Source organism: Nicotiana tabacum, chromosome 23 (genome assembly GCF_000715075.1).
Source record: "Nicotiana tabacum cultivar K326 chromosome 23, ASM71507v2, whole genome shotgun sequence".
Classification (NCBI taxonomy): domain Eukaryota; kingdom Viridiplantae; phylum Streptophyta; class Magnoliopsida; order Solanales; family Solanaceae; genus Nicotiana; species Nicotiana tabacum.
Window position 1 is genome coordinate 81,976,444 of NC_134102.1, and position 72,089 is coordinate 82,048,532.

A 72,089-nucleotide genomic window follows, 5' to 3' on the forward strand; every position below is an offset into this window, starting at 1 on the left:
TTGGTTTGCCTAGCTGGATGATGGGCGCCATCACAATCTATAGGCGAATTTGGGTCGTGACATATATAATACTCCTATGTGTTTTAAATTATACTTATTTCAATTTAAATATGTATAAAATGTATAAAATATATACTCAAAGTATTTTCCACTATAAAACACACAAAAAAGTAACAAACTTATTCCAGTATTATAAGATGTATCATACTTGCAAATTATGTGTAAGATATATATATCTTAACTTCCAAAAAATTTAAATTATGTTAATTAATATACAATAAATGGTATATTTATGGTATGTGTAAGATATAAAATATTTATACTAGAATATACCTTGTGCATATATCCAGTATATTTGTGAAATATTTATAGTATTAAACTTAATTACTGTAAATATATATATATATATATATATATATATATATATATATATATATATATATATATATATATATATATATATAGAGACACACACATACTTAGTATATCCTATCATTAAAGATTTAAACATTCAAACATGAAAAAAAATCTTAAACCAAAAAAATATAAACTAAGGAATCAATTGGGTTGGGATTAAAGAACATATGCTTAGAAGATAAATAAGGAAAAAATCCTTAAGTTAATACGCTGTTTCAGTTTTGGTTGGGATCTGCTATTTAAGAAAATATTTTATGGCTACTATTGATATACTAAGTTTGCTGCTAGAAATATGTATTATATTTTTAAAAATTGCACAGATATGTGAAGTTCCCAAACTTATTGTATTTTGATATCTTACTTGTTGGCTTAAGTCTAAATGCCAATGAGTTTTAGTTTCTTTTTAACATTTCAGGCATTATTTTCTTGATTCCTGTTTAAAACATTTTTTTTTGAGAAAAATCAAATTTGAAATGAGAAATAGTTTTACGTTCTAGTCATTGATTCTAGATATAAACAATTACTAATTTAATATTAGTACTAGTCTTTGTGTACGCGCGATGTGCGTGCACCCTATCTCAATGAGTATAAATTTTATAAAAGCAACTTTTATATTAGAAAATTATATTTCTATTATAAATAAAAGTTAAAGAAAAAAGTTTAGTTCCTGATAATGATGATTATTGATCCTACTAAATCAAGAAAGTAACTCTGCCACATAGAAGTCCTCATATCTCAGTTAATGTATTCAACTTAAAATTCTGTGTGTTGCATGTGTATCCTATCTAAATGAATAATTGTTTTAATAGTCATATAAATATTATATTAAAAATTATATTTGAGTTATTATTAACAAAAATATAAGTCTCTAAAAATTAAAAATACTGATCATATATACCTAACTCAATAAGAAAAGAAATTGCCACATCTCAATCATCTGTGAATATATTAAAAACTTCAGCCAATGTACAAATACTGAAGAGGTTTAAAAGAAACTAAAAGATCATTGATATTTGTTCGAAAATGTTTGGGTGGGAGGGCGTAATCCCTTTACTTTTTACCTGTTAAAAATCTTAGATTTTTTATTATGAAAATTTTCATCTCTAAGTTTTCCGTTAATAGTTTTTTATAATTTTGTGAACATATTCATTCATATATACGGCTTATTCAATTGATTTTGGTTAACAACAATTCTTTCGTCTTTTAAAAAAGAAATTAAAATATTAGTCGATAAGTAATTTTCACCAACTTAAATAAAGTTTTCATACGATATAAACTTTTTGACGTCTAATTTACCACAATTCTAGAAATGCCAAGGTTTTGCTAATTTGTCAATACTTAGAGTAACAACTTTTTAGCTGACTTTATAGTCTTAGATATTATGCAGCATTAAATATCTTTTCGAAGAAGAAACTAACTTATTTATATTAATTATAATTAAAGTTTTGGTTAACATGGAGCATAAACGAGAGGAATCGAAAGAAATTGAAAAAAAAAAAAAATGAAAGTACTTGTAAAAGTGTTTGGAATTTATAACTCTTAAATCTAAATGGAGTTCATAGTGAAGGGCTCAAATTAAATAATATGATATTCCAAAGAAAAGATCTAAATATTTGAAAAATAATTAAATGATTATGTAAAAATTAAAAAATAATAAATAATTATTCCTAAATATTAAAAAAATTAATTAAACGACTATTCCTATGTATTAGAAAAATAATTAAATGATTATTCCTACATATTAGGAAAATAATCAAAGACTATTTCGTCTAGTGTAAACTCGATTTTTAAAGAGTAAAAAAGCCACATAATTCAAGCCTTTTTTTTTTGGCACAAATACATAAGACAAAATTTAATGCACAAAATTTAGTTGATATAAACCTCCGAAATATTAGGAAAAAACTTAAATTGTCGAGAAAGTCTTGTCTACTGATATAAGACATTCAATATCACAAATTGATAGTTTTATACTTTTATTACTATCATTCTTGTTTAAATTAGAAATGATAAGTTGACAACCTAATTTGTTCTTAGTTTACTAACACACTATGTATATCAAAATAGGACTTTGAAAGTGCATGACTAATCGTGCATATTCAATTTTAAATCATAAATATTGACTACTGTTATAAGAAAAATCAAATTATGGTGGATGTCTACTCTTCCTCCATGATCTTCTCAAATGCTTAATGACATATTCAATGACATATTTCTATGCTTAATAACATATTCAATGACATATTTCTATGCTTAATGACATATTCAATGACATATTTTTCTTCACTTTTCATGCCTATATAAAGGCCTTGTAATAGATAAGAAAATACACACAATTGAAGAAGAAAATCTCTTCCTTTCTCTCTATCTCTATTTCTTGTTCATATTTTACTAAATTGCTTTTATTTCATAACTTGTTCTTGTTCATGTTTTACTAAATTGCTTTTATTTTATAACACGTTATCAGCACGAATTGCTCATTTCATGATCTTCTACGTCAAGACTATGTAAATTATAAGCAGACAATGAGATCAAGTACAATGAAAAATGTCTTGGATGATAATACAAAGATAAGTTTTACATCCATCTAAACCCATTCATATTTTCATATCTTTGCATTAACTTTATGTGCAGTATTTAGTTAAAATATTTTTTTCAATTGTATCCACTGAAATAAAGAACTGGAAAGGTATGTCTTTATTTGCTACATCTCTTATAGGACAAATATAATATTCTAACGTATATATATGTTCTGACCTTTTACATACTATGATAGATAATTATTAAGGTAATTTAGTAATAATATTTTTACCATCACATGATGTATTTTATTGAAAGCAAAATTATCAAATATGTAGGCGATTTTACAGTACCTTGCAAATTTGGCATTCGAATATACAATCAATATAAACTCATTATAGTTATAATTTATAATAGTCACAGTTATACATTAAGCCTTAAATATTTTTGCTGGAAACATAAGGCTCATTCCTCCGCATTGGATTTTTTTGGTGAAGTTCTTATAGTCTTTGAAATATAAGTGGTTATAGGTTATCTGAATCTTTCCCCTAATTAATTTATTAAAATATAAAAATGATTGTATCATTTTTAAAAAAAAATGGTATATATCCTAACTAGCATTTTTGTTGCAGAGGAACTGTTTCAAGATTAAAATAGTTATATATGTCTTCTTGAAAGTTAATTTACTTATGCCTATAATTATGAAGTAATAATATTTTAAAGGCTCGAGTGCGAGTCCTAGTGAGTTTTGGCCTATTATGCCAAAGATTGAGGGTAAGACGATGGGTTCAAGTCCCAACGCACTATGTTGATAAAAAGACGATGGGTTCAAGTCCCAACGCATTATGGCCTAGCATGCCTTTATATGGGTAAGGCATTGGGTTTGAGTCCTAATGCACCATATTGATAATAATAATAATAATAATAACTAAAGAAAAAATAATATATTTTTTATGAAAAAACATGAAGCTTGTCCCACTTGATTTGCTCCATTCTTGAAGTGAATGTGATAGCAGTGCATGATAAGTCTAAATAAAGACAAGTGGTTGAAAAATGAATGTGGGCGTGCGAAAGGCCAAAATAATAATAGTTATCACTACGGTAATTATAAAAAGGGAGAACAAGACAATGTTTACTATCAAATTGGTATGAAAAAAATAAAATAAAATAAAGCACATTGTATGATTATACTCCATTCTTTGAAGAGAATGTGACATGTAATAAATATTGAGAATGCATACTCATTCCTGAAAGTGAATGTGAAAATATATATGTGATAAAGATTATGCATAATAATGTACTAGTGCATGGTTGGATAAATACTATAACTCACCTCTAAGGGGGGTTTGAGATAAAGAAAAATAATGAATATTATTGTGTACTTACATGAATATATCATTGGTCGCATACATATGATACGCCAAATATTTTGTCAAGCTTTATGAAAGTTATTAAAAGCAAAATTAAAGAAAGAAATTATTTTGCTTATGATGATTTTGAACATGACAATTATTATGATATGATTCTCTTTGTGAAGGAGACATTCATTATATGGATGGTGTGACAAAAGATCTTGTAGTACAAAAGCAGTTAAGAGATCTGAAAGAACTAATTTGTTACTACCCGAATGAATGAAATTGTTCATGACATTAATCTTGTAGTAAGTCTCAAAGAAAACATTTTGATTTACAAATTTATTAGCCAAAGTGGTTGGCATATTGAGACTATAAATGAAAAGAAGATTGAATATCTTTATATTACTATAATCATACCGGGTAAATATGAAATGTTACCTCACTTTTCTTCTATTTGTACTACACAAGTATAAGCATGATGATGCAATCACAAGCCATAAGTAAACTAGAGGTTTACTGAAATAAATATTAGTTGGCATGACCGGTTGACCATCTCGGTTCAATTATGATGCGAAAATTTAATTGAGAATTACATTGGCATATATTGAAGAAATGTAAGATTTTTCAAGAATTATCTTCTGCTGCTTATTCTCATGATATACCAGTTAAGGTTGGGATTGAATCCCTTGATTTATGGAACGAATAAAAGGTGATAAATATGGGCTCAGTCACCTTCCATGTGGACCGTTTACTATTATATGATTTTAATAGATGCATCTATTCTATGGTCACATGTGCATTTGTTATCAACTTGCAGTTTGGCTTTTGCAAGATTGATTGCTCAAATTATTAGAGCACAGTTCCATAATATAAATTATGATGATTTATCTTGATAATACTGGTTTAAATCCAAGTTGGTTTAGCAGAAATTGTATGCCTCCAATTATATCTAAACCATTGGTTATGAGAATAAAATTGCCAAAATAAAATTTGGTATGTGATATATTATTTAATATACAACAACACTTGTACGCATCTAGCCAAGTTATGATAAGTTCTCCCTATCACAATCGGTTCGGGGTCAGAAACCAAATAATTTCTATCTAGAAATATGAATGTACTATATGATTTAATTGTTCCACCACAATGCACAAAGATGGATACCCAAATAAGGCTAGGGATATTTGTTGGTAATCCCAACAATAGGGGGAGAAAATAGGCAGCTGAAAAAGTAATGCATGTAATGAATTGTTATGAGTACATCTAGATCCTCGTACGAGAAAATGTGAACTTGAAGTTCAAGTGATAATTCATTTGCAAAATATTGCCAGGCTTATTTGCTGACCCAAAACTAAATGTCATATTCAGCTGCTAATGCTCCAAATAAAATAAAGTTCATAATGAATAAAGTCTATGGCATGCATGAAGCATAATAGACTAATCGGTTCTAAAGATAAAACTCCTTGAAGAAGGAGAGGAGCAAATGTTCAAGATGGTTATAATAAGGAGGCAAGTGCTCTAGAAGAGCACCACGACATAACACTTCATAAGACCTCATGGGATAGGCTCAGGTACCTGAAGATAATAAGATAAAGAGATCTCAATAAGTTACGTCTTTATTGGGTAATAATAGAACCGATATAAAATGATCGTTGACGATATTGTTAATATAATGTAGCGCTCAATATTATTAATATTGACGAGGATCTTGAGCTCAAATCTGTCATGAAATTTGGACAGATAAATGATTTGCCAAATGAAAAATACGCAATGAAAATTAATTTCACCTGAAAAGTATGAAGTTGGACGGATAGTCCCAACATCTGAAAGTATAAAGCCAGTGGAGGTATAAATGTGTTCTTGTACGGAAAAAAAAGGTCAAGTCGATAAACATAAAGACGACTTGTGTCACAAAAAAAATTGTAAATATCCTGGCATTGATTATATAGAGACATGTTCTCCTGTGGTGGATGTCGTCATTTCAGGTTTTAATCTGGCAATACAAGAAAAATGTGATATGCGTATAATGAAAATCATTGAGGATTTAAAGTGTTCTGAAGCATATTAAGGTTTCCAAAAAATTTATTAAATAAAGCTTCAAAAATCCTTATACGGGTTGAAACAATCAGGGCGCATGTGGTATAATCGCTTGAGTGAGTACCTGTTGAAAGAAGGGTACAACAATGAATCAATTTGTCCTTGTGTCTTTATAAAAAGATCTGGATCTAAATTTGTTATAATCACCGTATATGTTGATGATTTAAATATCATTGGAACTCCTAGGGAGCTTCCTAAAGCAGTAGACTATTTAAAGAAAGGATTTGAAATGAAAGATCTTAGAAAGACAAAATTTTGTCTTGGTCTACAAATTGAGTATATGAAAGATGAAATTTTTGTCCATCAACCAGCATATACTAAAATGATTTTAAAGCGATTATATATGGATAAAGCACATCAATTCCGACATCATGAAAATAATGAAGAGTTTCTTGGTCTCGAAGTACCATATCTTAGTGCAATTGGTGCCCTAATGTATCTTTCTAACATTACAAGGTCTGACATAACTTTTCCAGTTAATGTCTTAACAAGATATAGCTCTGCCCCTACAAGGAGACATTGAAATGGAATCAAACACATATTGCGGTATCTAAAAGGGACTACCGATATGGGATTATTTTATGACAATGATTTCAATCCCGATCTTGTTGGTTATGCCGATACTGGGTATTTATATGACCCACACAAGGCTCGATCTCAAACATGCTATGTGTTTACATATGGAGACACTGCCATATCTTGGCGATCGACTAAGCAATCAATCGTGGCTACTTTATTTAATCATGCTGAGATAATTGTTATTCATGAAGAAAGTCGAGAATGTGTATGGTTGAGGTTTATAATACATCTTATTCGAGACAAATGTGGTTTGAAGTGTGACAAACTACCCACAATTTTGTATGAAGACAATGCAACATGCATAGCCCAATTGAAGGGAGGATTCATAAAGGGGATAGAACAAAGCAAATTTTACCAAAGTTATTTTTCACACATGATCCAATGGCTGATATGAATGGTGATATCAATGTGCAACAGATCCATTCAAGTGATAATATGGCTGATATGTTCACCAAATCTCTACCGACGTCAACCTTCAAGAAACTAGTGTACAAGATTGGGATGCGAAGGTTCAAGGATGTGAATTGATGCTCTCATCAGGGGGAGTTAATACGCGTTGTACTCTTTTTCCCTTACAAGGTTTTGTCCCACTGGGTTTTCCTTGCAAGGTTTTTAACGAGGCAACCAAAAGGCGTATTTCTAAACATGTGTACTCTTTTTCCTTCATTAGGATTTTTTTTCATAGGGTTTTTTCCTAATAAAGTTTTAACGAGGCACATTATTTATGGACATCCAAAGGGGAGTGTTATAAGAAAAATCAAATTATGGTGGATGTCTACTCTTCCTCCATGATCTTCTCAAATGCTTAATGACATATTCAATGACATATTTCTATGCTTAATGACATATTTCTATGCTTAATGACATATTCAATGACATATTTTTCTTCACTTTTCATGCCTATATAAAGGCCTTGTAATAGATAAGAAAATACACACAATTGAAGAAGAAAATCTCTTCCTTCTCTCTATCTCTATTTCTTGTTCATGTTTTACTAAATTGCTTTTATTTCATAACAACATGTCTTGTTCATGTTTTACTAAATTGCTTTTGTTTTATAACAACTACCATATTTGTAAGTTTAATTTGAATTTCAAGTATGGGAACTTTTAACTGTTTCAAATAAGGACTAAAATATTAACCAAATTTTAGTTAAAACTATAATCCTAAGTATCTAGGAGATAATTAAATGAGGATTCATAAATATTAGGAAATTAATATAAATGACTATTTTGTCTAGTATGAACTCTATTTTTTTAAAAGACGAATGTCATTTTGCTAAGGGTCTTCGTGCTTTTAATAAACTATAAATTTTATTTTTCTTTTTGGGGCGGGGGGAAAGGCGTAGGGAGGTAGTAGTATATCTAAAAATTGAAGTTACAGCAAGATCAAGTTATGTAGAAGTGCTCCCTCGCCCCACTCAGTGCAACCACAGACCAAGTTAGTCCTTTATTAGAGGAACTTGGCAAAGAGGCCTTGATACAAATTGTTTCCTCGGTTTTACAGCAGGGAAAAGGGAACCCCTATAGAAGTTACTCGAGTAAACATCAACCTGAGAAGGTTAACCCTGTGGTCAAGTTACCTATACAAGCCATCCCAATGGTTATAATACAATGCATTGACATACAAAACCAAGAAAAGCAAAGTATATGCAGTAGATATCTACTCAGAACAAAACAATCATGTACAATTGCAGACTCAGAAGTATCACCCAAAACCGGGAGCTTAGAGCTACGAACTTGATCCACACTCTGCTGGTTTTGTTTCATTGGTAGCCTCGTCGGAAGCAGGGAGTGTCTCGCTAGAAGCTGGGAGTTCTTCAACTGCAGAAGCCCCAGACTGAAAAGGCTTCTTGAATTGCACCAAAATCATGGTCATGTTGTCACATCCTTCACCTCCAGCAGTAGAAGGTGCCAAACACCTATCGAGAACTCTTTCACATACTGCAGAAAGCTTGCTTTCCTAAAAATCAAACTTACTGTCAGTCTGTATTTTAGTGCACACAGAAGAACATTTATCTCTGGACTTCACATATAATCAAAGCCCCAGCCTATGATATGAGAAAGCCAGATCAAACAATATATCCTATCCCCCAACACCACCCACCAAGCGCAAAATGGACAACAATTAAAGACGTCTCAACGGAGAGGACAGCACATTGATTGAAAATTTTTATCAAGACGATGAGATGTCTGCTCATGTATCTGAAGATACCACATGATCTAAATGGACTAGGGACTATTTAGCAGGTCTTGATATTTGGCTGCAGCCGGTAATCCAGCAGACTCTAGAGTAATTTATAATAGGCCTTTGAAGCAGAGTAATCAAAAACCAGAAATGTCTACGAAAAATGAAATTAAGGTTATGGTTGATGAACAAACAGACACCCAATAAGGCAAATGGACCTCCTTAGCCATTCCTGGTGATTCAGTTTTGCTTATTACTAGGTAATCAATTGAAAACAATTGCAACCACTGAGCTCCATCAGTTGGGCAATAAAATATACCAGAATGCATCTCAAAAAAACAAATAATTCACTCTTTTCCTATTGAAGATATCATTTTGATGAAGTGCATGCATGTTTATTTTGTTCTTTTTATTTTCCGTAGTTCTCAAACAAATTAATAGTACATCAACAAACAAAAGGTTCAGCTACGTGGACCTGTAGATAAACATAAGAATCAGTATGTAAGCACATATTATCTATGTTGCTCGGACTCGGGTGCAGGTATCTGATCCGAGTGTGGATTTGGATATTGGGATACGACCAATAAATGTGTGTGTGTGTAGGAATATATGGCATAAACCCAAAAATCAAACCAAATACTTCTCAGTCATAGAATGTAGTCAAAGTACTCAAGGTAAGTTGACCAAATCCGGTATGGATCCCACACCCACACACATGCCGTGTTGACACGGGCCGCACAGCATAGCATATTACCAGCTACAGAGAAGCTTTTGTTTTTCAATCACTATGCAAACAAAATGTCAGACACTATATGTCCCTCCATTAATGATTACTTGCAGATGATTTTTTCCCATTCTATACATAGTTCGACTTGACTCAGCCTTTTGCCAATGTTAAGAGCAAAAACTTTATCATGTAAAATGCAAAAAAGTTTCATTCTGTTGAAGTTGCTTATTTTGAACTCGGCTAGCATGCATGGTAAGCAAAACTATTCCTTTTTCAGGCTTCACTGGTAGCAATATAATGAACTTTAGATGACTAAATTATTCCTCTGTTAGTAGCTGACTTCCCAGACAGGAATTTCATCAAACGTTAACACCAATGCAAATGAAGCAGAAAAATGTAGCCAGACTAACCGACTTCAGCTGCTCGTGTATAAAATCCACCAGTTGCTGGCTGGACATACAGTCCCTGAGAAGAAACAGCCACATGAAAAGCTATGTTATATATTTGTTAATATGTATTATCTGATAATCAAACCGAGTAAACTTTGACGAACATCTAAAATGCATACCATATACCATCACACGCTAGCACAATAAAATTATCATCATCGCACAGCTCAACCTAATCAGGGAACAAAGCAACATTAGAACATGTTATCAGAGGAATATATGAAAGAAGAGCGTCGGGTGGAGTGGGTGGGGGTTGAAGGCATGCAAGATTCAAGAAAGAAAGAAATCAAGCAATTAAGCGTCAATCCCAAGGTAGTTGGGGTCGGCCATATGAATCTTCATGACAATAGACATTCTCCCCCTCTTATCTCAATCAACCGTAATACCAATGGTTTTATAAAGCCAAAGTCTATTGCTTTTTCAATTATCAATCTCGCCCACTGAGATTTTAGTATCACCTTCCTACTTCCATTAATTAATACCGAATTGCAATAGTCCAAAATTTCATATTATTTTCCAGTCTCATCGAAAAGTCTTTGCCCATTATCACCAAAAAGTTTGTATTGCATTCAATGACTCCGAAGATACTTTTCAGGTCCTCCCTCATAGTTGTTTGATTTTATCATAGCAAAACGTGATAGAATTAGTGGGAAATTGAGGGGGATGGATACACTGTAGAAAGCTGTAAGGTAAACAAAACATATGGAGTCAATCTTTTTTTCTCAGTATGCAAAAGGCCTTTTTACGTGCATTGACCATATAAGTGCCTAATAGAAAGAAGAAGCATGTGATGAAAAGAAAGAATCAATATACAAAATAGAAAGCGGTGAGCTTGACCAAAGATTAGGAAAAAGATGGACAAACGCAAGAAGAGTAACTGCAGAAAGTCATCCAGCCAAAATTTTCGAATATGAAAAGAGAAAAGATAGAACTCTTGCTGAGTTAGTTTATTTTAATGTACAAGAGGACTTAGTTTATTTTAATGTACAAGAGGACTCCTTAGGTCAAAATTTTGAATTACATGAAACAAGTAATTTTTCCAAAATTCTTTTATTTTTCACTAATAACATAATCATTAAAAATATTCTGCAAGACATTCTTTATATAAGATATTCTTTTTATTTTATAAAGTAATAAATTTTCATTAAGAGAAGGGCAAAACACACCCGTATACGAGAAAGAAGTAAACCAAAAAGTAGAAATTTACACGATATTCCTGATTATTCTTGACTAATATAATCAATAAGAATATTCCATACAATATTATCAACGATTGTCGATTGCTGCCTAGCCCTCCATGATAAATCTCCATAACCAATTGTTATCAGTAGGCTCAATTGAAGACCATTAAATCTCTTACCCACAATCCCCAACACCTTCCAGTTTCTCAAATAATATTTCCTTATCCCTCCGTTGTGTCCCATAAGTTGGAGGGTCCTAGGGGTAGTAAGCTGCACAGCATATTAACAAGCTATCTAAACATTTTCAACGCTTGTGTTCTCCTTTTCAGCCTTATTACACCATTTAAATTTACACTAATTACTTAACCAGGATATCAAGAACCGAAAGAAATCAATTGATATATACCAGAATAGAGAAATTATATCAGCTACTGAAATTATATATAAGAGGTTATTATGTTAGAAACAGCCAGTGGTTCTTTTTTCGTCACTTGTCATTTCAAACTTGCAAAATATTTGTGCATAACCAATTACAGAAAAATCTTTTGGGTTGTGTCCATAAGTTAGGGATATTCGAACAGAAATGAGACAGAAACTTTACTCCATCCAATTTCATCTAAACATACCAGAAAATGTATATTATAAATTTCATGCAGAAGTTAAGAGTACAATTTAAGGGATAACAGAAGGTAGCCTAGAGGCACATGTCAAGAAAAAGCTGATGTTAGTGCCTTGTTGCTTCTTGGCACCAATAAGAGTAAAATATGTTGCCAAACCAAACAACAAGAATAAGTGGATCTAGCTTTCTTGAATAACAGTCATGTCTCAAAGTTACCATAAAACAAATTGCGTACATATGAAGAGCTGAAGGAACTTACAGTGTTTATATCTGGATTGGCAGTTACAATTTGCTTCTCAGCTGGCAAAAACTTGTTCTGCTTGAATTCCATGTCACCTGCAATTAACGCAAAAGGGTGCTAATTATCTTATACAATAGATGGTTACTTCCTTGCCATCTATTCCCAGTTAACCAAAACATTTCTAGTTTGAATTTTTTTTCAGTTATATTTCATCTTCCATTACAGTCATCTATTACTTATCAAAAAAACTTTTTTTTATTACCGAGAAATCCCTGCTGGTCAATGGCGCACGGTACGAAACTCGGTGGAGAATGGTCCTGCCCCTATACCCTTTTCCAATTAAGTACCATGCTTTTGCTTACGACAGAGATCGAACCCACGACATGCGTCTAATCCATACATCACATGCTACAAGTTTATCACTAGGAGCAAAGCCCTGTGCATGAAGCATCCCACGTTCACTCAGGCTCCGAGGAAGGGACGCACCACAAGGGGGTGTAGTGTAGGTAGCCTACCCTGATGCAAGCAGTGGCCGATTCCATTGCTCCAATCTGTGACCTGTAAGTCACACGGAGACGACTTTACCGTTGCTCCAAGGCTCCCCTTCACTAGGAGCAAAGCGCAAGGGGCTTAATAAAGAATTCTTAGCGCTTATTATACAATCCTAATAACAATCTCTATACGTTCAAGTAATGAAGTTTCAAATGCATTTGCATGACAACTAGCTTTTCAATAGATTATTAAAGGTCCACAACAAATAGGAATAATACCTATAGCTCTTGCAAGATTTAGACTTCCATTCACACGTCCTGCATGAATAAAACCACCAGCTTTTAAAATTCTCTCTCTCTCAACCTCAAGATCAGGTTTATGATCCCTCGATAAATTGTATGCCTGCAAAAAAGGGATGTATTGGATATCCGTTCTTTAATTTCACGTTAAGGTTTAAACAGGAAAACTTTAACATAGCATTATCGGACAATATACAAATCCATATCGGAGGCCATGTGAAGGGGAGCCTTGGAGCAACGGTAAAGTTGTGTCCATGTGACCTAGGTTCGAGCCGTGGAAGTAACCACTAATGCTTGCATTAGGGTAGGCTGTCTGTCTACATCATACTACTTGGCGTGCGGCCTTCCCCGAACCTTGCGTCAATGCGGGATGCTTTGTGCACCAACCCTTTTTATATCGGGGGCCATGACGCTATGGCCCAGCTATAGCAAGTCCAGAGACATAGCATGCTGGGCCCCTAGTAGAAAAACAACTTTGGACCAAAAAAAACCACTGCCAAGGAGAAGAATCATTCTACCAAATTATCAAAACCATAGCACATTACCTGGCCCTTCCTTGAAATTACACAGCGAGAGTCACCAGCATTTGAAACAATGAGTTGGTTCCCTCTCATGATTGCAACACAAGCCGTACATCCAGAAGTAGGCCCAGAAAAATCAGAGTGAGGCCCCTGATATCAATATAACACACACTTAGACACAAGCCAATTAAATAATGTCTACAACAACAGTAATGTGCAGGTCAGGCAAGGTTTCATGCTAAAGGACCATATAAGTATGTATAATTTTGAAGGGAAAGATCTATCTACAGCGGTTTTGCCCCATTTTAAAAAGCAGAAGTATTCAGTACAGCATTCACTTATTAAACAGGATCAACTTTAATGAAAGTTCCAACTTCTTAGGTTAACATGAGTATTCATTGAGAAACTTCCATTCTTTCCAAAAGCAAGAAGCAGTAGTAAGTGTACAGAAGTCCATTAAGGTTGGATTGGGAAGCTTTGAATATTCTCAATAAAATACCCCAATTTCCATTTCAAAATGGTTTTATCAGCTGAACAGACAAAAAAAGAGAGGCGTATTATTTTATCTCATTTTAACTCAATATCCTCAGGCACAACAAGTACCTCCTCAAATGCCCAATCATCAACATGGTTGTTTCCATCACCATTTTTTGGAGACCAAATAAGACCCTCTATCATACCCGTGAACTTGTTTAATTTATCCCCTAGTGCAGCCAGCTCCCTCCATCCTCTCTGACCACGCATCATCTCATCAATTCTGCACCAGGAACAGAACAAAACAAAGTCTCACAACGTGCTACAAAAGCACAAAAGCAACTAGTGATTTCATAGTGCAAAAGACATCCATGCAGACCTAGCAAAAAGCAGGGCACAGAAAAGATCTACATAGGCGATATCAATTAGTTGGAATTAAGTTTTAGTCATGTTAGTACGTTTTACTTTTATATGAAGTGGGTCACAACAAATGTCATTAAGGGTAAACGAAGATGATAAGATTAAATAGTTTCCAAAATATAGAAATGCCACAATTTTTTTGACATACTAAAAAATAAAGTATGCCACGTAAAAAATGGGACGGACGAGTACTTACCAAATTCCGTAGTTTAACATTACAACGCCACATGAGTATTCAACTTTTTGGAAATGTCAAGGGTTTGATATGATAAGCACCATCAGAGTACCCGTACAAGCTTTCAACTCATGGGAAAAGAAATATACGGAATAAAATGCATTTGCAGTGAAACAGGACTAAACATATCATCCATCAAATAAATACATTAAGTTAATTAATATAGCCAGCGACAATTCAAGAAATTCAATCCAAACAGGAGTGAATCATTCAATAATCCATTTCAGTTTTCAACCAGAAAATATGAAATGCATAGAGCAAACCCAGTGTATATCGGTCAAAGTTGAAAATTACAACAAAGCAATGGAACAGCACTAACATTAACTACTATAAGTAGCTACTAGGAAAGGGCTCATGAAAACATACATGTAGAATCAGAACTCTGTTTAAACAACAACAACAACAACAACAATAACAACAACAACAAACCCAGTGTAATTATAGTAAACATTAAAAGAAGTAAATAAGTAAACACTAAAAGACAGCCATAAGAGTTCTCAGGATGTTGTATAGTCAATTATAGAACTCAACCTGAAAAAGGCTTTCTGGACTGAAGTTCCTATATCACCATGTAAATATGCTTCATGCTTGAGCACTTGTTGATGTAGATACTTGGCACAGAATTTAGCAACAACTTTACCTGTAGTTTACCAATGGTTCAGTTATATTAGCAGATCAGGAAGTAGCATAACAGTTGTTCAAAACGTTCTTCAAGATGCAAGTTTATACCGGCAATCTTATCTTTCCAGAGCAGGAAAAGTTTGACTAAAGTGTCTGCTGTTTAGTAAGCATGAATTAGAATTTGGATTAGAATTGACACTTTCAGGGCTATTGAAGCTTTTCAGTAACCTCTATCCCAGGAATTAACTCAAGCCTTCCAAATCAAAAATATTGTTGTTACATCCCTAAACCACCATATAAAACATAAGGAATAGGGAGTAAAAGGCAGACAATTTAGAGGGTAACAGATAATAGGACTCTAAGCCTTCTGTAGTCCTAATCAACTTGGCATTGAGTGAAACACCATTATTTTAAGCAAGGATCCCAGACTGCTCGAGTATGTCCTCAAAAATACCTTTTATTAATTTCCATAAGTTGAATCATCACACGATTATGTCTCTACACAAGAAGTTAGCTAAATAAGCAACACCACACAGAAATCCACCAAGGTCACTTGGGATCTACAAAATCACTCAACAAAGTACCGTAATCAAATATATCCAGACACAATCTTCCACAGTGCGAGTTTGCTAAAATTGATAACAGAAAAACTAAAATTGATAATGCATTTCTACCAAGTTTAAACCATGGCCTTGCTGATGGAAAATAGACCTGAATGAACATAAAAGATTTCTCTTACAAAATGGCACTGCATCATACTTGATGTTTGATGCAACAGAACCAAGATTTCATAGCTCAACTGTTAAGGCATAACCAATTGAACTGAATGGAGAGAGAGAGGAATACAAGAGCTTTTGACGGAGTAGAGAAGGATTTTGTACACTAGTGGAATAGCGTCTTATCCCTTATTTTCTTTTAATGCACCCACTAGATTCCTATATGTATAGAAGATTGGATGTCTTTCATAGAAAACCATATTTCTTCGTAGGTCTTTCTACTTTTCAGTATACTTCTTGTACGCGGGCATGTTTTGCCCTTCTTTTAATGAAATTTATTGCTTTATAAAAACAAATGTATAGCATCTCAAGAAGAAACCATGTAACAACAAGATACATACCTCCGTGACCATCATAGACACCAAAAAAGGATGTTGAAGCATCCAAATCAGGTATTGCTGCATGCTGAACAAAGGAGTAGGACAAAAGGTCAGCTCAAGATGATGTTTATCTCCTACATATTGTTGGATTATCCATAAGGAAAACATTATGATAAGACAAACACTGAGAACATGTTTCAGAGTAACTATGCCAATAAAAAGCATTTATTAAATACTTAAGGTCATAATAGGATGAGCCTGTACAATGCATTTAAACTGATAAAAGCAAACATCATAATCTCAGTCGATAACAACTCCAATTCTTAACTGTATTGTGATTTTAGAATACTAAAGACAATTTTACCTTGAGTAGAATTAATTAAATAACTTTAGCTTATTTCCTTTCACTGAAAGATTACTCCAGCTTCCTTTGACTTATTTAATTCTTTTCTTTTATTTTTATTTTTCGGAAGGAGTCTAAACCGATAAGTGAGATGGGCTGCAAATAGATCATTAAGAGGAAAGAACGCTAACAAGCATAAAAATCATTGTATAGTCCCACTACCAAAGCTTTCCACGTTGTAAATGTTTTATTAGTCTTACAATGAATCTGTCGGCAAAGCAAAGGCAAGTTGGTCAAGACTCTTAGACGGCCATGGAAAAAGATACCAGTTTAACTTCATACCACAAATGTTAGGATACCAGCCAGCACTGAAGATAACAAATTCTACAACTCAGAATGATAAAATGGCTAGAGAAACAAAAATCAAACAAAGTTCAAACAAGTAACTTTGCTCTTGGGTCAGAACGCGAGAAATCAACCATAAACTTAACCTCATCCTCTAGGAACCGCTTGAGACAGCGCAAAATCCCTACTTTTTACCAGATGGAAAGCTGTGAAATTATTACCGCATTTTTCCACTTTGACATTATTGTCTTGTATCATAAATATCTCAAATGTATTGAATAGAAACAAACAACTTATTTCCATTCCACAAATTACATCACAAAACATATTGACTAAAGTAAGTAGCAGGGATACAGGGGATACTCACAGCATCTTCCATTGTTGCACGCCATCCTTGCATTGATGATAAACCATATCTTACCCTAGCATTCTCACCATCTTCTGAGAATTTCTCTGTTTTGGGGGAACTGAGGTATATACCCATCACTTTTAGCTGAAACAGATAAAGAGAAGCACTGACATATCATAAGAACAACCATAGACAAGTGGGAAGCAGTGAACATTTATAGCCAAAACCACTTAGAAGGGGAAAATCAGAATCTTCTGGCCATGTATCCGATTAAAGCAGATATATCGTAATAATGACAGATACAAACAGGCAACAATCTAGAGAAAAGATACAACTGAAGAATCAAGAAAGCAAAATTGAAAAACAAAAGGAAATCATCCTGTAAAGAAAATTACGTAAGAATGTTAGGTACTAGTAAACTCCCATAAGTTATCTGCCCCCCATCCCATGTGCAGGCCTCTATCTACACCATAATTGCAGTAGACAGACATATAATTCACCAAGTGCACAAGAAGCCTATCATCTTCAGAACAGCTGTTAACTTATTTCTCTCTTTCCACATAGACCAGAAAATTCAATGTAGAGAGCTTTCTGATGTTGTCATTGCTTCCTTGAGATTCAAGTACCATACGGTCCATAAGAGGCAGCAGGTAATTTTTTAAGAGAAAATGTCATTACTCAGTGAACGCTGACTAAAGAAGGAACATCTTCCAAATATCTTGAGCGAAATCAGAATAAAGCATCAGATGGTCAACTGATTCCAGAGGCAGACTGACCCTTAAGGATAGGGGTGCACCGATCCCTGTAAGCCTTGGCAAAAATCCTGATATATCTGTATATATATCGAGAAACCCATATACAATTTATTTGTGCCCCCTCAATCAAGGAAGCTGGATTGGTGCACCCATTGAGCAGTCCACTCAAGTTCTTTCCCTTGCTTATTGTGACCTGGGTTCGAGGCCAACTCCAGCAGCTTTGCTCTTTCTCTACTTTTTTTCTTTTCAATGATAGTTTAGTAGTAATAGTCTACTTTGTTTAATATTTCATTTACCAATTCTGAATTGAACTTGAGTTTAGTACTTTTTCATAGTAGTGAACTTAGTTTAAAAAAAAATTCTTTTTCAAATCCCCCCCTCAAAAGTCAAAAGCCCTAATGCACCTTCGCTCTCCACGACTAGAAAAATACAAACCCTTCCTTTACCACTCGCATTGGTGACTGTAGGAAGAGCATTCTCAATCATGAAGCACATCAAAGATGAATTGCATAGTAGTATTAGTGATGCATCTTAAAATGATTGTTTTGTTTATTACTTTGAGAAGGAAATACTTGCAAATGTAAGCAATGATGCCATCATTAACCGTTTTTCAGAAAATAAAAGAACATCAAGTTCAAGTATGAATGGATGACGCACTTTGTTATATTAGTACCAAATTAGTGATATGCGATAATATGGAAGTTTATACTTTGCTAATAAGTTATCACAATCATTAAGTTTTCAATGAGTTGCACGCCGAATTATGTCGCTAGTAATTGGCATATCTATGTTAAAGATAGTGTTGCATCGGCCACACTCAAATCCTAGGTCCGTCTTTGATTGATTCTATAATTTATAATACATACAACATCTGGCAGCAAACCTCTTTCCGCCCTCATCAAATTCAGTCTTGAAATGCTAAACTCTATGATTAAAGAAATTCAACAACTTTTGGTAATAGAGAGAAAAAGCAGATGCTAATGCAATTGACATGCTGTGTGAAATTCATAGGCCAAAATCCTTTGCAATTTGAGCAAATATGCAAACTTAAATCACTATTCATTTCAGCTCTACTTTCAGATTCAATTCAAACACACTTGAAAAAAAAGAAAGTAAATTGAGATCTTAAACTTTTGAAAATGTAGAAATTCAAAATCCCATCTTACCTCCAGAATAGAAATCAGTGCGATTGGATCACTACAAAAGATTTGCTAAATGGCTGACCTTGATAAACATTTCATCTTCTTCCAAATACATAATATTCAGAAATTGACTAACTAAGTATTGAAAATTCGTATTCTAAATTAGTATAATTCACTGGGTGAAAGTGAGAAACTTACAAGTAGATTTGGCCGGAGAAAGAGGCGTCGAATGAAGATTTTGTGATTCCGGTAAAGAGGAATGAGGTGGAAGGTAAGAGTAGGACAAAGTGCGTGTGGATTCTGACGGCTCTTCTCCTTGTCTTCTCATCTAATTAAATACTAGTATTAAATACTGTAATGCAACTTGCACAGAGTACAAAAATTGTGTTCTAATTATTTTTATTATTATTAGGTAATAGAGATGAAAAGTTATCCCTAAGCACAATAGCATATTCACCCCTAAAATTTAGATAAATATTTACTCGTTCCGTAAATAGTATTGTATCTCGACCTATTTCCTTTTTAGTCCGTACAAAAAAAAATAACATTTTTTCTTGTTTGAAAACAATTTACTTTTATGCAATAATTTATAGCCACACAAAATATATGTGACTCATTTTACACCATAAATTAAAAAGTTCTCTCTTTTTTCTTAAATTCTGTGCTCAATAAAATGGATTCTGAAAAGGAGGGGTATAAAATTTGGCACAAAACTAAATAACATAGGATTGTCAGCATATGTCACCAATCTAATATTGTTGGTTTCGGCTTGTATAGCTTAGATTTAGCACTAGGCAAGATATATTACTAGTTTCAAGTATCCACGAGCCAAAGGCATTTACCCCTCATCTCAAATGTAATCAAGGAAGCTTTCTGCTATCTTCCAGCTAGAGTTGGGAAGTTAATAGCAGTGCTCCACATGATCCGGAGCTATTTTTGATTTTGGTACGATATGCTTATATATATATATATATATATATATATATATATATATATATATATATATATATATATATGGTTGTTCATGATTCGGTTTGATACGATTTTTTCCAAAAAAAAAAATTAAGTAAATCGATTTTTCAAATATTAGAACCAAATTTTATCGATATGGTTTATGTCGGTTTTTCAGTTTTTCGGTTATTTTTCGTTTTTTTTTAAATATGAGACATACACTACCAAACACATATTTCAGCGACTAAATTTTCAACGTAACACTGTCAAACCAATTGCTTTTTGAGAAATTTATCATATACCAAGATATATTGATGATAATTGAATCAAATAGTGATGAATAATTTAAGAACTCAATTAAAAAATAGATTATTTTTAACATAAAATAGATTCTTGTATTTAGCAAAAGAAAACTACCAATTAAACTAGAATGTAAAGGCAAAGAACTAGATTATTATAATAGCAAAGAACTAGACTAAAAGTGCAAATGATTAATATGTACCATAAAATTTTAGAAACTTTATATAAAAATATACATATATATATATATATATATATATCATAAATTTTTTGAAACTTTGTATAAGTGTAATAATAAATTTGAAATAGTTAATCCTATAGTCGGTTTGGTTCGGTTTTTTCCGTTTTTTTTTATTAAAACCAAAACCAAACCAAATTTGATCGGTTTTTAAAATTCAAAACCAAACCAAACCAAAAAGTATCGGTTTTTTTTTATCGATTTGGTTCGATTTTTCGAATTTTTATGAACACCCCTAGTTACGACCATTTTCGCCTAAAATCTATGATACTCTTAGTACAGTCATAGATAAGAAGATGTTCCTGGTTACTATTATATATCTCTTTGCGTTTATTTTATGTTACATAGATTCAAACTACACCTCAAGAACCATACAAATCGACTATAATCTCTTGATATCAAGGTGATATTGGACAAAAGAAAACATGCATTGATCTCCACCCCATTTGGTAGTTAATTGTTACAGGTTAAAGCAACAAAAAACTTAAAACTAGTTTCAAAAATAGAACGGACTTTTATATAGTGGCATGGTATCAAGAGGGTTAGTGGACGACGAATTATCCTTCAACGCTTCCCTAATCAAGAATATTGTGATTTGTCATTCATATTGATGTGATGGAAACAATCCATGCACCAATAATAATTATGGGTAGTGTAGTGGCGCCAATATTCTTACTTAGAACATAGAAAAATTTGAATGAGTTCTAACTTCTAATTGGACTGGCAGAAAACAAGGGAACTGTATCATTAGTATCAACACATGACTCTCTAATATCTTAATTTACATAAATCTCGTACGATATACACATGATTTACTCCACAAATGGCTTATAGAAGTGGTTATAATTAGTACTAGAGTTTTTGTTGATTATTGTTTACATAGCGGATAAGATAGTTTATCATCGCTAAAGTAGTGAGTCATCAATCTAACCTCATTTCTTGGTAGAATCAATGTTTTAGGATGTTCTAACAAACAAAATAGAATTGGATTATATGATCAACTATTGGTAAGATGAGAATGAAAAACATGATTTTGGACAGGTGAATCACCGACAATGACATGTCCAACCTCTAAAGTTGGCCTTTTGACTATGACATCTTGCATCGAGTTACACTTCACTATTGTGGATATGCCTAATTAGACCTTGTGGTAGGCAATGCAATTTTTTTTAAAATAAGATCTTATTGTTAATAGTTACTCTTTAGTAAGTTATAAGGTTGGGTAGGACGCATTTTATGTCTTTTCACGTTAGACCTCTACAGCCAGATAGCATGGTGTAAAATACCATAGTCGAGTAAACTTCATATATAATGTGCATTCACTTGTAGTAAAGTTTGGCAGTGATTGCAACATACATTTTTTGTAACAACAAAAATGTATTTATTTAGGCAACACGATATATATTGAGCTATATTCATAATGTGTACACATGCCATGTGTGAGATTCTACAATCGAGAAGTATTCTGTTCATGCTTTTTTCACAATTGAACCTCAGGTGGTCACTCATCCACATGATAAGAACCCACTCAATATTTTTTCAAACTGGAAAGGTCCATCTGTTCCAAGTTTATTAGATATTCCCTCCTTTCCGGCGATCTCTTCCTAAATTTTAAAATAATTTAAAGTAAACTTTTAATTAATTTTATTTTCTTGAAATTTTTTTATAGTCACACAAATACTTTTGCATGTTTAACGCAACCACGCAAATGTTATTTCTTATTTAAGACCATAAATTTTAAAAGTTTTTATTTCTTTCTAAAACTCTCAACCCATTCAAATAGGCTTTATTGAGGCCAAACGCACACGAAAGTATGCACGGTCGTCAAGTAATAAAGTGATACGAAAAGTATCGTTCTCAAGAGGACTTAGTTATCAACTATTAACTAAATTAGACTATCCTAATTATCTAAATAAGGATTATACCCAAAAGTGTTAATTCTAAACTAATTAAAATTAAATTAAATAAAAACACAACGAATAAACTTTAAACAGAGAAAGAGCAGATTTTCACTGTTATCAATGTGATGAAAACCATCTAGTTTATTAGCTATCTAACAATCTTATATATTCTTCACTTAAATTTATTATTTAATTTATCTGGTTTATTTGGTTGACAGGGTTTATATTGCTCATAAGAATCTGTCGACTTCTTACTCTCCTATTCAAGCCAACATAACGCCTAAATGTGTATGGATCTTAGAATCAACAAGAATGAATTTATATATAGTCAAGCAAGGCAACTAGCATATATATATATATATATATATATATATATATATATATATATATATATATATATATATATTCTAACTAAAATAACATTCCCCGATGCCCAGGTTCAAGAACTTATTCTACTCAATTCTATGTATAATCTAGAATTCTCACTTTCAAGTTTAATTATAGATTCATAGATAGTATTCAATTGGTGATCACAATCAAATAATTAAGCGTATGATTTAAATCAAGAAATCAATATTAATATTCGAGTAACAATAGTTATGAAAGAACCAAAACCCTATAACGTGAAGTTTAGCTCCACATAGACATGATAACCAAACAACAAATTATCCAAAGAAACATAAAAATTACTAAAGTTTAATGAAGAAATGATGATATCTGGATTTCACGACAGCTCCTTGCTCTCTAAAACCAAAAAGGAAACGAAATAGCGTCGGAAACGAAATGGTTTATTTGTTGTTATAATTGAAGGCCGCAGAGAGTCTATCTCTTCCCGATTTATTGAGAACTAATTTATGTATAAAACCTTGTATAGGTACATTGTTTGCTTAGCATTTTACTTTTTTTTTTTAAATAATACATGAATAAGTTATGAGAAATTCTTTTACATTATTTTATATATTAGTCTTTGGGTATGCGCATTGTGTGTAGCTTATACTAATGGGTATTAAATTTTAAAAATTAATATAAATATAATATTTAACAATATGTTTGATAAAAGTATAAGTTCCTGAAAATGATGATTATTAATCTTATTAGCTAAATCAATAAAGAAAAAAAAATTATGTCCACACCTTAAAACTAAAATTTCTAATTTGATGAACTCCATAATTCCATAAGAATTAAAACTAAAAGTGAAAAGATGTAAAATGCGACAGAAAAATCAGTAACCACATCTTAAAACTACTCCTTAAAAGTTTTATGATAGAAGAATGTGAAATAGTATCAACATGATTCTATAATGATTATCTTTATGAGATACATAGAATTACTTACCTGAATCAATGAATCCCAAAATCGGTAGTACAGAGTCATAAGCTATACTGAGTACACTAAATTTCTAAATAACATATTTTAAATCATGTAATACATATAATACAGGCAACTAATCTTATAAAATACAAGCAACTTGAGCTGTTATAATTATAAAACATAGTGCAAACATAATCTTGTATTAATAAGATCCTTAATTGATATGAATTATTGCTTAACCAATTTTTTGCTACGCAATGCAATGAGCCAAACTATCTATACAAAAATTACAAATAAATAAATTTTAAATTGATAATTGTACAAGAGATATTGATAACAAAAATCACAATGATAGCTTTTTAATTTGCAATTGTCCATGAAAAATACACGAACGTCTATTTGTAACTTCAAAAATAACCTAAAGGTTATGAAATTTACCTCGAATTACAAGCAAGTTTACCTTCTCATATATCGACACTATCAAAGAGCTTATGATAAAAAATGTGAAATATTACTTTTTTAATAAAAATATTCAGCTCCTCATTAATTTAAATTTTTAATTTTAAAATTCAAAATTAAAGAAGGAGTTACCATCCCAGGACAATTTAGGTAAAAGAATCTTAAACCTAAAGTTACATCAATTGCTGGAATACTGTTGTTATGAACAGATCTTTTCAATGAATACAAGCTAAAATGAATTCTAAATCTATATTTTGTCAATTGTGGTTTTTATGAAAAAGATATTTTTATTTTACCACAAGAAAATACATGTGGTAATCTAAGTTCAGATTAGATTATTAGGCACCTAAGGATGTTACATATAAAAAAATGTAGCAATTATAGTTTTGTTACAAAATTTAATTAAGAAAAGAGATTTATATAAGGTAAAATCTTAATGAATTTTAAAGTTCTAAATAATAGGAATTCCTACATATTTAAAATAAGGAAAGGTTTAACACAAAAAAGTTTAGTTGATTTCAAATTTCTAGATATTAGAAAAATAATTTAGTTACGAATTTAATACCAGGGTATGCTTATATTATTAAACAAGTGGAGGCAAATGTCTGGCTTCTGAAGAGATTGTTATTTCAGATTCTTGTGGATTAATACTCTGATATTAGTATTGATTATCAGAAGTTCTTGAAATCATCTCAAATCCTCAATTTTCTATATATCACATTGAAAATATAAGTTGTGAAATTCTCAGGACTCTCTTTATACCCCTTATATCTGTACATCATGTGGGTGAAGCTTCTACTTGCTGGTGGAGATGAAAAGTTTTAAGATACTCTATATAGTTCTCTACTCACTTCATAGGTTACATGGTAGTTTACAAGTATACACCTGACTGAACTGGTCTTGTTTGATCCATCAAATTGAGATACTTTTATTGAGTATTGAGTAAAAAGAATTGTTGGTTGTTGTAGAAACTAGGAGGGGTATTCCCATGTACATATGAAGCAACAAAGGCCTACTTTTTGAGTCAAATATATTAGGAAAATCCATTACAAATGAATTGAATACAAAAAACTGACTTAGACGAAGAGTAAATGCCGAATAACAGAAGACATGTCTCAAACTCGTGAATGAATCCTAGAATGTTGCCTTGTTATTGCTGCTGTGGTTTCTTCTCCAAACTTGAATTCTAGGGATACGAATCTTTTTTTACTGAACATCGTATCAATGAGGTTCTCCAAAGCCTCAGGTGTTAATCGAAATCCATCCCAATGTAAATACGAAGCCCTGTTGAGATTAGTAGTGCTAGTGATGGTTAACTTTCTTCTTTACTGTTAGGTAGTTAAGTTCCATTTGTTAGTTATAACTAACTTATATTAGAGTGGAGTTAGTGTGACTAGAGTTAGCATTAGCCTTAACTACAGTTGAGGAGTAGAGTTAGTTTTATTCTCTTCTTCTATATATACATGTACACCACACTTGTCAGATTGAATTGAAGCATTACATTTCCTCCTCTTCTAGAATATTCCGTCAAATTCACTCTATCACTCTTCCTCTCTAAAAGCTAACAGAGAACTTTAGCTCCACATCCATGGCAGAGCTCCATGGTTAGCTGATTTCGTCATGGTATCAGAGCCACACGGCCATTAGTGTGGTCTTATCGTCCTCAATTCTCTCTCGAAGCTAATTTGGAGGATCAACAATGGCGACTGTCGATAACACGGAACCAGAGAAGTTGAGTCACAATCACCCACTCTTCCTGAATTCGAATGATAATTCAGGTACGATTCTGATTTCATTACAACTGAGAGGGTCGGAGAATTATTCTGTGTGGAGCCGCACAATGAGAATTGCAATCCTAGGTCGAAATAAGTTAGGGTTTATTGATGGCATATGCAAAAGAGAAAATTACGGCACAAATCTGGTTGATCTCTGGGAACGTTGTAATGCGATAGTTTTGTCCTGGTTGATGAATTGTGTATCACCTGAACTGTTGAGTGGAATGGTATATTCCTCAAATGTTAGTGCAGTTTGGGATGATTTGAAAGAGCGATTTGATAAGGTGGACTGTTCTAGGATTTTTCAGATCCACAAACAAATCGCTATTGCTAGCCAAGGTACCATCTTAATTTCAATTTATTTCTCTAAATTGAGAGTTCTTTGGACAGAGTTTGATAGTTTGGCATGTATCTTTTGTTTCTCATGTATCTGTGTTTTGAGATATAGTCGGGGCCTTGTTGCCGACATTTTCATTATTACTCTTCTATTATATTTAGAGGCTCCGTAGACAGGTTGTGGGTTATGGTTGATATTGAGAATTGAACTAGAAATGTTGGAACTTGGAAATTATATTTTTCATTAATTCTATAAACTCGTAATGTTTTGAAAATTATGAATGCAGCTACTAATGAGAATGAAAAGGAAGTTGTTAATAAAATCTTTTCAGTGATTGATTAATGGAGTACATCTCTTCTTTATTCATGGATGAGTTTGGGTAGAAGTAAGTCTAATAGACTTGCTCGGCCGGGTTCTCTCGGTTGAGCGCCGATAGCGCTCCCTGGGTTTGGGGCGTGACAGAATGCTTATGCAAAATTATAGGAGACATAACGGGAAGGATTCCGACAATTAAAAAAATTATAACTCTAGGCCTCTTTAATATTCTCTTTAACTCCATCCTCGTTAGTTGATAATTTTATTATTTTCTGGTATAGTTAATTAGTTAAAATATAAATCAAAATCTTTATAAATAGGAATTATTTGAACTTGTATTTTTTAACAATATTGAACAGTTGTAGCTAAACCTTAGTTCTTAGTGGGTTTCGACTCCGGACTCTAAGACCAAATTATATTTGCAGCGACTACTTATCCTTTTAGGACTAGAATTGGACGTATACTCTATATTACAATTATATCCAATATTAATTTGATTCATTAATAATCCATGCATTAAAATTATAAAATACCCCAATCACTTAAAAGGTATACCTTTTTTTTAAACATCCAACGCTTTAGACATTATACAACACACCATAATATCCAACAAGAAATAATTCATATATTGTGCTTTATACATTACAATCTCTATATAATAGTCTTAGCATTATTAATCTCTCCATTACGATTTCTACCTTATCAACCACTGCACAACTTATAGGCTAAATAGTTCGGGACCTTCCTGAATTTGGCAATTTTTGTTTAGTTTCTCCTAAACTTCATATGGTCTTTATTACCCCTTTGAACTTGGCATTTTAATAGCCTTAACCAGCCAGAAAGAAATACATAGTTGAAACACATATTCATTGTATCTAGAAAAACACAATTAAGATAAAATATGTAATGTATATTAAGACGAAACAACGATAAATTATAATTGGAACAAATAAATTATTATATTTAATTATGGGATAATTTATATTTGAAAAATATCATACTTGGAAGCTGATTTTTTAAAATTTTCTTACCTCCCACGCATATAAAAAAGAGTGTATTCACGTTGTTTGTAACATGAACGAGGAGGAGGCTATCAAATTTTTAAGTTTAGGGGGAATTAGAGATGAGGTAAAGTTTAAGGAGAAAACTAAAGAAAAGTGGTTGGTAAGTACCGTAGCAAGTGTACTTCCAACTGTCCCAGAAAGAAAAAGAAAACAAAAAACAAAAAACAAAAAACCAAACATCTTACTTTGTAGACGCAAAAAGCAAAGTCAAACATTGTGGGGAATCAGAAGTCTAAAGTGCGTAAGGCGTACATAGTTTGAAATCAAACATACCATTTGATTTTGCCTGGAAAGGAGCCGCTAAATGGCGTCTGCCAGTAGTCCTCAATCGCTGTTCAATGTTTTCGTCTACGGCAGCCTTTTAGCTGACGACGTCGTTCGTGCCCTCCTCAAACGGCTCCCACCTTCTTCACCTGCCATTCTCCACAACTTGTTAGTTTTGTGTTCTATTACCATCGATAGATGTGGCATGTTGCCTTTTTTTTATTATTATTTATTATACCCTTTTAGCTTATGTGTGTAAAATTGATGCTGAAATTGTTTTTCAGTGGATATTTGGGATTAGCTTTTCTTAAGAAATTAAAACCTAATAGTATGTGTTGAAGTTTCTTATATGCTTGAGATATAGTGCTGGTTTTGAGATGAATTAAAATAGAAGATTGTGATTTTAATGCTAATTTCATCTGTCTCAGAATCAAAGTTTCAACTAATCTCATACTTTGTATTATGTGAAAAATGTTGTACTTTAACATAGAGGGCTACAAGTGCTTCAACATTCCTTCTTACTTGTGATTCTTGAAAATGTCATGTAGTTGATTTCAACCATTATATTACATATATACGTCTTTTTGTTCTTAAATACTTACACTGTAGCTTTTCAAATACTAGTTAATGCGATTTTGGGTTTTTCAATTAAATTTTTTGTGTATATATGTTATTGTCCTATTTGCTCGTTGCTTACGATGTTTCTTTAAGTAATAGAGTGATAGATTTTTCTAACATCTTGTAGGAACTGATTCTGTTGCTTTGCTTCAGCCATAGGTTTAGCATCAAAGGGCGTGTTTATCCTGCCATTCTACCTGTAGAAAACAAGAAAGTTAATGGCAAGGTTTGTTTGACATTTACCACTTATTGCCCTAGAGAATTGGCAATGCTTATTAATACGTACTATATCATATGTACAAGCTGTTCCAGACATGCTAAATCACTGAATTATCTTCTAAAGGTTACCTCCAAGCATCTTAGCTATTCAGCTATCATGTGAACATAATCTGATGAATGAATTGCAAAACAATTCTGTTATCATGTGATTTTTGCTGCAAAATTTACTTTTTTCGGTGAAAATATTGGTCATCTCCACATTTTAAATGCCCAGGGACTTCTGCCTCTATTACAAACTACAAAGTCTCCAGACAAAAGCTGGGTGCATCATGGTTTGATACTTGTAATATTTTCAAGTGAGGTTAACATAAGTGAATTGATTGATTATGGAAATTTAAGATTAGGAAAAGCGAATTCACCTTTTAAGTAAACTATGGGACATAATTTTCTTGTTAAAAGTGGAATCATCGCCAGCCATTTGGTTTAGTTCTCCCTCTGACATTGGGTATAAGCATTACTTGAACCCAGTGGATAGCTGCTTATGGTCACTCAGAGTATAGCTTATACATCCTAGTCCATTCCATAAAATTAAAGATTTGGTGGGTGAATGTGATGACTGACCTCCATTATAGAGGTCCAGGGACTACAGGCTAATACGTGTGCTATACAACTATAAAGTAGAAGTAACAACAACTACTGCATGCAATCCCTTGTTATTGAGACCTCAATGAAAAATATAAAATCTTACCTCTTACTCATCTTCTGAATGATATGTTTGTTTTGACAAAATGCAGGTTCTTTCAGGCATCACTGTCCTTGAATTGGATATCTTGGATAAATTTGAAGACGTTGAGTATGAAAGGAGAACTGTTGATGTTTCCCTGACGGTATTGATACACAAAGTTCCAGAGTTCCTGTAGTCCTTTATTTGCGTTCTTGTTATAGCAGTGGCACATCACCAGAGCATTACAAGACTATTGTAGAGCTTAAAATATACTCAAACTCCCTGTCTCAAAAAGCTATTTACAAAAAAAAAAAAGTAAACAAATAAATAATTAAATAAAATTACTCAAAAAGCTTTTTCCAAATGTTGTCCAAATGGCTCCTAAATTTTTGGGTTCAATGGAAAAATCAAGCTATTTCAATTGATGGGTGCTTTTTGGCGATAAATGTAGATGCTTGAGGGCCTAACACCTACAACAAATACATGCTCTTTACTGCAGCGTCACTGTTCACTTGAAGTGCTCATCCAGCACTTCAGCGAGTAGTGTTCTGCAGAGTTTTCATCGAAATTAGGCTGTCAATTTCTTTTGTTTTGGATATAAGTCTTAAAGATCACCGCATGCGTTTTTTATTAGTCACAATTGTATGATTTCCTATTCAAAATCTCAGAGTGCTTGATCGCCCTTTGAGTAGTTCTACCTTCATCTGTGTCATCTTTTTGTTTCTAAAAGTTTCGTGGTTGACTAGGAGGCAGAAATCTAGTGTGCTTTGGAGGTAGGAGTTTCAGGTCTTCTATTTATTAACCATTGATGATACAACTTCATAGGTATGATGATCATCTAGTCATAGTGATATCATTGCCATTGCTTTTTAGTTCTTATTAAGAATGTTATGGTTGGCATAAATGTAGCGAAGTGGGTTTACTTCATCCAGATCTCCCACCTATGTCAGATATACTTTTGGCACTTCTGGCCTCACACAACACTAGTGAGGCGCGTGGATTTCAGTTTTCCAATTTTAATGTATTTATCTGGTTCACAATAGATGTCTTTGCTTTTTGCAGGACAGTTCCGATACATTAATGGTTGAAGCATATATTTGGGCTGACCAGAGTGACCCGAATTTGTACGGTGAATGGAACTTTGAGGTAATCTGAGATCTCGTATCAGTAGCTTCTTTTCTTAACCAAGATTTTGTATAAGCTAGTCCTCATACTTCTATGTTCTTATGGAAAATGCTTCAAAAGGAATGGGAACAGTTGCACAAGAAAAGCTTCCTGAAAATGACGATGGAGTTTGTGGAGGAACTGGAGCAACCTAACCAAAGTGGTAGCACATGAATCCTATAGAACTGGAGCAGCCTAATCAAAGTGGCAGCACATGAATCCTACTAAGTCCACGGTTTGATGTTTGTCATGAACCTGGAGTGCCCACGGACAACCCCCAAAAAAGAAAGAAACGTCTGGATAATTAAGCTTAGAAACAGGAAATCAATTTGGACAGGACAACTACTTTTAGTCTATTGCTTCTGTTGTACTACAAGTAGCGTTTTCCATTGCCCTTTCCTTTTGATTGTGGGATAGGGGGTAATAGCCCTTTGATCTTGTGAACACTTCATATTGTCATATGTATGTAGAAATTTCAAAGCATTGGTGTTATGTCTCTATTGCTGGACTGAAAATATTTAGAAAGGATTAATTTCTTTTACAGATTTGTTATATTACCTAGTTCAAATAAGAAGGAATTTAATACTTGATTTTCACATTTTAAATACACAGTCCCAAAAGTGAATTAAACAGTTCACCATTTACTTGGATTGAAGCATTAATGATAGGGAAATTTATTGATAAACTATATAAAATTAATAAAAATCATATTTTATTCAACCAATATACATAGTAACTCTTATTGACATGTCAATTTTAAATGTTTCAATAAAAGTTGAAAAAGTAAAAAAACAATTATGTAACATACCGCAAAATGAAAAATAAAAGGAAAAAAATGAAATAAAATTAAATGGGGCGGGGCAGGGCTTGATAGGGCAGGGCAATTTTTTTTAAAAAAAGCTAAACGGGGCGGGGCGGGGCGGGTCAAAATCTTAGCCCTGCCCCGCCCAATTTACATCCCTAGTGTTATCTGTGCCTGTACACAATCTATAAAAGATCACATTCAGCATTTCTCTGGTTCTAATTATTGGCTATTCAAACTTGTCATTTTGCTTTTTTTTCTTTGGTTAATGCATCCCAAACATACACTCCTCTCATTTTTAGCATTAGAAGAATGACTTAACTTCCAACTCGACTTAAAGGTCATTTTGAATGAGATCTTCAGTTTTGAATCTTTCTACATATTTGAATTTTCCCTCTCTAGTACCCCCCCCCCCCGCAAATCACCCCGGCCCCCTTCTCCCTTCTTTTTCTGTTTACTAAAGACACATCGTTGTTAATGGTTGATTACCCTTTTGAAGTCAATAAGGGATATTTACTGATAAATAAAAATTATTTATAAGAATGTAAAATTAGCTTTTAATGACGCTTCTGCTTCTAAGAAGAAGCTGCAATTAGCTTCTTTCAAACAAAAGAAAAATAAAACTGCTTCACTTTCTTTTTCCTTAACGTCTAAAGAAGAAACCAATCAAATTGCAACCGTTTTAAACATTCCATGTAACATTTAAAAAGAGCAAGTAGAGAGAATACTTGCATTACATCTTCAAAACAATCAGTTCTGTTTAAAACTTCCAGAAAAGTTTGAAGATGTGCAGTAAAATGTTAGAAAGTATAAAATTCTAGTTCGCTCAAGGTCAGACTTAAAAATACAACTCAATTCGAGGGAGCATTTATCAACATATTTTTGCATTTTATTGAAGATAGTAGAAATTCTTGTCACATATGTGAGTCCAGAATAGAAGCTTTAATATAGTCAAACTTTCACAATGATTTTGCCACAAACGACTCGTCTTCTCTTATATGATTTTACAAATGTTGTTAATTTTTTGTCCTGAAATCTAATAATAATCTAATTCTGCTTTGGAGGGCTGCGGCGGCGAATTCTTAGATAGCCAAACTTGCCAGCCCCAGGAGATGAACCCTCAAAGAGAATAGGCAAATATCCTGTTGCAGCTTTGTATCTTCGCTGTATCTGCACATTAAAAAGAGTTGGAACAGCCCCATTATTCTGCTTAAATCAGTACTATTAATAAGACACTACCAAACATTCACAAAGAGCTCATTCAGCTGAAGAAAAAATATATCATAGAATACATTTTCGCATTTCACAACTATCCTTTACCACATTCTGTCTCTAACAAGTGTGCTATACTTAAAGTGCCCATATTGGAACAAACATGACAATTGTATACTTTTCTTGAATTGGGGTAAATAGTGAATTCGAAGGCAACAGAGGAGAAAGGTAGCCTTTAAAAGAGAGGGACATTACCTCGAGAATTTGTTCACTGCTCTTAAGTGAATTCCTACCAATTACACATACAGTTCCACCAGAACCCCCGCCGGTAATTTTAGCACCATACAATGTCCCTTCTCCAGATTTTGATGCCTTACTGTGCTGCATTTCTTGCACTAGTTGGACGAGCCTATTTGTTCCATCCGAACCTAGTCCACAATCACCATAACTGTAGTGGCACTGCAAATAAAGAAATAAATATACAATGGATATGTCAGCTTAATACATAAAGGTGCACTTTCGAGAACATCTTTGCCCCTTTTAAAATAGGGAGAATTATTAAAACCAATAAATAAATAAAAATTAGCTTCTGAGCAAGCTTTTTGTATAAGATTCAATTTGTTGTTCCTCTGGCTTATTTGAGGAACTGGGGTTCTCTACAGATTAAGGCTATAAGATTGTCGCCAAGAATAACCTCAAGCAACTCTTAAATGAGACTTATTGATAAGGGAGATTAATCTTTCTTACATTGAAAAAACTTGAATAGGGAGATTAATCTCTGTTACATTGAGAAAATGTCTGGCTTTAATCTTCTATTATGCTTTAATATTGCGCTTGTTACTAATTCTCAGTAGTAGAGAAAAGCTACTTCTGATTGCCATTCCCTTTTGAAACTTGAATACTGAAACACAAAAGGGAAATACATTGAGATACCTGATACAATAGTTCTCCAAGAGCGTTCAGTTGATCATCTGAAGTCGCAGACGTTAGCAGTGCTTTAAAGGCCTGTCATCAATATTCCAAATCATCAGTCAGATCACATATATTCGTTCCATTGTGTTGAGAAGTAGTTTAATCCAAAGACAACATAAGACATTCAGACACCATAGTCTAAAGACATTCAATTAGAAGAAATAAATAGTAAAATTGAACATTAGGATATAAAGAAGAAAATTAGTTTTAGATGTGCTAACTACGCATTGATCAATTGAAGAAAACTAACCTTCACACGGAAGTTCTCATAAATAGGGTGTCTGGCAGCAGCTCTGACCCCATAATTACGTGTCTTGTCAATTGTCGTTACCGGGTCACGGTGGTCAGTGTACTTTTCAACAAATGACTCACCAAGTATAGATTCAGGAAGCATCTTGGCGTACATAGCCTCATATCTACAATAGCAATACCATTTATGAATTATTACAAGTCAAGAGACCGATCCGATTGGAACAGCCACAAACATGCCCAATAAGTGGCGTTCTTATTGTTATTTGTATCAACAATCTATCTTTTCCTTTGTCTCCATGGTTGAAGTATGAATGAATTCATTGTGGAGGTCGGAGATAACATGTTTTTTCATTTTGACCAAGAAAGGAATATGGATCATTACCTCAGGGAGGAGAAAGGGATCAGTATGGTAAGTTGGCGCATGATACCACAATAAAAAATGTTGTTCACAGTTACAAAGGAATAACATTTACGGAAAAGAAGTGAAAACAACCAACAGTGCAGAGGAAAACAGGGAGAAGAGGAGAGATCACATGCATTAATCAGAATGAAAATGAAAAATTGCTCTCCTTATTCTTCAGATCATGCTTTTTACCTATGAGGTGAAAGGTTGCATAAGTAATCTAATGAAGCTTCAGCTTCAAGTAATTCGACACCGCCTTCCTCTGATTCATCAGGGCTACTACCATTCGCTAACCGGGACTCTGATAATAGTGTTGATGCAATAGACTTGACGATCTCTCGGCCCATAAAGGCACCAATCCTAACGGATCCATAATCTGCACCTCCAACACTGCACAGCGGTGGTAAATCTTAAAACGTGGACAAAGAAGGAGAGGGGTCTATTTTTCTTTCTTTTCTACTATAATTCTCATATCAGTTTCAATCCAGTTGTTTCATCATCTTTTCCTTCTTAATGTTCACAGATGCAGCATTTTCCTAATGTTTTGACAACAATGTTGGGCTAACTGGCCTTATAGTCTCCAACTGATTTGGTTTCTTTCTGAAACTTAAAGATGATTATCACCCATCCCAGTCATGATAATCCCCAAGACATGAAGAGCTTTAACCAAAACAGACAAGGAAACCAATTTTGGGGAGTTCAGAAATTTCGACAATAAAGTTCAATGGAGCATGCATCTTTAGTGGAAGAGATTACTGCATGAGCTCAAAATTAAATCAGCTTCTGCAGAAATGTGCAAAGTATATAAGCAGGGAACCATTAACTCAGATACCTGAAGCTAGACAAACAGGGTTATTTTTCTTCTAAAGAGGAAAAAATAACATTAAAACTGATACCTGTGCCTTATTCCTGAATCAATTCCCCATACTCTTATATGACCAGGAATATCCACTAGACCTAGCACCTCGGCAGGCTGCAACAAATGGGAACAATCTTAGTCATTTCGCTAAACGTCAATTCAGTAAATTTTGTCCAATTATTGGAACAGTACCTGACAAACCATTGCAAGAAGTTTGTTGGCTTCACCACATGCAGAAGTCATCTGATCCATTACCCCACATGGTGCTCCAACAACATGATTTTCTACCTATTACCGAAAGACTGAGAAATCAGGTGCTGAACTAAAGTTGAACGTCAAACACTTGGAAGAAAAAAATCGTCAATTGGAAGCCCTAGAAAATAATACCTTTTGGCACAGTAAGGCAAGCTCCCTTGGGCTAATATTCAACCCTGGAAAGCAAGATTTTGGTGCATTATCAAGAAAGCATTCAAATTGCTAAGGATTAGTTAAACGGAGCTTATACATCACTGGACTAAAGAAAACTTTTAATTCTTTTTTAAGAAATTAATGAGAGTTTTTTCCCTTGTTATCGTGCGTGGTGGTGGTCCAGGTAGAGATCCATTACTAACTCATGATATTTTGTCATGAAAATAGGAAGGCAGTGTTATACTAATCTGAAAGGGACAGACAAGATTCAACTAATTTTCTTTTCCAGGTTGGTCAGATTTTCATGACCAAGTTCACTTCAGTATATCTCACTTAAAACAGTTGCTTGGTTCATTCTTTATATTGCAGCTCTAGTCCTTAGGACCATTACTGTATTTGTAATTACTTCAACCTTCTTCTCTCTTCTTTCTCTTTCGTGTTCACTTATACTGACAACTACCCCTTGGCCAATACAAAATTGTGAGCTGATGAAGAATTAAGAGAGAACCCCTCATAAGTTCCAGGAAAAATCTAAACAGCCATGTCTACTGAATGAATTTAAGGCTAATGAAAGAAACAAGGAATTACAGGAATCAGCTATTCAGAATCAAGCATAAGGAAAGAGAGTCTGGGGCAAAATCATCAGCATAAACATGTCCTAGTGCCGTGAGAAATAAGAAAAACGGGAGATGGATTGAGATAGGGCATGAGAAAAAAATGTTTAATGTTAAGGGATAATTAGTTGGTCTTGAGAAATAATGTCCTTTTTCATTTTAAAGTTGAATTCTAGTGTCTTCAATTAGTAGTCAACTTAAATATAAAAAACTAATTTCAGGTACATTAATTCTCCATCTTCATTAATCATTATAATGCAGCTCGTTAATCAATTTTGTAGGTAATATTATGATTGCCTTTCTTTAATTAAAGAAGATATTTTATCCGTTTCAATTTTATTTGATGGTATTTGGGGCAATATGAATTCAATATGCTAGTAAAATGGACTAAAAGATTAAAGTTGTGGTTGGAAAAAAGAGCAAACCTTGTTGGGATTAAAAGATTGGTGAATGGGAAATGGAGAGAAGAAAGTGGAGGGAAAATGAGCTCCAAAAATATGTTTAATGTACACAACATTGTCTAACTATTTACATTTAGCTATGTAACAAGTGCTTTGATGGCTCCTAGCTTTTTGGAAGCATTTTAATAAACCTAGGTCCCCCCCCCCCCCCCCCGCGTATGTCACCAGGCTTCATGCATGCATTCATTCTTCACATAAAGGTCTATTAGCAATAATGTGTGTATCACTGGACGATTAACCCAGTCCTTTTTAATCCAGTTCTTGGAGATAAAGCTTGAGCTGCACTCAAAGTCAGCAATGCTATGTTACTAACACAGACAACTACGACTAGTGTTAATTGACAGGAACGACCGCCTTCTAGTTGTAGTTGGGAACTTTCTTAGACTTGGTGAACGCCTTATGAATTGACAACTATGACCAGTGTTAATTGACAGGAACGACCGCCTTCTAGTCGTAGTTGGGAACTTTCTTAGACTTGGTGAACGCCTTATGAATTGACAACTATGACTAGTGTTAATTGACAGGAACGACCGCCTTCTAGTTGTAGTTGGGAACTTTCTTAGACTTGGTGAACGCCTTATGAATTGACAACTATGACTAGTGTTAATTGACAGGAACGACCGCCTTCTAGTCGTAGTTGGGAACTTTCTTAGACTTGGTGAACGCCTTATGAATTAAACACTGTTCCACACCCGAGGATGTTGTGAACCCCCCCCCCCCCAAACACACACACACAAAAAAACCGGCTTTCAGTTTCCTCCTAAATCAAGGGGGAGTGGGCGAGTAGGATGGGGGTTTCAAGAAATGGATCTACACCAGTTAGCTAGATATAAAAGTCAAGAATACTTAGAGACCATCCATGTGTGCGCGCTTACCTAGTAAAAGTTAGTATTGTATGGTCAAGTTTATATGTTTCATCTCGACAAAAAAGTACATATCTCATTATAACATTTGCATAGTTATATAAATTGAAGTGTACAGGTGGAAAGAGTAACTACCATGAGCAGCAGCAATGGCAGACATGCTAGCAACCTCCACAGATGCAGAGGATGACACACCTTTTCCTTCTGGGACAGCAGAAGAAACCTGCAAGTCCATAAAAGAGCCTCATCATATATTATTTCCAACTTGCTTGTTCAAGTTGGTGCAACTTGAAAAGTTGAAGTTTGATAATAGAAGACACCAATTACTTAACCATAATATTAAGGGATAATTTCAGAGTCCTTTCCTCAAATTTCACTTCATAACATTATTTCACATACCTCCCGTATTTTGATTTCTTAGTAATAATGTCTTAATCTATTATAATTAATATAATTCAACTAATTTGCCCTTTTCTAATATTGAGCTCTTTTAATAATTACTTTTATGAATATCTTCTGTAACAAATTCTTTAAGAATAAAAAACCTAATTCCCTTAGCTAGTTTTGTTTACCCTAAAAAACGGATAACAATTAAATTTATAAGTGGTTTTAAGGATACGCGGATTGATTCAATACAAATGATGAATTGCGTTAGATTAAACAGATAAAGGACGTAATAAATTGTCATTTTAATGGAATGCCTTCCTCCGATCTCAGGATCGGGCTCACGTTAATGATGAACTGATGAACAAAAGTGAGAACTTTGAATAGAAAATAAGAGTATATTGCCTTGATATGCGTGTTACAATGTCCCTAATGAATAATCAGACCCTATGGGAGTTTTACCCCAAGTACAATTCCATAAAAAGTAAAAATCTTCCGTTTTACTAATCACCGATTTTCTGCCAATACGTGCCGAGACGCCGTGACATCCGGCTGGTCACGGATATCACGGCCCTTTGTTGGTCGTGCTCGATTATTTGGTAATGCTCTCCGAGGTTTTTGGGATTCGAATCGAATCTGGGGGTCGTGGCCCCGAAGCTTCCGAGGGCAGGCGTTTTGCCCGGACCTCGACTCGAGGGCTCCTTGCCTCGATTTCGGTTCCTTGCAGTCACGTCTCTTGCTCCGTTTACTTCATCGAAAACCGAGGCGTCTCACGGGCTCGGTTTCACCCGTATACAAGTTTCATGAAACCCAATGCAGGAACTCAAAAGAGATCCAACTACACCCTTAAGATAGGCTCTTCTACGAATAAGTGACGGACATTTCAAGTTGTCTTCTTACTCAGAAAACATTTCAGGGTTGCCACCAATTACGTCAGTCGTTGTCGCAAATGTACATGCAGCAGGCAAAGCAATTTTGGGCAGTGATCTGCTTGTTTAGTACATCCCACAAGCACCTTTCTAATTATTCAATGGCATTTCCGCTGTTGTTACAAACTTTGAGTGAAAGTTTAAATTTTGTGCACTATTGGCCGTAGATAGGAGATGACATGGCTTCAAGTTACGGCCGCCGGAGAATTTTAAGAAGTTGCTTATGATTTTTCCTCTTTATATGCATAAAAGGCACTTCACACTTTCTGAAAATATTTAAAACGCGGAGCTAGATATTTATTGACTAACCCATTTCTTTTTCATTGAATTCTTAAAAAAATAAATTAAATAAAAGATTATATTAGAAATGGAAAATTAGTTTTTTATGCAAAATATTATATCCTGACTAATTTTTCATTTTTTACGACCTTACTTTACCAGAAATGAAAAATTAGTCAGGATATAATAGTTTGCATCAGTGATAAATAGGTTAATGGAATTGTTACAACAAAGTCAAAACAGGGGACTGTAAACCACATGGGAGGCTAGTATTATAAGGCTGAACCTCAGGGGAGGTCTCTAAATTATCTCTTATTCTAATGTGCAACAAAATAACTGTCTTGAGACAGTATAAATTATTTGCCTCAAATAATATTATCCAGGAAATAAAGGTATCAGACTGTCAGCGGTATCCACGCAAAAAGGAGTGAAACTGAACAAATTACCTAAGTTAGTAACTAGGTTGGTCTACCAACCTATACATTGCCGAAGCTTTGTCGCAATGCTCATGGAAGTTGTGAGAAAGCACGGGAGAAAATATATTATTGATATTAGATACTCAATATAATACAAGAGGTCCTTATTTATAGCTATACTTTACAAGGACATATTAATCCTATTCCAATGTAGGGCAAGACTACATTATGTACATATCTGTAAACTAACACTCCCCCTCAAGCCGATGCATACAAATCATATGTACCGAACTTGTTACATATATAACCAATACGAGGACCAGTGAGGGACTTGGCGAAAATATCTGCAAGCTGATCATTCGACCTCACAAACTTTGTAGCAATCTCTCCTGAAAGTATCTTTTCTCTGACGAAGTGACAATCAATCTCAATGTGTTTAGTTCTCTCATGGAACACCGGATTTGATGCAATATTAAGGGCAACTTGATTATCGCACACAAGTTCCATCCGAATGATTTCACCAAATTTCAACTCCTTGAGCAATTGTTTGGTCCAGACTAGCTCACATGTTGCCATAACCATTGCTCGATATTCTGCTTCTGCACTAGACCGAGCAACTACATTTTGTTTCTTGCTCTTCCAAGACACCAAATTTCCTCCTACTAAAACACAATATCCAGACGTAGAACGTCTATCAGAAGGTGATCTTGCCCAATCAGCATCTGAGTATCCAACGATCTGCTCATGACCTTGATCCTCAAACAATAACCCTTTGCCTGGAGCCGATTTTATATACCGAATAATGCAGACAACTGCATCCCAATGACTATCACAGGGAGAATTCATAAACTGACTTACAACACTCACATGATTAAAAATGTCGGGTCTAGTCACTGTGAGATAATTTAATTTACCAACCAGCCGCCTATAACTTGCAGGACCGCTAAGCGGCTCCCCCTGTCCTGGCAGAAGTTTAGAATTCGGATCCATCGGAGTGTCAACAGGTCTGCAACCTATCATCCATGTCTCCTCAAGAATGTCTAAAGCATATTTTCTTTGAGAAATAACAATACCTGTGCTAGACTGAGCAACCTCAATACCTAGAAAGTACTTCAATCTGCCTAGATCCTTAGTTTGGAAGTGCTGGAAGAGATGCTGCTTCAGATTGGTAATACCATCCTGATCATTGCCAGTAATAACAATATCATCAACATAGACTACCACATAAATACAGAGACTTGAAGCAGAGTGCCGATAAAACACAGAGTGATCAGCTTCACTACGAGTCATGGCAAACTCCTGGATAACCGTGCTGAACTTACCAAACCAGGCTCGAGGAGACTGCTTTAGACCATAAAGTGACCGACGCAAGCGACATACAAGGTCACGAGACTCCCCTTGAACAACAAAATCAGGTGGTTGCTCCATATAAACCTCATCCTCAAGATCACTGTAAAGAAAGGCATTCTTAATGTCCAGCTGATAGAGAGGCCAATGACGAACCGCAACCATGGATAGAAAAAGGCGGACTGATGCTACTTTAGCCACGGGAGAGAAGGTATCACTGTAATCGAGCCCAAATATCTGAGTATATCCTTTGGCAACAAGACGCGCCTTAAGTCGATCAACCTGGCTATCGGGACAAACTTTGACTGCATAAACCTAACGACAACCAACAGTAGATTTACCTGAAGGAAGAGGAACAAGCTCCCAAGTACCACTTGTATGTAAAGCAGACATCTCGTCACTCATAGCCTGTCGCCATCGTGGATGAGACAATGCTTCACCTGTAGACTTAGGGATGGAAACCGAGGACAAAGAAGATATAAAAGCATAATGGGGAGATGACACACGATGATAACTTAAACCGACATAATGGGGATTAAGATTAAGTATGGTCAGTATACCTTTCCGAAGTGCAATCAGTGTACTAGGAAGAGACAAGTCCGCGGTAGGAGTAGGGTCAGGTGCAGGACGAGAAACCGTTGAGCCTGATGTAGGTCGCGGACGACGATGATAAGTCAAGAGTGGTGTTCCTGTGGCTGAGGATCTAGGAGGAACAACACTAGACTCCTCAACGGTTGGTATGGGTGAAACTTCTGTGGTCGAAGGTGGAGGAGGAGCTATAGTAAACTCCTCAAAGGTCGGTATAGGTAAGACCTCAGATATATCATGGTGGTCAGCACAGGTAAAGAAAGGTTTAGACTCAAAAAATGTGACGTCAGCTGACATAAGGTACCTACGAAGATCAGGGGAATAACAACGATATCCCTTCTGAACACGAGAATAACCAAGGAAGACACACTTGAGAGCACGAGGAGCTAACTTATCTTTCCCCGGGGCTAAGTTATGAACAAAACACGTGCTCCTAAAAACACGAGGTGGAAGAGAGTATAAGGGTGACTGGGGAAACAATACTGAATGCGGAATCTGATCCTTGATGGGAGATGAAGGCATCCGATTAATCAAATAACAAGCTGTGAGAACTGAATCGCCCCAAAAACGCAACGGAACACGAGATTCAATTAGAAGTGTGCGAGCAGTCTCAATAAGGTGCCTATTCTTTCTCTCTGCAACCCCATTTTGCTGAGGGGTATAAGGACAAGATGTCTGATGAATAATTCCTTGAGAAGTCATAAACTGCTGAAACTAAGAAGATAAATATTCTAAGGCATTATCACTACAAAAAATGCGAATAGAAACACCAAATTGGTTTTTGATTTCAGCACAGAAACTCTGGAATATAGAAAATAACTCAGAACGATCTTTCATTAAGAAAAGCCAAGTACATCTTGAATAATCATCAATAAAACTAACAAAATAACGAAATCCTAAGGTTGAACTAACTCTACTAGAACCCCATATATCAGAATGAACTAAGGAGAAAACAGACTCTGCATGACTTTCAACACTACGCGGAAAGGAGGCTCGGGTATGTTTCCCAAGCTGACACGACTCACAATCTAATGTAGACAAACTAGATAAACTAGGCACCATCTTCTGAAGTTTGGATAAACTCGGATGTCCTAAACGTCTGTGGATTAGGTTTGGAGGATCTGTAACTAGACATGTTTTGGAAGGATTGAGTGAGTTAAGGTAGTAAAGGCCTTCTGATTCACGTCCTGTACCAATTGTCTGTCCCGTACTGCGGTCCTGCATAATAAAAGAATCGTCAATAAAATATATACCACAATGGAGGGCACGAGTCAAACGACTAACAGATGCAAGACTAAAAGGACAGCCAAGGACATAAAGAACGGAATCTAGGGTGATAGAAGACAAGGGATTAGCTTGTCCAACTCCTTTTGCCTTAGTTTGACATCCATTGGCTAAAGTAACAGTGAGAAGAGACTGTGAATATACAATATTCGACAAAAGTGATATATTACCTGAGATGTGATCAGAAGCGCTTGAGTCCATGACCCATGGTCCAAGAGTACTAGACTGGGAAACACAAGCAAAAGAATTACCAGCAACAGAAGTATCAGTCTGAGCAACCGAGGCTACTTGTGGAGATGTCTGCTTACTTGCTCGATACTGAAGGAGCTCATTATATTCTTCTTTAGATAAAGAAAATCCCTGGTTACATGTAGTCTCGGTCTGAGCAATGTAAGCATTTTTGGGTGGACGACCATATAAGGAATAGCACATTTCAAGAGTGTGTCCAAGTTTGTGACAATAAAAACACTTGGGTCTAGATCTTCCAAAACGACCTCCTCGTCTATTTTCCATAGTTTGAGACGCCCGAACATCCATTGTCTGGGATGCGAGAACAGAGGAATCAAGGACTTGGTGCTGCAGCAAGGCGGAGTAATCGAGAAAATACTTCATCAACTGTGGGAACAGTCGGACTAGCCAAAATCTGGTCGCGTACTAAATCAAGATCATTAGGAAGTCCAGCGAGGGTAAGAACTAGAAACATCTTCTGTCGCTGCTCTTGTTGTTTTTTAACACTAGCAGAAACTGGCATCAACTTCTCAAATTCCTCCATGACTGCATGTACTTGACCCAAGTAGACATATCTAATTCCTGCCATTAGTGTATAAGGTACGAGCTTTTGCCCAAACCAAATAACATGTTTGGAGTGGACGAAAAAAGGGCATCAACTTGGAATCAATAGATCGCCACAAGATGCTACATAACTGAGCATCGATCTTTGCCCAAAGTGCTATCGCCTTTTCATCTTCTTCGCTAGACTATTTGATTAGAAGATCTTGAACACCCTGACCTTTACACCACAACTCGACAGATGAAGCCCAAGCTAAGTAGTTTAAACTTCCCATTAAAGGTTCCGAGGTAATCATAACACTAGAGCTTCCAGAACTCATGTTTCTAGACCCAAAAACATCAAATCTCAAAGACATTGTTGCAAATTATTACTCCCTCCAATCCAATTTATGTGAACCTATTTGACTGAGCACGAAGTTTAAGATGGAATTTGTGGTCCTAAACAATTCAAAATGGGACCCAGAGTATTTGTGTGGTTATAAAAGTTTCTCATTAAGGGTAGAATTGTAAGTTTAAGCAAAATTGTTTCCAAATTTAGAAATGAGTCATTCTTTTTAGAACGGACCAAAAAGGAAATAGGTTCACATAAACTGGAACGGAGGTAGTACCAAATAAGAGAAAGAATCAACTGTAATCCACTGAAACGGAGTAAGGAAGTACTGTAGTCGTCGGAATCTTACTGTAGCTGCCGGGGGAAAAACACTGTTCACGCCGGAAAAATATAAAGGTGGTCGGAATTTGGTGTAACCTGGATGGGTAGGCTCGGAATTCCCTTGCGAACAATTTGTTCCAAAGAAATTTTTCAAAAAAGTGACCGGAAAGGGCCTCACACGCCGACGCGTGACGTCGGAACTTCGCCGGAAAAATTTCTTCCGGCGGCGCGTGGGAGCACGTGGAGGATCTTCTGACGGAGATATTTTTATAGGTTGGTCGCCGGAGGCCGATCTACTTCGTGGTGGTGTTGGTTTTTGCACAACACTGACGAAAAATGGCTTCTTTTTTTTTTACTGCGGCAACCTGTGTTTGCCGGATAAAAGACTTCCGGTTGACTGATTTCTCTTCCCGGAGTCGCTGGAATTTATGCACAGCGATAAATCTCTCACGATTGCTCTGATACCATGTGGAAAAGCACGGGAGAAAATATATTATTGCTATTAGATACTTAATACAATACAAGAGGTCCTTATTTATAGCTATACTCTACAAGGACTACATTATGTACATATCTGTAAACTAACAGAAGGACCACATCAGAGAGTTTGACAGGTCAGAAAAAAATATTGTTTGAAATAGTGAGTTTATGACAACATGAGTGGATATTATGGAGTGGTATAATCTTATAGTTACCCGAAAGTTCAACTAGAAAAAGTTTTCAGGATGAAATTATGTTCACATGAAATGGAGACAAGTACGTAAGCAGCACATACTATCAGGATGTTAATGGAGATGTTACCATTGAATGGTGGTGCATAGAGGAGAAACATAGAACTGTCACCTGTAATTTCAGTTATTCAAGTAATAGATGGAAAGCAAACAATTTCCAGCTAGGAGACGACAAGGCAATGGGTAATGGAGTTGGACTGACCAGCAAACTAATACTATTCTCAAAGCATATGCCAAGTTCCTTCATCAAAACTAGAACTGTGCCAGCAACATATGCAGCCCATCTAAAATTGGATTGAAGTTAGTATAACATTAAGATAAGACATTCAAGTAGGGAAAATGCAGAATGAGAGGATGCAAAACCTTTGGGAAGGATCTCGGGCAAAATACTGCCTCGCTTTCTCATAAGTTATGGGTTCATCCCCTTCCAAGAAATCTGATAAGTCCATGTCAAACGTTGGACCACGGTTGCTCAGTTCTGACCCATATGACACCTATTGAGTCACAAATCGGTAAAGCTTCAAGAGAATTAATGATAATGATTGCAATCAAAACAGCTATGCTCTTGAAATTATTTTGATTCCTGATACTGAGAACTTCAAACAGCTTGTTTGCTACCCAATCCCACATAGAAACAGGCAAAAACTATCACATCTACCAAGTCTATATCACATTTCAAAAAGAAAAAGACTATAAATTTCTCATGTGTGTCCGTAAGTGGTGAGAGATTCTAGTACCACCTCAAAATTGCACTTACAACCTGGTCCCTTCAATTGAGGTTAAAATAGACGAGAAAAGCTAACTTCACCGAGTCACCAGCTTCAACACTAACATATGCTTAAAAGAAGTAATTATTAGTGAGAATTTCATACAATTTGAAGCACAGGGGTAGGGCCTTGTCCTCTGGCCTGCTGCCGAGCCAAAGCATGCTTCCACAGCCTCTGTTTGCTAGGGTGAATCTTTTGAACAGCAACATGGCAGGCTTCTCTAATTGGCATCTGTAGGATGTTTCACAGCAATTCGAGAAGTGAGAGCAACAACATTAAGTGAACAATGAAAGTATTACTCTTTAAACTTCAGCGAACAACCCTTAACCAGTCAAGCCTTTTCAGAAAGCATATAGGAAAGCTTCAATAAGTATGTATATGGAAAAGGTAATGAGATAACATTAAATAGACAACAGGTAGGCAAACAAAGAAAATTGGAATATCTGAGTTGTGGAGTAACAAGATAAGAAGTCAAGAAATTGAGGATTAGTAGGTACATTTAACATATTTGTATTAAGATAACAGACAGATGCATAGTGCATATACAGCAGTAGACGATTCTGGCATGTGTTTATGCAAAAAATTTGATGAATGTTATATAAGACACAAAAAGAAAAAAGTAATAGTACTGAAGTAGAATGTCCTATTACTTCAAATGGAAGCAACAATATAACTAACATTTAAAAGGCTGGTTTTGAATTATATTCAGAATGCAAAAAGCGCGGTCAGAGAGCAACCAAGTGGTCAATGAAATAGAAAGCATACACAAATTCAAAGCTGAATCAGACAATCTTAGCTCAAGCTACAAGTTTGGGATGTCTTTATACCAGTTAGTCTAACAAACAAGAATAGGCATCATTGTGAAAGAAGTAATGGTAGGATACCTGTAAAACAAGGCTTCCAGAGTAGTCAGCAATTCCACCCATCACATCTAGCCTTCCAGGTGCTCTTGCCACAAAAATGTCTTCCTATACATAGAAATTTTAGGCGAGTAAGCCAAGTATGACAGAATTTTTCAAGAAGATTAGGAAAGTTCACCTTTAAAGTTTAAAAAGAAATAAAAGGGAACAACCATCTCTATCTTTGACTTATTTTAAATCTTTTCTTATTATTAGTTTTTAAAATCTTTTTTTATAACCGTCGTGTCCGGGCTAGCTTGCCCGCACCTAGTTTATAAAATCTGGTTAGCGATAATATTCATCTAGTCTTATCTTCTTAGTTAGAGATAAAGCTGCACTATTTTTAGAAGTTCCAAGTTCAGAATTCCCTAACCTATAAATAAGACTCTCATGTACTTTGTTTAGGGACTCAAGTAATATAGGATTGATGGATTTGGTACTGCAATTTCTATTCCTCTTTAACACCCTTCTTCTTCCTCCCCTCTCCCATATTTCCCTTCTCTGTTTCCGTCCTATTCTTCTCTCTCTCATTCTCTCTTCTTCCTCTTCCTTCTTGTCTCTCTCTGTTTCTCTTTTTTCTCTCTAATACTTCTATTATCTCTCTCTACCTCTATTTATTTGTTTATCCCCATTCTCATTTCTTCTCTTTCACTTTCCCCTTCAACCTTTGGTGTTACACCACTTCCGCTTTGAGGCATAATAGGCACAACTGATTCAATGGAACAATGCACCCAGTGTTATCAAAGGCGAAAAGCGCAAAAAAGCTCTAAGGCCCGTTGGGGTTTAAGCACAAAGCGCAAATAAAGCATGGGCTTTAATGAAAAAAGGCGAAAATGGAGAAAAAGTAAAAATATGTATATGTAGTCCAGGACCAATAATTATAAGCATGAATAACAAATATATGGACAAAACAATTATGATAAAGTGAAATATCAATTGTTTAGTGTCGCCTTTTCATGATTACACTCATTGACAAAAAAAAGTATGCCTTAGAGCCTTGATGCGACACTGAAGCGCCCACAAAGCGAGGCGAAGCGCTCAACATGTTTTGAGCCTCGCTTTAGGGCTTAAGCGCGCCTTTGACAACACTGAATGCACCATTTATATTTGTGCCCGAAATATTAAATGACTCAATGTTGGATGAAAAAGCAGCATTATGAGTTCTGCTTCACCTCTATATGGCAGTTACACGTTCCTCTTTTCTTTGGTTCTTGTTCACTTTCTTCTCTCTTTTTTTCTTTGGGGGGGTTGGGGGGGGGTGGGGGTGGGGGGGTTGTTGTGAGGATGAGTGGTGAGAAGTTGCAGTGTTAGTCAACCAAATAAAATTACATAACAGAGTTTGGCATGAAATGAAGACGACCTCCCAATTGAAAAGACCAGCGGCAGCTTTCCGCTCCCTAATGCTGTGCTTTCCTGTTTTAGTTGGGGAATCAACCAAAGCATCCAATCCTGCCAAGCTCTTCAAGAAACTTAGCGTATCTGACAGACCAAGAAAATCTCCATGGAGAATTTCAAAGTCCTGAGGATATCTAAAAGATAAGAAAATCAAAAACATCAACCCTTATTAACACTCAGCAATTATTCTGTTCAACGCTGAACAAATGGGATGTAAGAAGAGAATTTACGAGTCTGTTAGAGAGTTATTTTCAGCTGTTACAGCAGTAGGTGATCCTGTGCGAAGACCAAGTTCACTTTCGGCATTTGCATACCAATCTGGAATACAGAGATCTCTACCGGGAACTCTTTGCAATTGATATCCAAGAACTATGGCATCACGCAGTCTTCTTGGCCCACTCAGCTAAAAGTCAGATAAGAGCAAATCTCAGGATATAAGTACTGGGTACACATTTATTAGTTTAGCTACTGGATTATTCTTAATCAAAATAGACAAAAATGAGGAATTATTTGATTAGTGAATACAAAAACTTTACCTTGTCTAATGTATAGTTTTTACCATAAGCTGTATCCTGTAAAATACGAGCTGCAACTTCACCACCATTAGTTCCACCTTCGTAACATGGGTTCAGAGTCATTGCACGTTCAAGGTAAGGTCTCCAATGTCCAGTAAGTAAATCCCTTCTGATCATCTCAACACCACCTTGATAATACTATTATTAAAATTATAGGCTTTAATTCCAGTATATCTTCACAAAAACCTTGAGGTAATAAAGAAAAATAACTAAAAGAAAGAAACTTCTGCCAATTTACTCTACCTCAAGCATATTTCTGAGAAATGGTTCTTCATTAAAGTAGTCTCTACGAACAAATACAAATGGTAACCTGTAAGCCAGGGCCTCGCTAACGGTACCATATCCAATTTTTCCTGGAATAAAAGACCATTCAGAAGGGGCTTTATTGGAATAACTTTTAACTTTTTACCCAGCATTTCAGTGATGCAATTTACCTAGCATGCAGTCTGATGCGGCCATTATATCCGGAGTATATGCATTTTTTGCAAGCTTTATGAAATTTGGAGGTAGTTGCTGGCTCTCAGAGGCACCACAAACCTGAATTTAGACAGGAAAGATGTTAAATTAGGAAATACCACATTGGCTTGAAAGTTCAAGAGATCATATACCAGGCATAACCATCCAGTTGGTAAGTACTCCTCCTTCAACTTCCAACCTGCGGGCTACAAATGAAAATAGGTGCATTATTCGAGAATCTGAAAAAGAAAAAAAAAGCGGGGGGGGTTCCACAGCTCGAATATGTGACCTATAGGTGACAAGTTAACCGTTGCTCCAAGGTTCTCCTTCCATTATTCTAGTATCGATATGTTAAATATTGGATATTTCTATGAGTGAGAAGTTGTGAAAGACAACATTGAAACAACAAAATTGATATGCCCTCTGTCCCAGATGTTTTTTCTTTCTCTTTCACTTTTGAGATGCCCAAAGTAAGATATCTTTTACTCCAGAACTACCCCTTCCTTTACGGTAAATGGTAATAAATCTGGAAAACATAAACTTTCACAATTAACACAAAACTCTTTCTGTTTTGGGACATCCGAAGTTCTTTGACACCATTTAACTAATTATATCATTCTATACAACTTTCACAACTCAAATACAATTAACTAATCAAATTATTCTTTAATGTGATATTTCCTAGATAAATTAACTTTTTAACAGCTGTTTAAATATTTTCTTCCATTACTACTTCTATACTACTCGAGACAAACTAATATCTAAAAATAGTTGAGCATAAAATGGGAGGGAGGGAGTATTTTTCATTCAAAAGTTATTACTATGTTTTCTATTTACCTGAAAATGTTTTAGCTTCATCTTGTTATTGACAACTTCTTTCGTTTTGGAACAGGTAAGCAATCGTAAAACTGATAAATTACTCTTTGTTTGCCTTATCAAACTATATTACTAAACTTTCTAATTCGCAAATCAATATCGCTTACTTTACAGCACCAAGATCATGGGCCGAACCAAACATGGTTAAAAATACCAAAATTGAAGTTAAACACAAGAGTCAAAACTGATTAAGGAACAAGAACATGATGATACGCGATCTTGGCAAATTGCAAAGGAAAAAGGGGAAGCAAAGTTAGCAACCAAATTCAGTTCTGCAGCCAAAGCTTCTTGACATATTTTAACACTGTTGATATATTCACTAGATGACATAGTCAAAGAGATTTGTCGACTCACCTGTCCACCAAAGTTCAGAATAACAACTTTCACATCCTCCCCAATTCCAAGTTCTTTCCGCACCTACAATAATGAAAATAAGCTAACATCTCTAGACACATATTTTCACAATTATTCAAGCTCTTTCAAACAAAGAGTGAACATTCTGTTTCCTGACCTCTTTGCGATATTTGTGCAATCTCCTTACAACCAACGGCACGTCAATTATATCACGAAAAGCAGGCACTGCGATATTAAGCAATTGAGCTATAGTTGATGAAGAGCAGGAAAACAAATAAAACAGCATTTTGGTACGCGGCACACAAACATACTTGGACAATATCCTGGCAGCCGAATAAGAAATTCACAATGGGAATAGTCCTCTGCAATCTGCATTAGACATAAAGCCACCAAAAAGAAGAGATATTTAACATTATGGAAGAATATAATTAAACTGAAATAAACTGTAGGTAAAACTCGGACAAGGTTCACATCTCACAATTAATCAGCAACCATAACAAAGCTAACAGTGTGAGAGTTATAATAAAGCATTATCAAGCTAAGGAATGAAATAGTAGCAGGAAACGGTTAAGCTCTCAGATCTCACCTGCCACACTATTGACCTATGATGATTTCCAGCTGCCATTACATACTCTGCGTAGATGAAGTCCCAGCTACAAGAAAATAAATAACGGCATATATATAAGGGGTGTTTGTTGAACCTAGATCTTCTGAACGAACATAATGACAACCAACAAAGGGGCATACTCCATCAATTGCAGGGTTGTACAACAGCTTACAACAACAACAACAACATACCCAGTCTTATCCCACACCGTGGGGTCTGGGGAGGGTAGTGTGTACGCAGACCTTACCCCTACCTTGTGAGGATAGAGAGGCTGTTTCCAATAGACCCTCGGCTCAGGAAAGCATAAGCACCACATTAATGAAAATATAGACAAGAAGGGATAGTACCAAAAAGCCATATAAAAGCAGAATAAAAACAACAAGATATTAAGATAATCAACAATGAAAGAAAACAACGGTTAGTCATAAAAACCTATTGCCCACAGAAAGCGAGATTGCGTGTCAATACTACTGTTATGAACACTGTAGACTACCTACTCTACTACCCTAATCCTCGAGCTCCATACCTTCCTATCAAGGGTCATGTCCTCAGTCAGCTGAAGATGCGCCATGTCTTGCCTAATCACCTCTCCCCACCTCTTCTTTGGCCTATCTCTACCTCTCCGTAGGCCCTCCAATGTTTACCTCTCACACCTCTTTAGGACTTAAAAGTATGTGTATATAATATGGGTGTCCCGTTCTAAACCTCCAATTGAAGAAGCAAGCTAGGAGTATTTCACTTTGAGCTTTATTTACCTGAATAATTGTTGTATCGTTATGTACACTTCCATTTCACCCAAAAAAAAAAAGGAAGAAGAAAAAGAAGTTATGAAGTAAAAAAGGGGATTAAAGTGGAAAACCTGAAGTTGGTGATACAAACAGATGGAATTCCAGCATCAGCTGCTGCCCTGCAAGCAACTGGAACAACATCTGATACCTGTTTCCAGAATACATACACATAAACATCATAAAGTTCCCCCAAATCACTTAGAGAGACGTAAACGAGAAAAGACAATAACCACTTTTTGGAAATAAGAGAAAAAATTTCCCTTTTGTTATTGCCGGTATAACTATGAACAACCAGCTTTATAGTGGTACTGGTAACCCAGAGAGCAGTGCACAAAAAAGTAGTGCTAAGATCGACAAGGTCGTTTATCTCCTAAGCCAAGCTTCCAAAAGAAATGATACCTTCCTACATTCTTATTCTACAAAACAGAGACTACTTCACAAAAAGAATAGTGCTAAGTATTCACTTTAAATCATTTCTATTCACTCTTACATTCCCGTATCTATTTAACACAGTGGCTACTAATAGCAGCCTCAAAGTCAGGCAACTTATTGAAGTAAATAAAAGAAAGCCAGCAAAGTACTTTTAATTTGTTCTTGATGAAATAAGAGAATCAATTCTTTTACCACAAAATCTGCCTTGATGGATTTGAGCCACAGCACTTCCGTTGCCAAGATGGATGCACGTGGTACAACAGCGGTCTCAGAATACTAAAGCAACAAAGTTTACACATACAACAAGTAAGACAGGCAAGAATAATATCTCATCTAACAATATAACAAAGAAAAACTGCAATGGAATTATAATCTTCACTAAATTGGCTGAAAGCAGTAAGCGGGTATACCTTCTCTAGTGAGGCAAGACGGTCCACTGTCAAAGCATCAGCTTGAACTGCTCCACAATCCAACAATACCTAAAAGTGTTATACAATGTTAAAAATAGTTAAATGAATTCATTGAAAAAGTAAAATTAGGAGTTATTCAACAAGGGAGCAGTTGATGATCAACAGACCTTGCGCAGGAAAAGCCGAGGAGATTGTATTTCAGATGTAAAGACAAAGTCAGGTGCACCCGTGACGACATGAACATCATGCCCAGCTAGGATGAGATTTCTAGCGACCTAAGCAGCAAAATGATCACAGCCATTGAAATAGGAATCAATTTCCATAATGCAAGACAATGAATAAGGATTTAAACCACAACCGACAAGCAGGGAAATTGCACTATCTTTTGATGCACCATCATCTACAGAATTAAACTATGAAATCATAACACTTGAGGGATCGTGACGCTTGTTGAAATAGCACAGCCATTGGGACAGCACTCTACTTACATTCATTTTACTAAGATTGGACAAATACATTACTGCAATTAAACAGTGCCCTTATTGTTATAAAAAGTTGCTTTTGCTCTTAATTAAACAATTGCACCATTCCCCATTTTTCCTTTGCCTTTACGTCGTACACTTTCCTTTTTAGTTTGTCTCAAAAAGAGTGACATCTTTTATATTTAGAAACGAATTAACTTTGAACTTCCCATTTTACCCGTAGTGAGATAGATTTATAGACACACAAATCTCTATGACTTGTTTTAGATCACAGGTTTCAAGTTTCAATAATCTTTTCATAAATTGGGACAGAGGAAATACTTTGCAAACTTATCTAATAAGCCAATTGAAATTAAAACCTAAAATATACAAATATATTGGTTCTTGATAACACTAGCAACAAACAGTCAAATGAAAGTAACCAATGAAGACCAGTTCTTTTCTGGTTCAACTTCCTATCTCAGCAACTAAGTAGTTAATCAAAGTAATGAAATCACATGCAACTCCAATTCAAGAAAAATCCATGATCAGATGAAGCAACAAGATCAAGAACAACCAAGTGATCAAATATTACAGAAACAAAGAGACACCCACCAACACAAAGAGAAAAATATTCTAAAGATTACATTTTTAGACTAAATAGAGAAGAAAAAGAGACCTCAACAACTCGAGTGGCATGGCCAAAGCCATGACCGGTAACATAGTAAGCAAAGACAAGAGGGCGTTTCTTGGACTCCTCAGTGCCCATTTTCTTGATTTGTTTTCTCTCTGCAAATTTGTTTTCTGTTCAAATGCTTAAACCCCGCAAAGAAAACTATGAAAGTGAACACGGAACTTGAGTGTCTCTTAATAGGAGGGTGTTTCAGAGTTGTATTTGAGTACAAGAAAGATTATGGGATTTGTTGGGGGGTGTAATTGACATCATCAGCTGAATGTGTCAGCCTTATCCGTGTTAGTTATCCATGACTAATAAATTGACTTCAATATTTATGGGATTTGTTTGTTTGTACTAAAAATGAGAAAGGGAAAAGTTCAGTACATTTGGGAGAGAATCATGGAATCATACTCCACGGATTCCGTTATTTTAAAATTAAAAAAAAAACGTTTTCTAGTCCACTCCATTCATATCAATTTATCTAATGTTATTTGACGTGTACGAAATTTTAAAAAAAATTACTTTTGAATTTTATTCTAAAGGAAATTATAAATATTTCTATTTTAGTGAAATTAAAGTAATATTTTTTAAATTAATTTATTTTTAAATATAAAAATATACTATTATTTTTTACACAAACTAAAAGAGAAAGAATATCACCTAAATTGAAAAGTAAGAGTATTTAAATTGTTGAGGATTTACTTGACTTATTGAATGATAGTTTATGTATTGCGATATGTCTTCTTTGTTCACGTTTCCTATCATGAAAAACGTGTCAATGTAATTAGGTGCGTTTGGTTTAAATTGATTTAATTTGTCAGATTTATAGCATTAAAAAAGTTCTATTAATAACCACACGTATTTGACGTTAAGAAATTTTAAATTTTAGAATTCATTACCTTATTTGATTATCTAATGCTCCATTGTTTGAAATTTGAATGTAGTCGGTATTAATTTCATGACATGCATTAGATATATGCTCTAAGAAGAAGATATTCTCATCCCTAAAAGGAAAAACCAATATGTTGGATTTTTATTTGGGTAAAATTACATTGAACATCCATATATAAGTGTGGGGTAAAATCGCTTCATATTAAATACTCGAATAATAGAATGGCACGTGAAATCGGAGACAAAAGGAAGACGAAAAAAGTAGAAACTAAAACCGAGAATAACAGCTTCGGTTGGTATCGGGCAGACCCCGAGGGGAACATTGCAAATGAGGACAAACAAATATTTAATGGATACACAATCCGTTACAGAGAATTTTGGCATTCATAGCATGACGTTATATATTCATCAATGGCCCCCATAATTTTTATTTAAAAGGACTTGATCCTAGAACCTTATTCCCTAGGTATAACTATAAATAGTAACTTCAACAGTCATTGTAACACACGAAAAATCTGACAAACTTATGCTACACATTATTCTAAGCTCAATAATACTTTATTTTCTTTCTATCAATATTCTTATTATTGTTTTCGGAAGCCTTGCTCCCGGAACCAAGTCGTTTGCTATCTTATCTTGATTTCAACGCTAAGTTTTGTATTTTATTTAAATTATTTATCATTTTGAGATCAAATCGATTTGTTTGTCTATAAACTACGTTATAAATTCAACTGTACTATTTTACGGGTAAATAGTTTGGCGCCTACCGTGGGGCTTAGACAGTTACGTAATTGAGTTGATCCTTGCATCTATTACTAATCTGTTTGATTCTTTGTTTCTTAGCAAAAATCGTAAAAGATGGCAGATAATGATCTCAACATCGCACACAACGTTGAAGCACAAGAGAACCTTCCTCAACACGATGATTCGATCAGCGACACCCGCAATGAGGAGGACGTAGCCAAGCCGGTTCTTGGCGGGCAATATTCGCGACATGTACGTGAGGCGATTCCTGATAATGCCGAAGACGAGCATGCTGCGGAAATAGTGAGAATCTTGAGAGAACAACAAAAGACATGCCATCTCTCACTGCAAGACCAGGCCATGACAGAATTAAGGTAAGCATTGTCGGGTGCTTCCAAAAATGCGAATGGAAGAGGTCCAGTTCCTCCCGGTGCTCCCGCAAACCAAACAACGCAAAGGGTCGATAACAACATCCCGAGGGGTGAGGTCAGATTCGACGAGGCTGGAATCGGTTGTGGATCTGGTAACAACGGTAACGATGCCTTTAAAACTGAGTTCATGCAGTTTATGAGGGAAATAAATGCCTGAATGGACCAAATTTCGGGAACACCACCAGTGTTGAAGGGACCGAACTTAAAGAAATACACCCAGTTGTCCTTCAAACCGAGCAAGATACCAGAGTTAATCCCGAAGCGATTCAAAATGTCAGGCGTACCAAAATATGATGGGACTTCGAATCCTCGGGAGCACATCACCACCTACACAACGACGGTGAAAAGAAACGACTTAGCTCTGCATGAGTTAGAGTAGGTCCTGCTGAAGAAGTTCGGGGAAACCCTCACGAAGAGGGCCCTGACATGGTATTCGCTTTCACCTGAGCGCTCAATAAATTCCTTTGAGATGCTCACAGATTCTTTCATCAAGGCCCATGCCGGGGCTAGGAAGGTGCAGGGCCGAAAGGCCAACATATTCAGAATTGTGCAAGGAGAGTTCGAATTGCTGTGGGAGTTTGTGACCAGGTTTTAGAAGGAAATGATGCTGCTACCGGTCGTGTCATATGAATGAGCGGCTAAGGCGTTCACTACAATGTTGAACTCGAGGAGCTCCGACACTTCCTAAAAATTGAAAGAAAACATGCTCGAGTTTTAGGCAACTACATGGGGAGATGTCCACAACCGCTACGAATCAAAGATAAGAATAGAAGACGACCATCTCGATTTTCCAGCATCAACCAATGGTTAGGATCGAGATGATTTTGACATAAGTCGAAGGATGATTTTGACATAGATCGGCGATCTTCTAAGGGCGGGGTTTTGCCCTACGAAAAGGCCGAAGGACGCGGTATAAGTTTTTGGTCAGCAGACAGGTTCGCTCCTGATAGGAGAACTGACCTTGCCGGAATAACATGTCATTGCAGGATAAAGAGATATCAGGCTCCCAGGATTCCACCTACCCTAGACTGTCTGAGTATAATTTTAATGTCAGCGCGTTGAAGTTGGTATCGGCGATGAGGAACATTATGGAAGCATGGTTCCCGAGGCCGATGAGATCTGATCCAGTCATAGGGATCCTAATTTATGGTGTGGGTATCATGGGACTAACAGCCACTTGGCTGGGGACTTGCCGATATCTGCGAGATGAGGTGGCGACGTTGCTGAAAAACGGCCATCTCAGAGAGTTCTTAAGCAACCGGGCTAAACATAACTACGACCACAACCGGGATAACGCAGAGCCCTCGAAGATAGAAGAAGATTCTCCTCGACTAACGATCAACATAATTTTTGGGGGAACGAGATCAATGGTGTAACCTTTTCAGAAGCAAAAAAGATAAAGGTATCGGTGACTCATAGCAAGAGACTCCGGGAAGTCGCCGAGGATGATATCACCTTCACAGATGAGGGCGTCGATGGACTTCTAAAATTGCACAACGATGCCCTCGTAATTTCTCTTCATGTTTTATATTTTAAAATTAAACATGTTTTGGTTGACCTAGGAAGTTCAACCAATATCATTTAATGGAGAGTGCTGGAGCTAGGGGTGTTCATAAATACCCGAAAAACCGAACCAAACCGACCAAAAAACTGATACTTTTTAGTTTTGATTTGGTTTTGGTTTTGCATTTTAAAAATCGATCAAATTTGGTTTGGTTTTGGTTTTAACCAAAAAATAATTAGAAAAAATCGAACTAAACCATCTATAGAAATAACTATTTAAATTTATTATTATACCTATATATATGTGTATAGTTTTATATAAAGTTTCAAAATTTTATGGAACATATTAGTCATTTGTATTTTTAGTCTAATTGTTTGCTATTATAATAATCTAGTTCTTTACCTTTACATTATAGTTTGATTTGTAGTTTTCTTTTGCTAAGTACAAAAATTTATTTCATGTAAAAAATAATCGATTTTTAATTTAGTACTTAAATTATTCATCACTATTTGATTCATTCATCATCAATATATCTTGGTAAATGATAGATTTCTCAAAGAGAAATTGGTTTGATAGTGTTACGTTAAAAATGTAGTCTCCGAAATATGTGTTTGATAGTGTATGTTTCATATTTAATAAAAAACCCGATAAAAAACTGAAAAACCGATAAAATCCGAATCGATAAAAAATCGACTTAATTGGTTTGGTTTGGTTCCAATATTTGAAGAACCGACTTACTTGGTTTGGTTTCTCTTTAGGGAAAAACCGATCCAAACCGAACCATGAACACCCCTAGCTAGAGCAATCCAAATTAATCGGAATCATCATTCAAGCCACAAAGCTCCTCGTGGGGTTCAACTTAGCAAGCGTGACAACCCGAGGGGAGATCCTGCTGCTCACGAATGCCAAAGGATCATGAAAACTACCCTGTTTAAAGTGGTAGATGGCGACATAGACTACAATATAATTCTTGGCAGGTCATGGCTATACGAGATGAAGGCAGTACCGTCAGCATACCATCAACATTTGAAATTCCCAGCTCCAGAGAGAATAAAAAAAATAAGGGGAGATCAACCGGCGGCAAGAGAGATGAACGCGATCTCGGTTTCCAGCAGTAAAGGGAATGAACATACAGCATAGCAATTACGGGAACTGATGCCCTCTCCCAAACCAAATAAAATCAACAAAGGGGAGGAGCCGTCGGAATCCTATCAGGTACCAAGATATTTTCAGGTATCGGAAGAAACGGACGCAACCAAATCCACGGCGGAAGAACTCGAACAAGTTGCATTGTGTGAAAAATTCTTAGAGAGGAAGTTCCACTTGGGGACTATTAAATCCCGAGCTCAGGTAAGAATTTATAGAATTTATTAATATTAATGATGATTGTTTTGCATAGTCACATGCGGATATGACAGGTATTCTGCTAGAGGGATATGACTGGACCCCGACATCCCTCGTGTAAGGCAAAAGAAGCGCTTGATTGCCGAGGTCAGAAACAAGTTTGTCAAAGCAGGGGTAACTCGATTGTTTGATATCTGTTTAATCCGGGAGGTATAGTATCCCGACTGGCTAGTTAACGTAGTAGTAGTTCCAAAAAAGAATAATAAATTTCTCATGTGCGTAGATTATAAGGATCTGAATAAGGCGTGCCCAAAGGACTCGTTCCCGTTTCCAAACATTGATCAAATGATTGACGTAATGGCCGGGCATGAGTTGATGAGTTTTCTTGATGCTTATTACGAGTACAACCAAATCAAAATGAACCCGGAGGATCATGAAAAGACTTCGTTCATAATGAAATAGGGAAAATAATGGTTTTCAGAGACTTGTTAATAAAATTTTCGAAAAGCAAGTAAGGATAACAATGGAAGTTTACATAGATGATATGTTGGTTAAGTCACTGAATGAAGACGACCATCTGAAACACATCCAAGAAACCTTTGACATCCTAAGGAAGCACAATATAAAGCTTAACCCCGAAAAGTGTGCATTCGGAGTCAACTCCGGTAAATTTTTGGGTTTCCTAGTGTCACAAAGGGGGATCGATGTCAATCCCGATAAAATTAAAGCCATCGAGGACATTCCCGGCCAGCTGACAAATGTGAAAGAAGTCCAAAGGTTAACTGGAAGACTGGCTGCTCTAAGCAGGTCCATTTCTTATCTTCGGGAAAATGCTATCACTTCTTCTCACTTCTGAAAAATAAGAACAACTTCAAATGGACTCCGGAATGCCAACATGCCCTACAAGACCTGAAAAGGTATTTATCAAGCCCTCCGTTACTATCGAAACTGGAGGAAGGTAAACAATTGCTAATTTACTCAGCCGTCTCAGAAGTAGTGATAAGTGTCGTTCTAGTCCGAGAAGACGAAGGTACGCAATCTCCAATCTATTATGTTAGCAAAATTTTAACGGGAGTGGAAACTCATTACCCACACCTCAAACAATTGGCCTTAACTCTCGTAGTCACCGCCCAAATCTTAGGCCTTATTTTCAATGCCACCCGATAGCCGTGGTGACATCTTTTCCCCTGCGGAATATCCTTCACAAACCTGAACTATCAGGTCGACTGGCCAAGTGGGCAGTCGAAATGAATAAATTTGACATCGAGTATAAACCTAGGATTGCGATAAAATCATAAGTTTTGGCCGACTTTGTGGACGATTTCAGTCCCGGACTGCTGCCTTTGGCCACCAAAGAAGTGGTGATGGTGTCAGAAATGACATCAGGAGTTTGGACCTTGTTCATAGACAAAGCCTCCAACATGAAAGGGTCCGAGCTTGGGGTAGTATTAATTATTCCCTCGGGAGAAATTCGGAGGTAGGCCATAAAAACTATTCCCTTAACTAACAATGAAGCCGAGTATGAGGCTTTGATTACAGGACTTGAACTGGCCCGGGGACTAGACTCTGAGGTCATTGAAATCAAATGCGATTCCTAACTGGTGGTGAATCAGGTATACGGAATCTTCGACATCAAAGAAGAACGTATGCAACAATATGTGGAGAGAGTTCAAACTTTGCTCGCACGATTTAGGGAATGGTCAATCACCCACATCCCGAGAGAAGAAAACGCAAAAGCAAACGCATTGGCCAATTTGGGCTCGTCCACGAAAATGAAAGGATCAAATTCAGGTACGATCGTACATCTCATGCATTTAGTATTGGATGTGGATGGTTATTATGAAGTAAATATGACCAATTTGGTCTGGGACTGGAGAAATGAAATCATCGACTACCTTGAGCATGGAAAACTGCCCGAAAACCCGAAGGCATCCCTGGCACTTTGCACCAAAGTAGCTCGTTATAGCTTTTGGGAGGACAGTTATACAGAAGGTCATTCCAAGTCCCGTTGGTCCGATGCTTAGGCGCCCCTGAAGCTAACTACGTCATGAGAGAGGTTCACAAAGGAATATATGTAAATCATTCAGGTGCAGACTCGTTAGTGTTAAAATTAGTTAGGGCGGGATATTACTGGCCCTGGATGGAACAAGACACTAAAGCATTCATTCAGAAATGCCACAAATGTCAACACCACGAATCATTAGTGCACCAACCAAAAGAACTATTGCACTCGGTATTATCCCCATGGCCATTCATAAAATGGGGGATGGACATAGTCAGTCCGCTACTACCGGCTCCCGGTAAGGTAAGGTTTCTTTTGATTTTAACTGATTACTTCTCTAAGTAGGTTGAAACAGGACCTTATTAGAAAATCGACGAGCGCGAAGTGGTTGATTTCCTGTGGGAGAACATAATTTGCTGGTTCGGAATAATAAAGGAGATTGCTTGCGACAATGAGCCATAATTCATAGGCGCAAAGGTTACAAAATTTCTTGAAGACTTAAAAATCAAAAGAATTACATCTTCACCATACCATCCAAGCTCAAATGGCCAAGCATAATCAACAAATAATTCAAAACCTCAAAAAAAAATTGGAAGCATCCAAAGAAAAGTGGCCCGAAGAGCTACCAAGAGTGCTATGGGCATACCGGACAACGACCAAGTCAAGTACGGGAGAGACACATTTCTCTCTCGTATACAGAGTATAAGCTATGATCACGGTGAAAGTAGGAGAACCTACCTTAAGATACTTCCGGTCGGACGAATGTAGGGACTTAGAGCACATAAGGATGGTGGCCCAAAAACAAAGAATAAAAATGCATTATAATTGAAGGGCTAATCTCTGCTACTTCAAAGTGGGAGATTTGATTTTAAGAAAGGTGACTCAGAACACCCGGGAGCGCAACGCAGGAAAGTTGGGTCTGACATGGGAAGTTTCCTACCGGGTTTCAGCTGTCATGAGGAAAAAATCATATGAACTAGTAAACCAAAATGGAGTCAAGTTGCCAAGCAACTGGAAAGAAACTCACCTTAAAATGTATTATTGCTTATGAGAACCGCCTATACTGAAAGTATGTGCTGCCTTCTTTTTCCCTTATTCCAGTTTTTGTCCTAATTGGATTTTTCTGGCAAGGTTTTTAACAAGGTAGCGACAGAAAGCATACGAAGGAAATATCATCGGCAAAAATAAGACCTTTAAATGACAATGCATAAAAGCGACAAGCCACTGGGGATGGTTAGATAGTCTTTGGCCCGATAACAAAGTTCCTAACGGGAAACGAAGCTTGCTATCATAACAAAGGCTATTCGACCATTCATGAGTTCTCCTTCCCTACAAACCACTGGGGGTGGTTAGATAATCTTTTGCTCGGTAGCAAAGTTCCTAATGGGAAACGAAGCTTGCTATTAGACCAAATATTATCCAACCATTCACTAGTAGAATCCTCAAAGGATCAAGACTTCCAGTGTTCCAATTCGCATTCTTCGCATCCTAGCACTAGGGGAATAATATGAGAATATGGAAACTCGATTGCCACAGAAACAAGACTATGAAATCTGGGAACAAAAATGTCTTATCGGGACCGGGGACTGCACAACCAGCCCCGTAGAAATAAGTTGTACAAATTAGCCACAAGTAATGACAATTTCTTTTTCAGCAAAATGAATGATTATGTACTTTTGAAGATAGAAGGAATAAATCAAAGTCCTTTTATTTTAATCTTGTTTCTTGCCCAAACGATGAATTAATTTTATCATTTGAAAGTTAATCAAGTACTTCAAATTCTAGTGCCGGAATGAACAGGAGACGTCTTTTTCAAGAATACCGTAAACATAAAAGAGCTCTCTCTTATAAAACCCTCACAGTAAAGGATTGGTTACGGAAGAGTTTATGCCCGGAACCTAAATATTATCGGGGAAAATGCACCCGAGGCCTTGCATAATTCGATGCAAAAAAAGTAAATTTTGCACAATGCTTAAACGAAAAGCACTTTTATATATCAAATGTTCCAAGTAGCACAAGTACAAAAATATGAAAAGAAAACAACAAAGGGAAAAGAAAGCAAAAAACTATAGTATAACACCCCAGAACTTGGGGAAAGAGAAGCATTTTCACCCCTAGGAGAAGTAGGTAGATCTGTCGTCGGCTCGGGATCATGAACATCATCAATGTAACGACCCGATCGGTCATTTTTAGCTCTAGTGTGTCGTTAGGAGGTTTGAGGCCTTGAGTGACTCCATTTTAGGTATTATGACTTGTACGTGTGGTCGAAATAGAAGTTCGGGAAGTACGAGATTAATTTGGAAAGAAAATTTTAATTTCGGAAGCTTTAAGTTGGAGGAATTGACTAAGATTTGACTTTTGAGTAAATGACCTCAGAATCGAGATTTGAAAGTTCCAATAGGTTCATATGATGATTTTGGACTTGGGCATATGTTCGGGTTGAGTATCGGGTCACCCGAGAGCATTTTGGTGCTTATTATGGAAGATTGGCATCTTAAAGGTTGAATTTTATAAGTTTGGTTTAAAGTGGATTTTGATGTTATCGATGCCCGTATGGGGTTTTGAGCCTTGGAATAGCTTCGTTATGTCACTTATGACTCGTGTGTGAAATTTAAAGTCATTCCTAATTGATTTGATACGTTTCGGCACAAGATATAGAATTTGGAAATTTGAAAAATTTATAAGTTTGATTGATTCATGATTTTGATGTTGTTTGACGTGGTTTAAGGCTTCGACTAAGTTCGCATTGTATTTTGGAATATGTTGGTGTATTTGGTCAAGGTCTTGGGGGCCTCGGATGGATTCCGAATGATTAACAGATCGAGTTTGCGCTTGGGGGGAAATGCTGAAGCAGCTGGCATTTGGTGTAACCGCACCTGCGAGGTTTTGGCCGTAGGTGCGAAGCCACAGAAACGACCAAGAGGGTCGCATGAGCGGTTATAGATAAGATGGGTAGTGGCGCAGGTGCGAGACCATTTCTGCATCTGCGCCATAGGTGCGAGACCATTTCTGCATCTGCGATGGCGCAGATGAGGCGTCCTTGAGCGCAGAAGCGGAATGGCTGGGGAAGCGTAGGACCGCAGATACGGTCGAGTGCTGAAGAAGCGGAACCGCACCTGCGCATGAGGAGCCTCAGAAGCGAAGGTGAAGAAGTGCTAGAGGGGCCGCAGATGCGGATATTGAGGGGCCTGAAGGGAGCTGTAGAAGCGGACTAAGTGCCGCAGAAGAAGCTCATGTTCCGCAGATGCAAAAATGTCGCTGGGCAGTGAGGTTTTTATCAAAACGGGATTTGGCCCATTTTCTTTCATTTTTACTTGGTTAGGGCAATTTTGGAGAGCTTCAAGAGGAGTTTTTCATCAAGCAACACAAGGTAAGTGACTCCCACCTATTACAAGTTAAATACATAGTATATATATGGATTTAAACATGGAAATTAGTAAAAATTGTGGGGTTTTAGTAGAAAACCTAGAATTTGGTATTTTTGAAATTTGACCACGAAATTGGGCATTGAATTTAGAATAAATTATATATTTTAGTTTGTGGTGTTAAGGATAAAGTTTATCCTTGAAAATTTTCGGAATCCGGGCACGTGGGCCCGAGGGTTGTCTTTGTTGGCTTTTGAGCGGAGTTGGGAATCATTCTAAATTGTTAGATTATATGTATTGGGGCATATTTTGATTGGTTTGCACGTTGTTTGACTAGTTTTGAAGAGACAGGCATCGGGTTGAGGTGTTTGAGTGGCGTTGGAGCCGATTATGGACTTTCGGAGGGAGGTAAGTCTCCTGTCTAACCTTGTGAGAGGGAAACTATACCTAGGTGATATTTATTGTTATGTGCAACTAGTTGTGGGTGCTACGTACGCACGAGGTGACGAGAGTCTGTACGTAGCTAAAGCATGTTTATGTCCGGATAGACTTAGGACTTTATCATGTAATAATTGAACTCGTTCTGCTGGATTAATTAATTAAAGTTATATTTGAATTTGATTTAGAAATAAATATATGCATAATAGGCCGAGCCTTAGCACTTTGAGTTGTGGGCGAGTTATTTGATAAATGGTAAAGATTATATTCATTTTATGCTCATGTGCTGTATTGTAAATACGTGTCTCATAATTCGATAATTTCTTTCCTTTTCTTGTGGAGTGGGCCGAACGCCTCGACAGTATATGGATGCATCTATGGTTTGTGTCGCATAACCTTTGGAAGTGTACATATTATTCTGGATCGGGCCGAACGACCTCGGCGAAAATCGTGTGTTATAATTCCACTGATGCCCGACATTTTATATGGTATTCCTTATTTGTTTGAGATTAACACTTGACATTTTCTGAGCTGTTAAGGTAGAATACAAGATCTAGAAATTCATGCTTTAAAAGAAGTAATTGGAAGATTATGTAATTTGCAGATTTACCCCATCATTGTCGCATGCTTCATATCTACTTATGTTTTATTATATTGCTTTAATTGGACCTTTAGTAAGTGTCGATGTCGACCCCTCATCATTACTTCTATGGAGTTAGGCTAGATACTTACTGGGTACGCATTGATTTACGTACTCATGCTGCACTTCTGCACTAAATGTGCAGGATTTGACAGGTTCATTTGATGATCACCTTGGCGCGTAGGCGCACCTGTTGAGGAGATTTCATGTGAGCTGCATTCCAAACTACACATCGCAGTCCACTGAGTCTCCATTGTACTGTTTATTTTATTCAGTTTTACTACATTCAGGACAAATGTTGTATTATTATTGCACTCCTTAAAAATACTTATGCACCTGTGACACCGGGTTTTGGGGGTTCCTACTGGTTGTTCGTTATTGTAGTTCACGTAGTTATTATCTTTTTACCATGTAAGTTCCACTTTATACTATTTAGGTAATGGATATTATGATCTCGAAAGTAATAAAATGAGTAAATAAATTGATAAACTAACGTTGGCTTTCCTGACGGCGACGTTAGGCGCCATCACGACCTATAGTTGATTTTGGGTCGTGACAACTTGGTATCAGAGCATTAGGTTCACTTAGGTCTCACGAGTCATGAGCAAGTCTAGTAGAGTCTTGCGGATCAGTACGGAGACATCTGTACTTATATTTGAGAGGCTACATAGTTGTTAGGATCATTTCTCTTCTTGATTCCTCATCGTGCGCTTTGATTCCTTTGAGACTTATGCCTTTATTTCCTTCTTAGTCAATCTTATACGACGTGGAGCGCTTGGTATCAATTGGGCATTGAGGAGTTATAAATGGTACCGCAAATGAGGTGCAAGATGTTTTCCCTGCGTGTTCGGGTAGGCTATTATCGTCGCCTTGCGGAAGGGTTTTGTTGTTTCAGCTTAGTATCTATATTTCCAATGGTTTTGAGGCTATGCACATATTACTATGATGTTCACGAGTTGTTATCGCACAACGTTGGTGTAATGGTAGGGTGCTTATTTATGTGTTGAGGCAGTGAATGACTTGAAAAAAGGATTTTTCAGTGCATGATTTAGAGGTTTATCATTTAATTCCCGCAAAGGAAGGGCAGCTGGACTATGGATGTTCAGGCTTTGGTTGATGGAGTAACGAGACTTGACATTTTCGAGAGTGGTGAAATTCTTATTTGTGACGTGGTATCGTCGTCCTTGTTGGAATGCATTAAGGTTCGCCGGTGTTATAGTCTTCTTTGATTTTTGCCTTCGGGGCAGGGTATTGTGAAATGGTTCTTGAGAAGCGGTTGTCAGAGATAGCGGTGTGTAACAGTTCAGAATTGAATTGGTATTTCTAATATTGATGGCTCGAGAAAGATGATCTTTTAGGAGGTTTAGAGTTGGTAGCAATTCATTAGTTCTGGCGCTACAGATATGGATTTGGTACGAGGCAGCAGTTAGGCAGCAAAAGTATGAAGGAGTTCATGGCGGGAAGTGTCTCGCGGTATTTGAATTACTAGCAGGTCAAGTATGGACAACATAGGTCGAGGAGTTGCTTAAAGGAGATGATTTAACCGAAGTAAGAGTGGAAGATTAACATATGGATTATTTGGTAGGATAGTCGCGTGCCTTGGGAATCGTGATGGAAGGTGATTTGGTCTACGGATTTTATTTGGAATAATGGTTACTGTACGGGGAAATATTTGATATGGCAAAAAAGAGTTTGCTTGAAATGAAGAGGGGTGAAGATTTGATTATTGTTTCAGATACAACATGACTTGAGTTTGGAAGGTATTGTTGAACACTCAGTTGGTGCCAATGGGGAATGAACGGACTTGTACATCTAGTGGAGGAGCACAAGCTCAGGAGAATTTACTGATTATGTAGTAGTTGTAACCAGTGCAACATCGTTGGAAGATGTCAGCATGGAATTCCACAGGTGGGTTATCTCCTGTGGGTAGGTTAGCGGTTGCGTGATATTGACGAAGCTTCTGCGAAGAATACTACTTGCTACCTGGTGAGAGGTCGAATATGTGATTGTGACAGATGATTCAAAATGTTCATGAAAGGCTTAACAAAAGACTTCGAGAAATTTGGCGGGTTACTGGTACGAGATTATGGTAATTGAGAAGGAGGAATCGTTGTGGGCTCTACATTATGTGATGGTAGCTTAAGCTAAGTGGGGAGCCTTACCGTCCATGATTGGATCGCGTAGGTGTCTGCTTATGCAGTTTCTGGTTATCGGTGTATTGGTGGATTATTTATGACTAAGAAAAGAAAATATCAGGAGTAATTCGAGCAAGGAACTTCATGAATGTGTGTTATACTTCACCTTATCGATTGAGGTGTAGGTTTTGGGAGGACTCAGAGTTTATTCTTCGCCAGTCGGTTGCTTCTTTAATAGGGTGTTCATGTGCTAGCAGAGTGTTGAAGTTTGGTTGTATTCGGGATCAAGTCAGAATGGGTGACTCTCAACAACGGTCCTAATGGGTTTAAGAATTTAAGTGCAGGTGCCTAAGGACTTGGAATGTTCTATGTTATCATCGGGTATGTGGTGCAGCATTGGAGGAAAGAAAGAAATAGCTTCGGATTCGCGGAAGGTCTTGCAGAATGGGTGTACCAGTTGGAGATGCTATTGTGCGCGTAAGGCGAGTATGAGATGGTTCATGAGTAATGAGACGAGGTGGTCTCGTGTTTCGGGTCACACAGGATAAGCGCGGATCGAGTTCGTTATATTTTGAATGGAGCTATTATTATCTCTAAGGCAGGTCCAGAGTAAATTGAAAGGAGTTGGGTCGACTAGTAATGGTTGGATCAATATAATTGCGGTAATGATTAGTTCCTTCGGCGTGTGAAGTTATACACGTGGTTTGTGGTTGTACGCGTGGTCTTGACAGCCACCATAACTTGATTGATTTGGGATGTATTGGATTCAAATGGCCTTTTTGTGTAAATGGATCCTGGAAGAGGCATGGCGGTTTAGATCACGGCTTGAGGTTTGCATTTTCTGCGGTTTGGGAATTCAGTTGCGTGTGGCATTGGTTCTTTCGAAATGAGCTAAGTGAAAGGTTTCTAGTCGATGAAGTGGTTATTCTACTAGTAGTTCAAGGGTTATGGTGAATGCATGTATTATCGCGTAGCGGCATGATAGGTGCAGTGAGTGGCATGAGAATTTGAAAGTCAAGGATCAAGGTTATGGTCCGGTGTTGACAAAAATGTCACGAGCTCAGGTGAGCAGGGGTGAATTCAGATGTTTAGAGTAAGCCGGCATTTTCTTTCATGTCACTTGAGGATGGTGTTCTGTGGAAGGGACATTGTGTATTGATTTGCGGGTTCTTGAATTGCTTTACAGATTAGTACGGTTGGTGGTATGGATGTGCGGACTTTGCTACCGGAGTGGAAGATCATGGGAGCGTACACCACGGGGAGATTTGAATAAGTATGGCATGATAGTCACTTGATTGTTAAAGATTAAAAACCAAGTATAGAGGTTATGGTAATATCGCAAATGCGAGAGTTTATGCCTGAGAGGCGTTCTATTCCTTGGGCGGTGGACCGTGTGAGTTTGTTTCGGATTTGATGACTGTTATTATGTGCCATGAATAGGGCCATTGTGGATCTGTGGAAGGTTATTGGCCCAATGTGGCATGATCGAAATCGGTTTGAGGTCCGTTAGTGGGTTTAATTTGAATGTGTGCTCTATGTCAGGTCGAACGTGTTCATTTATCATAGAATTGCTACGGAGGAGTCGTCGGGCATTGGATGTTATTCCCATCGTCAGCTATTCCATGTAAATCTCCATTGTGCCAGGTGGGTTATGAAATGGCTTGATTATTTGCACACGTGTTAAGGTCCCGTGTAGCTTGTGGTATTATGTGAGCAGGATGGCTCTCGAGATGCATATCATATATCGCACCTTAGTTGTGCTTGGGTTTCGTACCGTATGGCACTATCTGTAAGTATAGAACTTGGCGTGCTTGTGGTCTATATTCGGGCATTTCGTAAGTATAAGCGTTACGGCTTGATGTGTGTTTTCTTCTTGATTGTCATGTTTGGATCGGGTTGCACGCCGCAACAATGAGATATTGAGCATAGTTCCTTACCCTTATTTTTGTGTGCCTTGTTTTTCATCCCTGAGGTAGGTTCATAGCATCTCTTTGACCATTATATTCGTTACGCGGGCTGGGTAGTTCTTTTTCCAAGCTTCATTTTTCCTTGTGTATCACATTCGAGTTTGTAGCCTGTTGGCACTTTGATGGCGTAATATGAGATTCTGGATGGTGTTTGAGGTGGCTTATTGCCCGAGCAGCTTACTGGGTGAGACGAGGTTACTGGATCTGGGATTAGTACAATCAGATTTATATCAGGTATATTTAAGAGCAAATATCGTTATTCAGTTCAGAATGAGGTAATGGTTCTTGTCAGGAGGAGACACTCCATGAATTATTGATTCAGCAGGTGGTTATGAGTTTCTACATGTCTCTTTCATCGTGGCAGTATTGCGAGAGTTGGAACATGACTTATATGCATCATGAGAAGTATTGCGGGCATTAGGTTCGTGAAACCACAGCTAGTGTGGTCGGAGGGTGTATTATGGGCATGTGAATTATGCGGTGCATGGTGTAGATTCGGCAAAGGTATACGATCATGTTTTGGTATATTTTGTAGTGATTGATATGGTGTTCGTATGTTAGAATCAGGTCTTGTAGAGAAATTCAGAGGTTGGAATTTGGTTCTAAGGTTTATTGACTAAATAAAAAGGGAGGATCTCTAGTTTGACTCGAGCTAATGTGTTCGACTGGGTAGTTGTGGCACGGGTAGGTGCACAAGGTGTTGCACGACAATTTTTGGACTACTCCGGAGCAGTCCTTAGCACGTTCGAGGACGAACATATGTTTAAGTAGAGGAGAATGTAATAACCCAACTGGTCGTTTTGAGCTCTAGTGCGTCATTCGGCGGTTTGAGGCCTTGAGTGGCTCCATTTCAGGTATTATGACTTGTACGTGTGGTCGGAATAGAATTTTGGGAAGTTCGGGATTGATTTGGAAAGAAAATTTTTATTTCGGAATCTTTAAGATGGAAGAATTGACTAAGATTTGACTTTTAAGTAAACGACCTCGAAATTGGGATTTGAAGGTTCCAAGATTTGAAGGTTCCAATAGGTTCGTATGATGATTTTGGACTGGGACGTATGTTCGAGTAACGGGTTATCCGGGAGTATTTCAACGCTTATTATGGAAGGTTGGCATTTTAAAGGTTTAAGAATTTCATAAGTTTGGTTTGAAGTGGATTTTGATGTTATCGATGTCCGTTTGGGGTTCCAACCCTTGGAATAGCTTCGTTATGTCACTTATGACTCGTGTGTGAAATTTGAAGTCATTCCAAATTGATTTGATAAGTTTCGGCACAAGATATAGAATTTAAAATTTTGAAAAATTTATAGATTTGATTCGAGGCGTGAATCATGATTTTGATGTGGTTTAAGGCTTCGACTAAGTTCGCATTGTATTTTGGGATGTGTTGGTATATTTGGTCAAGGTCCCAAGGGCCTCGGGGGATTTTAGATGGTTAACGGATCGAGTTTGTGCTTGGGGGGAAATGTTGAAGCAGCCGGCATCTGGTGTAACCGCACCTACAGGAGAGGGTGCAGGTGCGGAGCCGCAGAAGCATCCAAGAGGGTCGCTGGAGAGGTTCTGTGCGAGCTGGGCAGTGGCGCAGGTGCGAGACCATTTCCGCATCTGTGATGGCACAGATGCGGCGTCCTTGAGCGCATAAGCGGAATGGCTAGGTAAGGCTGGGGCCGCAGATGCAGTCGAGTTCCGCAGAAGCGGAACCACACCTGCGCATGAGGAGCCGCAGAAGCGAAGGCGCAGAAGCTCTGTAGGGGCCGCACATACGGAGGTTGAGGGGCCTGAAGGGAGCCGCAGAAGCGGACTCTGTGCCGCAGAAGCGGCTCATGTTCCGCAGATGCAAAAATATTGCTGGGCAGTGAGGTTTTTATAAAAACGGGATTTCGCCCATTTTCTTTTATTTTTACTTGGTTGTGGCGATTTTGGAGAGCTTTAATGGGAGTTTTTCATAAAGCAATACAAGGTAAGTGACTCCCACCTATTACAAGTTAAATACATGGTATCTATATATATGGATCTAAACATGAAAATTAGTAGAAATTGTGGGGTTTTAGTAGAAAACCTAAAATTTGGTATTTTTGGAATTTGACCACGAAATTGGGCATGAAATTTGGAATAAATTATATATTTTAGTTCGTGGTGTTATGGGTAAATTTTATCATCGAAAATTTTCGGAATATGTGGGCCCGAGGGTTGTCTTTGTTGTCTTTTGAGCGGAGTTGAGAATTATTTTAAATTGTTAGATTATACGTATTGGGGTATATTTTGATTGGTTTGCACGTTGTTTGACTAGTTTTGAAGAGACGGGCATTGGGTTGAGGTGTTTTAGTGGCGTTGGAGACGGTTATGGAACTTTGGAGCAAGGTAAGTCTCCTTTCTAACCTTGTGAGGGAAAAACTACCCCTAGGTAATTTTTATTATTATGTGCAACTAGTTGTGGGTATTACGTACGCATGAGGTGATGAGAGTCCGGTAGACTTAGGACTTTATCATGTAATAATTGAACTAATTGAACTCGTTCTGCTGGCTTAATTAATTAAAGTTATATCTGAATTTGATTTGGAAATAAATATATGCATAATAGGCCGA

At 36.3% G+C, this 72,089-nt stretch overlaps 3 protein-coding genes across 8 annotated transcripts; 1 reads left to right on the forward strand and 2 right to left on the reverse strand.

Annotated features, from left to right (window-relative positions):
• Positions 1–8,385: 8,385 nt before the first annotated feature.
• LOC107825429 (putative protein phosphatase 2C 60) lies at positions 8,386–19,798 on the reverse strand. Of its 3 annotated transcripts, none has more exons than XM_016652290.2 (12): positions 19,660–19,680; positions 19,486–19,560; positions 17,583–17,708; positions 16,549–16,612; positions 15,342–15,450; positions 14,285–14,438; positions 13,706–13,831; positions 13,140–13,263; positions 12,388–12,464; positions 10,448–10,500; positions 10,290–10,344; positions 8,386–8,927 (listed from the first exon to the last, which is right to left on the reverse strand). In XM_016652290.2, the coding sequence occupies exons 3-12, from the start codon at positions 17,697–17,699 to the stop codon at positions 8,697–8,699; spliced, it is 1,110 nt and encodes a 369-aa protein (XP_016507776.1). In that variant the 5' UTR covers positions 17,700–17,708; positions 19,486–19,560; positions 19,660–19,680; the 3' UTR covers positions 8,386–8,696. The 3 variants fall into 3 exon arrangements, with proteins under 3 accessions (XP_016507776.1, XP_016507775.1, XP_016507774.1); XM_016652289.2 differs by having other exon boundaries at positions 19,486–19,563; positions 19,660–19,675; XM_016652288.2 differs by lacking the exon at positions 19,486–19,560 and having other exon boundaries at positions 19,660–19,798.
• An 8,387-nt stretch (positions 19,799–28,185) lies between these two features.
• On the forward strand, positions 28,186–31,285 carry LOC107825431 (AIG2-like protein D). The gene is made up of 5 exons (XM_075246767.1): positions 28,186–28,544; positions 29,148–29,220; positions 30,008–30,100; positions 31,000–31,083; positions 31,183–31,285. Exons 1-5 carry the CDS (start codon positions 28,417–28,419, stop codon positions 31,273–31,275), a joined length of 471 nt encoding a protein of 156 aa, XP_075102868.1. The 5' UTR covers positions 28,186–28,416; the 3' UTR covers positions 31,276–31,285.
• Positions 31,286–32,770: 1,485 nt separating this feature from the next.
• LOC107799186 (L-arabinokinase) lies at positions 32,771–54,442 on the reverse strand. 4 transcript variants are annotated; one of them, XM_075246670.1, is made up of 28 exons: positions 54,046–54,442; positions 53,073–53,180; positions 52,906–52,974; positions 52,688–52,771; positions 52,135–52,211; positions 51,255–51,321; positions 50,980–51,037; positions 50,826–50,893; positions 50,669–50,731; positions 49,591–49,644; positions 49,417–49,519; positions 49,226–49,335; positions 48,944–49,120; positions 48,638–48,810; positions 48,373–48,541; positions 46,998–47,081; positions 46,219–46,344; positions 45,710–45,840; positions 45,549–45,630; positions 38,083–38,170; positions 35,989–36,032; positions 35,794–35,889; positions 35,639–35,715; positions 34,935–35,132; positions 34,338–34,503; positions 34,049–34,120; positions 33,371–33,574; positions 32,771–33,073 (listed from the first exon to the last, which is right to left on the reverse strand). In XM_075246670.1, exons 1-28 carry the CDS (start codon positions 54,133–54,135, stop codon positions 32,951–32,953), a joined length of 2,961 nt encoding a protein of 986 aa, XP_075102771.1. In that variant the 5' UTR covers positions 54,136–54,442; the 3' UTR covers positions 32,771–32,950. The 4 variants fall into 4 exon arrangements, with proteins under 4 accessions (XP_075102771.1, XP_075102772.1, XP_075102773.1 ...); XM_075246671.1 differs by lacking the exon at positions 34,935–35,132; XM_075246672.1 differs by lacking the exons at positions 45,549–45,630; positions 45,710–45,840.
• Between the last annotated feature and the right edge of the window lie 17,647 nt (positions 54,443–72,089).

Coding starts and splice junctions, on each gene's coding strand:
- LOC107825429 (XM_016652288.2), bottom strand. CDS start 17,699: ATGGGTATATACCTCAGTTCCCCCAAAACAGAGAAATTCTCAGAAGAT. Junction 13,264..13,705: donor TAATTTCAAGGAAGGGCCAG/GTAATGTGCTAT, acceptor CCTTTTTTGCAG/GCATACAATTTATCGAGGGA. Junction 10,345..10,447: donor CTAGCGTGTGATGGTATATG/GTATGCATTTTA, acceptor GTTTCTTCTCAG/GGACTGTATGTCCAGCCAGC.
- LOC107825431 (XM_075246767.1), top strand. CDS start 28,417: ATGGCGTCTGCCAGTAGTCCTCAATCGCTGTTCAATGTTTTCGTCTAC. Junction 29,221..30,007: donor ACAAGAAAGTTAATGGCAAG/GTTTGTTTGACA, acceptor GACAAAATGCAG/GTTCTTTCAGGCATCACTGT. Junction 30,101..30,999: donor CTGTTGATGTTTCCCTGACG/GTATTGATACAC, acceptor TGCTTTTTGCAG/GACAGTTCCGATACATTAAT.
- LOC107799186 (XM_075246670.1), bottom strand. CDS start 54,135: ATGGGCACTGAGGAGTCCAAGAAACGCCCTCTTGTCTTTGCTTACTAT. Junction 50,732..50,825: donor TGCACAAATATCGCAAAGAG/GTCAGGAAACAG, acceptor TCATTATTGTAG/GTGCGGAAAGAACTTGGAAT. Junction 45,631..45,709: donor GCCCGAGATCCTTCCCAAAG/GTTTTGCATCCT, acceptor ATCCAATTTTAG/ATGGGCTGCATATGTTGCTG.